At 36.2% G+C, this 72,089-nt stretch overlaps 1 protein-coding gene and 1 pseudogene across 1 annotated transcript; both read left to right on the top strand.

Moving 5' to 3' along the window:
* The first annotated feature begins 2,571 nt into the window (after positions 1–2,571).
* Positions 2,572–3,861, top strand: LOC142615240 (cyclin-U2-2-like). Its single transcript, XM_075787961.1, has 2 exons — positions 2,572–3,119; positions 3,411–3,861. Exons 1-2 carry the CDS (start codon positions 2,713–2,715, stop codon positions 3,673–3,675), a joined length of 672 nt encoding a protein of 223 aa, XP_075644076.1. The 5' UTR covers positions 2,572–2,712; the 3' UTR covers positions 3,676–3,861.
* Positions 3,862–23,732: 19,871 nt separating this feature from the next.
* On the top strand, positions 23,733–45,233 carry LOC142617854 (subtilisin-like protease SBT4.4; annotated as a pseudogene).
* The last annotated feature ends 26,856 nt before the right edge of the window (positions 45,234–72,089 follow it).

Below are 72,089 nucleotides of genomic sequence, written 5' to 3'. Positions count from 1 at the left end.
GCTAGTTTGGTAACATGCTTGAGAGGAGATAGTGTGGGGAGAAGTTACGGGTTTGATACCAATTATCCCACTTACTCTGATCACGTGCAGGGTGTTAAAGGTTTTATGGGTGATCAAGTTCAGGATCCAACGAGTTTACTGATTGAAGATGTGAAGTGTTTGCAAAAAAATTTGTAAGATTGTTGTATTCTTACATTAAGAGAAACGACAATAGGGTTGCTCATAGTCTGGCTAAAAATGTATTATACATATCAAATTTTCAAGTATAGATGGAAGATGTCCCATTACATATTGTTTCGATTTTATAATTGAATGTAGTTGAATTACATTAATAAAATCCATAAGTTTCCTTCTCAAAAAAAGAAGAAGAGATTTATGTGTGGATTCCAGTTAACTCAACTGGTAAAGTTTCTGATGGTTAAATAAGAGATTTGGGGTTCAATGTCTGTCTACACCAAAAACTGATTGATGTCTTGGTTTAATGGTAAAAAATTATCATAAAAATTATTATCAAGGGTGAATATTATAAATTGAAACTTTTACAAAAAAGAAAAAAAAGGAGATTTATGTAGGACTTGACTATTCTTCTAAGTGGGTGCAATTAATCTCTCCATCCCACCCACATTAAACAATCACCAATTTACCATAAATAATCACTGAAATAAACCTAAAATCTTATGAATCACGTAAGAGCAACCACATCAGCTCTTTTAAAAATTTCCTCTATTTTACACAAAAAATCTACATTTTCTATTTTATACTATCACTTTTACAAAATACCTACATCAGTTCATCTATTCTAATCCATCTTTTAATTAAATAATCAACTTTATCAAATTTTTTATTATTTCTCTTTTAACTACTACTATACATACGCGCCTCATTCTCTCTCTACCCATCTGAAATTGCTCTCTCTCTGTCTCTCTCTCTCTCTCTCTGTACCCATTTTCCAGACCACAGCTCCGATGAGCTCCGACCAACAATCCACCACAGCTCCAAGCCATGAGCTCCGATCCGTCGATCTACCACAGCTCCGATGAGCTTCGATCCGACGATCCACCACAGCTTCGAGCCACGAGCTTCGATCCGACGATCCACCACAGCTTCGACGAGCTTTGATCCGACGATCCACCACAGCTTCGAGCCACGAGCTTCGATCTGACGATCCACCACAGCTCCGACGAGCTTTGATCCGACGATCCACCACAGCTCCGAGCCACGAGCTCCGATCCAACGATCCACCACAGATCTGAGCCACGAGCTCCGATCTGAGCTCCGATCCACCATCTACAGCTCCGATCCGAGCTTCGACTCACCGATTCACACTCCGATCCACCATCCACACTCCGATCCGAGCTCCGATCCACCATCCACAGCTCCGATCCACCATCCACAGCTCCGATCCAAGTTCCGACCCACGATCCACACTCCGATCCATCGTCCACACTCCGATCCGAGCTCCGATCCACCATCCACAGCTCCGATCTGAGCTCCGACCCACGATCCACACTCCAATCCACCATCAACATTCCGACCCGAGCTCCGATCCACTATCCACGATCCATGAGCTCCGTGTTTGTGTATCTCTATCTTTTTTTTTTTAGCAAGTGTATCTGTGTGGATGTGTTTGTGCGTGGGGATGAGCAGTTAACTGGGAGATGAGAGAGAAAAAAACGAGCGAACTAAAAATTATTAAAAAATTGGATAATCGAGCTACAGTACCCGTGTAAATTTACACGGTATTGTAGCAATTTGAAGGAGCATGTAAAATATAGACAGTTATACACGAGCTGATGTTGGCTGTTTTTGATAAAAAATGTAAAAATTTGAGTATTTCTTTTATTATACACACTTATACAAGAGCTGATGTGGCTGCTCTACGGGCTAAAACCCACCGAAACTAAACTTAACTCCTTCTTATGTACTGGGCCAGCAGTATTAATAGATTGCACGTGGAGCAAGTTGAAAACCAAGAATTGATTATTTTGATCAGTCAAGCCTCTGCACGTGTAATAACTAGAACTGATATTACTGGTCTCACCCTGGAGTTGCATACGACACAAATCTCGATGGAAAAGTCAATCTTTCAATGCCGTCTACTTTTGTGAGCCTAGCAAATGGCCAACAAGCTACTATCTATCAATACCAACCCCAACAAGTAAAAAAGAAAAAAAAAATTTACAACACACTTGGTAAGTATCGATTGGATTAGTTTTCACTCAATTCTGATGATGAACCGTGCGAAAATAAATTGTGTGTATCCATATTCCTTAGAACAATTGCGATACGAATTCTCTCTCCATTTCTGTGCCCTTTCCTGTCCTTCGACACACTGTCGGCGAGACTAACTTTCAAGAGGTGAAAGAGGGTGTTGTTTTCTGTATTATACAATGAATATGGCTGAGCTGGTTGATTGTACTTTGCCTTTACAAAAAGGAAGCACACGTATCTTATGGTTTGATACTATCTTGGCTTCCACCCACCTTCCAAATGGCCCAAACCAATGTCATTTCTCTCTTTGTTTATTCACAATCAAGACTATAGTCTCTCTACGCTCTCTACGCTCTCTTTAATCTTTATCACCGACTCCTTTCCCACTTGAATATATATAAGCCTCTCTCAAATCCCACAAAGCCTCACAATCTCATCTCTCTCTCTCTCTCTCTCTCTCTCTCTCACACACACACACACACACATTATAGTTTGATCGATATGGCTTCATCTCAACTCACAATATCTCCAAGAAAGCTTCGATCTGATGTATATTCCTACTCATACCAAGATGACTCAAAAACACCATTGGTGATCAATGTTCTTGCCTCTCTTATTGAGAGAAGTACGGCTAGGAATGAAAGGATTGTCAAAAATTGTAGATGGGCTTTGTCTAAAGACATTAGAACCCGAGTTTTCGATTGCCATGAGACACCGGACATGACAATTGAGTCCTATCTAGAGAGGATTTTCCGGTACACCCGAGCCGGGCCATCGGTTTATGTTGTTGCATATGTCTATATTGATCGGTTTTGCCAGACTAATCCTGGATTTCGGATCAATGCTACAAATGTGCATAGGCTTCTCGTTACAACGATCATGGTGGCATCTAAGTATGTGGAGGACATGTGAGTTTTCTCTCATCTTTTTCTTTTCTGGTACTTAAATTTTTGAGGAATATGCCAAAAACTTTATGCCATTTTAATTAAAAGCATTATTTTTATCATTTTGTTTTGCCCTTTAGAATCCGGAAATTCAATTTCCAGTTCATGACCAAAATGATTATTTCAAAATTAAACAGACACTTGCCAAAGTTACAAACTTTATATTACAATTATGTACCTTGAGGTCTTGTTAAAGTGGGAAATTTAATTTTCAATATTTGGGATAATTTCTAATCTCTATTCTTTTTTCAACAGGAATTACAGAAATTCATACTTTGCAAGAGTTGGGGGATTAACCACAGAAGAATTGAACACAATGGAGCTTGAATTTCTATTCTTGATGAAATTCAAATTACATGTAAATGTAAGTGTGTTTGAGAGCTATTGTAGTCACTTAGAAAGAGAAGTCAGCATTGGAGGAGGTTACCATATAGAGAGGACTTTAAGATGTGCAGAAGAAATCAAAGCAAGGCAAAATGAAGAAAGAGGGTATACTCAGATTGCTCGAGTAATGTTGTAGAATGTAGAGTTGAAGTGTGAGTTTTACCCTTTTTGGTAAAATTTTAATTCATACCCATCATGTTGTTGGGGGATAACTCTCTTGTACAATGATGTAAAAAAGTTTAGTGGTTTTGGGAATTGTCAAGGATTTACGAAAAATTCGAAATAGTGTAACTTATTTTACTAATATAGTGACTTTGTCATACTTCCTGCCTATATTAATTTCCTTAAACGTGAATTTTAAATTTCCAATGTCTAAGTCATGACCAAATCTAGTATTTATCTTGCATGTGAGGTTTGGACTTTGGAGATCCTTGTCCATAGGGACTGGGATTTACATTTGTCTGGTTTTCTATTTGAGTTTTTGAATATTATTTTCAGGCCAAACTCATTTTGGCAAAATAGAAGTGTTAAGGACTAGGACTTCCTAGAGTTTGTAAGTTGACTTGATCATTGAGTTCTTAAAATCTATTACTAATACACATATGATTTTGTCATGCCATCAATATTTTCTACAAAATGTGAGGAATTCAATAAAACAAAAAGCAATAAAATTCCAAAACCAGTCTTAAGTTGCCTGATACTGTCATAAAATCAGCTTTCTCTCAAGAAAAAAGTGGTAAAAGTTACCTATGACAATATGATTTTTAGCTGAGCAAATAGAGCCTTTTGTAATATGGTTTTTTTGGTTCATGGAGGACCCATTAAACTTATAAAACTACATAAAGAGTGAATCATTTTCTTTTTCTGTTTCTTCACCTCTACTCTCCTAGAATAGATAAAAAGTTAATCTATTAATTACACAAGGAGCTGTCCTATATAGTAGACATAAAGACATCCCCAGTTGATGATCACCTACACCATTAAGGCAAACCTTAACTTCGCCAACTAGCATAATTTAATTACTTTATTGCCAGATTGATAAAAAGGTCTTTCTAGACAGATCACTGCATTTTTAACCAGATAATTCCTGGTTCTTGAAGGACCACTTGTACAGCATATAATGCATATAGATTTGAAAGAATTAGCCTTCTTTAATCATTACTCTTGTACGAATGTTTATAGAATTAATATAATTATTAACAGTTTACAATCTTGCATAGGATCTAGATCATAATGTATTACCAACAGAAGACAAGCTAAATTGATGGATAGGAATTAGGAAAGAGGTAAGAAACAGAGTTGAAGTAGTGACAGAACAAGTTGTTAGGAGGTGCATCTTCTTGTATTTTGTTGGAATTTGGTGAAGCTTAGCCAATTGATTAGTCTATTAGTGGGAATGACCTGGCTAGCTTTAATGGGATTTACTTCCATGTAACATGGACTGAGTTACCAAAGGATGTAACCCATTTATGTAACCAATGCATTGAAGTAACAAAGCATATGAGTGTAACTAGTGCAAGGTGTAACAAATGCAAAAAAGATGAACAAACTCCCCCTCTTTATGATCGAACATGCCTTTAGGTTCTCTCTAATAAGGTTCTTAGGCCGTAAATTTTGTGTGCCTTTCTCTTTTAGCAAATACCATATGGATCATAACGAAATAAATTATAACGTAGTAGAAAAATGGCATACAAGATCCTAGTATGTACTCGATTTCTTTCATATTTTAAATTTAAAAAGTAGAAATAATCAATTGATTGACACTACTTGATTCTTTAGACAAATTTTTAGTGTTTCAACATGTCATTCATTGATCATTTCAAAGTCCTAAAGCATTAAAACTCCGGCTCCATACCACTATTGTTTGTGTTTAAAGGAAATTGACTACAACACCAACCATTGAACTACAACGTGTGCCAACACATTCCTACTTTGTCCTTTTCTCAAAGTTAGAGCAACCACATCAGCTCGTGTAAAAATTTCGTCTATTTTACACAAAAAACCTCATTTTAAAATTTTACACATTCATTTTTACAAATAACCCACATCAGTTCATCTATTCTACTACATTTATTAATTAAATAATAATTTCCTCACTTTTTTTTATTATTTTTCCCCCAACTACCTGTACGCGCGCCACTCTTTCATTTCTGATTAATTTCTCTCTCTCTCTCTCTCTCTCTCTCTCTCCTCTTCATTTCTTCTTTTCATTTCTCTTTCGCTTTCTCTCTCTCTCTCTCTCTCTCTCTCTCTACCCATTTCTGTGTTTGCTCTCTCTCTCTCTATACCCACACTCTCTGAATCAACTCTCCCTCTCCCTGAAAAACTCTCCCTCCGAAACAACTCTCCCTCTCCGTTTTTCATAGCTCTGAGCTCCCTCTCCCCTGAAAAACTCCATAGCTCCAAGCTCCGATCCACACCGTTCCACAACCTTCAAGCTCCGATCTGTCCGTTCCACAACCTCCAAGCTCCGATCCGCTCCGTTCCACAACTTCCAAGCTCTGATCCGCATCGTTCCACAACCTTCAAGCTTCGATCCGTCCGTTCCACAACCTCCAAGCTTCGATCCGCTCCGTTCCACAACCTCCACGCTCCGATCCAAGCTCCGAGCTCCGATCCACTCCGTTCCACAAACCTCTAAGCTCCGATCCGAGCTCCGATCCAAGCACCGATCTTGTTTGTGTATCTCTGTTTTTTTTTTTTTTTGAGCAAGTGTATCTCTGTGTTTTGTTGATTTGTCTGTGTAGATGGGTTTGTGTGTGGGTGTATTTGTGTGTATTTGAGGAAAAAGAAGAAGATGAGCAGTTAACTGTTTTTGAGCACAAAGAAGAGAGAGAAAAAACGAGCGAACGAAAATTAATAAAATAATCTATAAATGAGCTATAGTAACCGTGTATATTTACACGGTTACTGTAGCTCGGGTTGGGTTTGCACAATTTTGCATGTTTTTACACTCATTGATGTGCGCTCAAAATGTGTAAAATTAGTAATTTTTTGTGTTTTAGATGATTTTAACTGGACTGATGTGGTTGCTCTTACTATATATATGGTACAAAATGTGGGTTCATTCGCCGAAGTAAAATACTAAAAAAGACGAAGTCACTCATAGCTATTCTTCCCCAAGCCTAATATAATATTTTTTAGTTAATTACCTCCTTTCGTGCCAAGGAATGTTAACTTTTGTTTTTAGTGCTTGCGGCCATTGATTTCAACGAACTTCGCAAGATATAACAATGGCCGTCTAAACAGTCTTTCTTGTGCAAGCTATGAAGGCCATGCCATATGTAAGCAATTCTTGTAATTGTCCATGTCCCTAATATTATATTTTTACAACTACAAGAAGTACAACAAGTCATAATCCTTATATTTAAAAATAAAGATGGGTGAAGCGCTGGGCAAATATCTAAAAAAAAAAAAAAAAAAAAAAAAAAGGGATCAAAAGAAAGATGAACAAACCTAACAAATAAGTTTTGAGTAGGCGCCATTGCCATCATAATTTTGGCGTTATCATAGTTTGGTGTCATCGCTCATCATTCTTTACTAGCTTTTTCTCGAATCGTCGAGCACACTTTCAAATTCTAATAATTTTCTTTATTCATAACACAACCAACATTGTTCCCCAACTACACTAAGCCACCTATATTCTTGAACACAATGCCTCGAGTTCTCTCTCTCAGTGCCTCGATCACACACAAACACACAAGTTGGAGCTCTTTTTCAATACAACTTCCTACAATTTCGCTACTTTGAGTTCACATAATAAGGCTCCTTTGAATTGAATTTGTTATGTTGTGGAGACTACAATAGCATTTACAAATCCAAAGTACAATCATGACTTGTCAACATCTAATAATGATTATAGAATATCAAAAAACTCTAGTCTCTATAAACTATTTTTGATCGAATACAAGAACTTACATTATATCCCAATCCCCAAATTTATGTACGCTACTAGACTGTATATTTACTCTTATTAATTTTCTTCATGTTTGCACAACCTTGATCAACACCATAAAGATCTGCTACTTTGATTGCAGTGGTCACGTAAGCCTCAGTCTTATAGGAAGTTTCCTCTTTCTCGTTCATGATGAATCTATAGTTTATAGCTTCTTTTTGGTATCAGAGATTTACTGTTCAATTGTTTAATTAACTATTATTGATGATTTTTTTTTTCACTTGAATTTGCATGGTACCGGTGCCTTATCTATTTCCCAATATTTTCTTTTTGTTGTTGTTGTTGTTGTTGTTTCTATTCGATAATTACAATACGGGTAGAGGGTTTAGACTTTAGACCTTGAATATTGATTGAGCTACAATGATCTTGACAAAATTTTGTTATATACTACTATAAAATAATAAAACACAAAAGCAATGTAATTAATAATTTATCTCAAATTTTACACATGATGAAGCCACTCCAATCTATATATAATGTACGAAGGTTATTTAAAATGATAAGGTTACTTTATTGTCGAGAATATAAGAAAGGTTAAGGAACACATCAATGAGATTATGTTTCTTATAATAATTTTAATTGGTTAAGCGACCATGTAATCTTTTTCAATCCAGTTTCTGCTGCCATGTCCAAAGCATTGACCTAACCTCAAGCTTTATTCATATATTTTTATTTTATTTTGAATGAATAACTTTATTAAATCAGTCTTTGTATTACTATAAAAAACTAGAAGAGATTGAAAAAAATGATACCCATGCTGATTTATGCTCAATTATTAGATTCCGTAAGGTACTTTAATAAATTATACATACGGAAAGCTTATCTTATAATTGGCTGTAAGTTGTCTTGAGAATGTTCTGAATCGAGTGAACTTTGGTAGCAACCTGCCCTCACAGATTAAAAATATCAAATACTATATGAGTGCGCAAATCATAATAAAATGAAATGAAATTATCAACAGTACTTTTAAAACCATTAAAAAAATTTATCTGGTTGGATGGTGGTAGCACAAGGTTCAAAAGCCAGACTGACACATCCCACTGGCTGAGGGAAGGGGGCAATTTCCTCGACCCTGTGATCTCTCTCTCTCTCTCTTCTAATTATTTAAATGAGTATGAGATAAATAATGATTGATATATCATATATATTTAATTTATTCATAATAATTAGTTTGGGTTTGTATTGGTTTTATTGATATAGTTGACAGGAAAGTAATTATTTTTATCTATTTAGAAGTCTGTCTTGTATAAATTCTCATGTTGACAATGAAAAATAGAGTAGTCACGAATATCTTAGTTACAAATTGTTTGTAAGTCTAATGTTGAGGTCTGAACTCCCTTGAAATAGTTCGCTACCAAATTAGGAGGTCCTGGTTCCTTTGAGCCAACCAACACAAAGAATTTGGTTCACAAGAATTGGTATTCGAGTCGGCTGTAGAGGACCATATATTGTATGGAAAGATTGTAAGCTATGATCAGTAAGTTAGCTTTTGTAAATTTGTGATAGTAGCAAATGTTCAAAGAAATACAACAGATGCTCACTGCAATGCTTGCCCATCTTGATCAAATCGCTGGGAAATCAAAATAGCTATCATGCAAAAATCTCCCATAATCAAGTTGAGACGGGGAGATCCAACCAGTTCATTGTGTTATCATTACAAAAGTAGCAAAACTGGATCATTTTTCTCTCAAGGGCAATGAGAGCTCACAAAAAATTGGTAAGGATTGCAAATCGGTGCAACTAAAAAGCTGTAAACATGTCTCAAAGGGTGGACTAGTAAGGTTCCAAAACAAGAAAAAAAAGTTCTAGTCTCTCTATCTCTACGCCGTTCAATTGCGAAAGCTAAATGCACGTCTTTCAAAAATAAAAACCTTGAAGAATGCAAGAAAGGAAGGCTGATCAAATTCAAAGGGCTCATATTTAGGGTCTGTTTGGGTATTGCTTGTTTTGCTGAAAACTGAAAACTTATTACTAAAAGTACTGTGGCAAAATAATTTCTAAATTAGTTAATTTTTTGGGTTGAAAGTACTATAGTTTTAGCTTAATAGTAACGTGAATAATACAAAATAATTCACCTTTTTGTGGGGTTCGTGAACAGTAACATGAGATTCAGGTAATTTTCAGCCAAACGCGCAAAACTTGGATGCAAAACGCTATCCAAACACTCACTTAAGAAATCAAAGAGAAGTACTTTGTGGAAAAGGAGGAAGAAGAAAATAAAAACAAGAAAGACCCTTGAGGACAATGATATTTTTTAGAGAAAATTATTGAATATTCCGAGAGTATTATAAATGCGTACTCCCCACTCTTATATGAATTATGGATCCTACCATAAATATAATTAGTGGGACCTACGATTATATGAGAGAGGAGATTACACAGTTATGATACTCCGGAAGTATCCAATAATTATCCATTTTCTAGAGGAAAGAAATTTTATGTGCCTAATTATTTGAATTAGTATTGGATAAATAATGGTATAGTATATATCTTTATCTATTTGGAAGTCTGGCTTCACATGTTGACAATGAATAAATAATAATCATGATTTTTTGAGTTAATTGTTAACCAATCTAATGTAGAAGTCTGAACTCCCTTAATGTAATCCATTTATCAATTTGAAGGTTTTGATTCCCTTGAAGTAACTAATAAAAAAGTGGGTTTCACAATTCTCTCTCTCTCTCTCCATTATTTTATTTTATTTGTTTTACTTTTTTAACCCAAATGATGGCAAAAGGGGCCTTGAGTCCTTGACCCTCCTCAACCTCTGAAAATTAATTGGGATTTTTTAAAATCCACATACGGATATCTAGTTTTGTGACGATAAAAGGGCATGGTTATGTTAAACCTTTTTCTTTTGGCTACAGACAAGTGATCGCCAGGGCTTCAAGAACAAATAGAGTAAATATATTAAAAACTTCTTTAGACCATATGAAGATCTTATGTATTTTCTGTTCTTCTCATACATAAAATGACAAATATGAGAATTATTTAGTTTAAAACAAACTTAAACCGATAATATCACATTTCTATTTCGTAACTTATGGCCTGTTTGGGAGTTTAGAGAGGGAGGAGAGTAGAGGGGAGTAGAGAGGGAGTAGAGTAGAGGAGAATGATTACCCTCCACCTTGTTTGGATGTTTTTATAATTAGTAAGGGGGGAAGGGAGTAATTAGCCATTTCCCTTATTTTTAACATTGTAATTTTATAAATATAATAAGGGTAAATTAGGTAATTTACTTTATCAATAATTTTATGTGCTCTACTCTCCCTCCAAATCTCTCCAATTTGGGGGAATTAAAAATGAGGGGGTTGGAGGTAGTTGAAACCCCTTCAAACCCCTCCAAACCCCTTCCCCCCCCTTCCTTAAAAAACTCCCAAACAAGGTAATTGAATTACTCCCCTTCCCTCTACTCTACTCCCCCTCTTTTTTTAAACATCCAAACAGATCATTAGTCTCTGATCTTAAGTCATCAATTCTTAGTTTTATCAATGTAAGTTACAAATTTTTAGAATGTAACTAGGAAAAGCTGTAATTATTAAATTGTATTTAAGACCAAGACGTTGTAAAGTTATTTTTTTTAATGAAATTCAATTATCTATATAATATCTAAAAGTTAAAGTGTAACATTTATTATTGTTATGCTTCTATCGAGTCACATCAATATAACATTTCTATTTATTTGTTTTTTGTTTAGACTCTTGTACACTCAGATTGTTTAACATAATTAAGTAGTTACTTAGGTTGATTTTTCAGATCTAGGTTAAGCTCATGCAATCATATTACTTAGTGCAGAAAAGTAAAGAAGACAGTAATATGATGACCTAGGAAAACCAATAAAACCAACAATTTCAAGATAAAAATCTTGAGGGGATTTCACCTAACTATCCTCAAGATAAACAAATTCACTATGATAGAATGAAAGCTTTACAATAGATTTTCTTCCTAAAATTCAAAGTTACCTCTTGTATTACTTACTCACATGACCGCATGCAGCTTCGACTCCACAGACTTTTCTATCTGAATTTGTTGAACACAAATACCCATGTTTGTGACTTTGAGATTCCACTCAAAAGTTTTATATCACTTTCAGTATGTAGCAACTTGTTTCCATCAATTCTTGATTGTAGATCTCATTCAGATAGATGCTTGTTGAGTTAGAAGGCTACAAAAACCTCATAAATCTCATAGGAGTAACTCACAAGACTTCCAAGAAGATCTAAAACATAATTAGGGTTTTCCTTTATACCAAGTAGTGTTTAACTCAAACCCTAGTTGTTTTCATGGGTTTTGAGTCTGATCAAAATTATGCAAAATACGATTTTTGATCGGTTAAGTCTTTCTTTCGATTGGTTGAGCTTCATAGAAACTTGCATCTTCTTTTTGTAGGTTGAAAGTTCTTGAATCTTGACTTGAACAAATTGGAGCAATGTCTAATACCTAATCTAGACATGTTATTGTTCTCGGTTTGCCAACATACATAAATTTGGCATCTAAACTTTTAACCTAAATATTTGGAACCTAACACTGTCCAATTTGGTCTATTTCAATCAACTTTGGTCCAATTTGGTCCACTTCAATCTCTTTGGTCTATTTTGATAATTTCGATTCATTTTGACAAATTGGGCCTTAAATAGATTATTTTGTAGGTTTCCTTTTCAATTTTGAGCTCAAAAATTATTTTCTTTTCCCCTTAAATTTTGGTTTGAAAAGTATGAAAGTTTATTCTATTTAGGCCAACCTCTTTACCTTTTGACTAAAAAAATACAAACAAAATAGGCATTAGAAATTAAATATATGGATCCAAAAAATTGATATTATTATTATTATTTTGGTAGCCACATAATAAATTAATCTTTTGTACAACTAACATGGCATTTGTATTATTATTATTATTATTATTATTATTATTATTGTGGGGTATTAGAATTTCGAGTAAGGTAATTGCCACGTGTCATAGCATGGTCGAGAATGGCAAATACTGTGCCGAAGAGTCTACGTACTCGGATTCTATGATCACGTCATCAAAGGAGGCCTTATTGTACAGAAAGAGCTTTGGAAAGGGGACTAGCACTAATGTGATTGAAGAGCTGGTAGCTGTCACCACATTTAATGCATCCCACCAAACCTCCTAGCCACTTTTATGTGGAGAAGACCATTGAACAGTACTGCCTTGGTTGCCGCATCTCACAGGGGTTCAGGGAAGGTGTCTGATGGGACTAGCACTTGAGTGGTGGCTTGTGTGACCAACAAATGGAAGACTAGGATCATCTAAAAGAGTCTATATAAGATAGAAGGTCCCCTGGAGAGAAGGGATCGGAAAAATAGCAGATAAAAACATTGTAGCGCAAAGAACTGAGACTGTAAACAAATCTCATAGTGATATATTCAAGAACAATCTCCTCGGACTTGGCCGAGGAGAATTATCCCTCACAATACTGTAGTTGCCTTCTGTCTTTCATTATCTCCTTGCCATTTTTGGCCCATAGTAAGCGTTATCTCACCCATAAAAGCTCAGTCTTAGAACTCACTCTCTAACAAATTCATTGTGTTGGGCTATTTGAGCCTGGGTCCTCCAATCGTTTGAGCTCAGGAGCTAAATCCAGTCCCTACAAGTATTATTATTATTTTGGTAGCCATTTGATCTCTCACATAAATTAGAGCTTTTAAATATATATATATATATATATATATATATATATATATATATATATATATATATATATATATATAATCAAAGACATTTGATTTTTGATTGATCTCTCAATATTGCACCACATAAACTTTGGAAGTAATGTAATTTTACATGTCATCATTTTAATATATATTTTTATTTTTATTTTATATTTAAACCCTATGTTAGAATCTTGTTTTGATGTTATATTTTTGCTAAATGATCGAATAAATAGTTCTATATACAGTACAATTATAATAAATAAATGTATATAAATAATAACTATAATGATCAAATTTTAATATTAATTTAAAAAAGAAAGAATATTTATTAAATTTTAATGTTGCATTGTACAGTTTTACTAACATAAACAGTTTTGCTTGTTACGCGGGTGCAAATTTCCAAATATTCTTTGCCAAGCAATGGGAAAAAGGTTTTGCTCCAACTAATAGCAATATACAAGAATATAACATATGCCATATTATGTGCAATGTATATGACTCATTTGGTTGGTTGGATTAAGTAAGTCATGTGCATTGCACATGACAATGACTAATGTCATTTTCCTATTAATGGTTGGAGTTAGCCTACGCTCCAAAACCCAAACAAAGGAATGTATGTACCATCACAATAATATTAGATGAAATTTCAGTATTTCACCAAGACATTGTATGCAATTCAACAGGAATGTACAGTCACAATATTAGATGGAATTTCACCAGGATTGATATTACAAATAGAAGTTTAGACATGTATAATTTCGCGACAACAAACAACAGAATCTATGTCTAACTCAAATGACCCTTTGCCGGAACTTAGTGGTTCTCCTTGTTGCTGTCCAAAGCATTTACTGTGGTATAGCAGATAAGGCCAAGGATGTTTATATCGTATACATGTGTTCACTGCAAAAAGGTATATACTCAACTTTCTCCTTATACAATACTTTGGTGCTAAGGAATAGGGCAACCTTGGCTTAGATGCCCTCAACTTTTACTGTTAGACTACGCATATATGGTTTTAGAGAATGAAGGAAATAGAAACACACATCTAGGATACGCGGATACTCTATTTTTGCTTAAGTACATATTTGATAGTATTGTAATGCTTATACTACTAGATGCCTCTAAGATTTGCACCCAGTCGGTTTTTATTTTTTATTTTTTAAGTGCCGATACATTTAGGATATCACCCTAATGCGGCTTGGATTCGATTGTAGCCGAAACCTCCCCCCCCCCCCCCCCCTCTCTTCCCCCTGTGATAGTGAGATATAGCCCAAACATGTACGGATTTTTATTTTTATTTTTTATATTTTGGTTTCACAATTAAAGACTTATTTAGTAATCTTTTATTTACATTTTTGGATCTTAGTTTGTATTCTAAATGTCATTTAATGGGCCGGGATCCACTTTATTATTTATTATTACTCTTAAATTTATATATATGCTTTCTTCTAAATTTTTTTTTACATGCTTTAGAATATATGAAAAGTAAATGCTTGTATCAAAAAAGAAAAGTAAGTGCTTAACAATATATGAAATTATCAATAAAATATATTCAATAAGTAATTAATACATGTATTCTAGTTGTATCTACCTTTTTTTTTTTTTTTCTCTAAGGCTCTATTTGGCTCAATGTAAAATGATATTAGAGTGTAAAATATTTCAAGTGAAAATATTTTTTAGAAATGAAAATATTTTCAAGTGTTTGGTTATATCACAAAAAATGCTTTGGAAAATATTTTAAGGTGTTTGGTTGTGTTCCTGAAAATCATCTAAAAAACACATTCTTTTACATTTTCTCAGCTTCCAAACAAATATTATAATAGGAAACCCGAATATATAAATCAAATTAACAAAAAACAGAGATAGATTGAGAGAAAGAGAGAGGTAAATGACCATAGATCGGTGGGTGGGTTTGAAGGAGACAAAAGATTGGCGGGTGGGTTTGATCACTTGAGATCGATAGATTTGTCTGAAGGAGGCGATGGTGACGAGATCAGTTTGTAGATCGGAGATCGTGTTAGTTTTTTGGCCTTTGGTTGGTTAGAGGGAAAGAGAGAGGAAGAGAGAAGAGAAAGAGCTTCCTTGACCGGCAATGTAGATCTATAGCGAAGATGACAACAGTCCGATGAGGCTGAGGCATGAACCTGCAGTGCGATCTAATCGGCGAAGGTAGGTTGGGTTGTCTTCTTCACTCTCCCTTCTAGCTCTCTCTCTCTCTCTCTTCCGGTGTGTGAGTCTGGAAAACGAATTGTAGGTAAAACTAATGTGTAAAATATTTTACAGGTCAAGGGACTTATTTTACGGTCAAATGAAAAGATTTTTAGTTTGACTGAATTTTACATGTGCAACCAAACACACATAGGGTGTAAAATATTTTCCCACATCCATTTACACCTGAAACAAACACAGTCTAAATTGTCCTTGCAGTGACATCACTAACTTGTTTGTTCGAAGCTATACTAGCTAGGAGTTTCAATGCATTTGCAGCCGGGCTTAGTGAGCAACAAAAAATAGTTAGTGCTTTATAAATTATTTTGCTCTTTTTCTCTTTTCCTGTTATTTGATTTTTTTCGGTGAATATTTGAATTTCTTTGATTAATTACAGAACTAATCAATATAGTTTCTTATGTTGTATGATTGGAATAAATTATTTCTAAGTATAATGAAAATATTGTGTAGACAAAAAGGAAGTGCTATTTGTATTTCCAAGTAGAAATCTCCGAATTAACTTCAATTAACAAGATCATGAGACTTCATGGGTTTAACCGAAACCGCAAATTGAAATCTTAACGTCGAGAGTAATGTAACAATCGGCGTTATTAACAGTTGAATATGGCCAGATTCAGAGAGCTTTAGATATGAAGTTTCTGGTCTACCTCCTAAGAAATGGAAGGGTACTTGTGCAGGTGGCACTATTTTTTCTTGGAACGAGTAATTTCTTCCTTTCTCACATTCATGTGTCATTTTTAAAGCTTTACATAGTATATTTTCAAAAAATATAGAAAATTCTAAGGGAAAACTTAAAATTCACTAGAAATAGTTTATCAATGAGGGAATTTTTCTCACAAAACACTCTCAAGTTAATTTTATTTGCTTGAGATTTTTTATGATCTTGATCTTTTGAGTTTAAGTTACCTTATCTCTTTCTTTAAAAAAAAAAAAATACATAGTTATTTATATATCACTTTTAACCATTATAATACAAAAAAAAAAAGCAGCATTATTGCTCGCGCAAAACGCATGTAATGAGTCCAGTATAATATAATTTTTTTACCATAAAGTTAGGGGGGTTTTGAACACTATGCGTCATTGCCCCTGAGTATGAGATCGACACATTATCAAAGAAATAATGCATATACTTAATACATTAGATAATTATTATATTTGATGACATAGTGGAAGTGTAAAGTTCAAAACCGTAGAATGAATCGTTGACACGAGATTGCATCTTCCAAAATGCAATTATGCAAATATGGTCAGTCACAGTGCAATTATACAAAATATACAAATTGAATGCAACATTGCACCTCAAATGCCTTCATCCACTCCTTTGAATGCATTTTTGTGTCATAATATGGCTAGAAACTAATCATAAAAAATGGGGCTATCCTAGGCAAGAATCTAAGAAAGATGTGGGCCATCTTTAGTGGTCGATTAGATGCAGATATTTGTTAACTCTTAATAAAGTTTCAATAATCATTCCCCTTCCCTTTTCTTTTAAGGCCAAACTCACTCTTCCAAAAACAATTCAGTAATCATTCGCTAATTTACCCATCAATAAGATGGTAGTTGGTTTTAATCATTCAGTATAGTCATAATTATGTAATTTTCCTTTTCACAATTACCACAGAAAAATTTCAGGTTTCATATATATATATATATATATATATATATATATATATATATATATATATATATATATATATATCGTTGGTCAAATGTTACAATGCAACATCATGATTCAGAATTTTTATTTCCTAGATTGCACTTTTCCGTTCATTATTGTGTACACAAAATTATTTTTGAACAGGGTTTATTTAATTTTCAAGAGTAATAAAAAAATGTTAAATAGTAGAATTATCATGATGTATGATAAACTACTTAGAAATCGAGATTCTATTGGATTAAAGTAAACGAACACTAAATAAATTTTAATTGAATTATTTATGGTCTTTTATTAGAACATTCTTATTAAGTTAAATTTGATATTTTTCTATATTTTTTTTACTAATACTTATTAATTGAATATTTTGGTATATTATATGGATAAACAACTTATATAAATATATAAACATGGGAGTATAGTTTAAATTCATGAAGCTAACAACATATGTGGTGGGGTTGTTGTATCTTGGGGGCTTTATGCTAATGAACTTGTAGTAACGGTTAAGATATTCTCCCACTGTAGCATGAAATGCCTTAAAGAGAGTGAAGGTTTTGTCTTAGCCAAGCCATGTACCATGGTGATGTCTATCTTATTATTCTTATTTATTATAATTTTATTTGCACATATTTTTTTTTAGAGATAATTACAACATGCTGCTAATCCCGCAGCTCAAACCCTTTCTCCTTAAACCCCTAAAGACTTTATACATGAGAAAGTGTCAATTCAGATACAAGGCCTTTGATTATTTGCACATATTTGTGGTTATTTATTTGAATGATTAAATTAAAGTGAAACTACAATTATTTGTTGTAAGCTTGTTACATGATTGTGATTCTCAAATTATTTTGTTAATTTTAGAACCATGGAACCAATACTCTTCAACGCAGTAGTCTTGGTGTAATTGTCTTTCATATGAATAATATGGATCATCAATGGAGGCTAGATATGCAACTTGGTACAAAACCCTTAGTGCATAGTTGTTGCAACTCCAACTTTCATAATGTTCTCTCTTATGTTATGATGATAAAAAAAAAGGTTTTTGGTACATCATAGAATCCCGGTGCACAGATTTCAATAAAGTCACTTGGTTATCATGGGCCGCATATTGAAAAGACCATGTAATCAAATCTCAATTGATGGATTTCATTCAACCTCAATCAGTTTGAGTGATGGCCAAGGCAGCAGATTTAGCAGATTTTGTGCAGTTTCTTGAACTATTTTCTTATGTCTTTAATGTTAGAGCATTCACATCAATTTTTTTATTTTACACATCTATTTTTACATTAAAAATTCACTTTTTTTATTTTACACATCTAATTTTACAAAACACTCACATCAGTTCATCTATCCTACAACATTTTTTAATTAAATAATCAAATTTTTTTCAATTTTTTATTATTTCTCCAATTATCCCGATATAATTAGCGCTCTTTCTCCCTACTCATATATGATTTTTGCTCTCTCTCTCTCTATACCCGTTTCTCCAACTCTCTCTCCCCCTCTCGATCAACTCTCCATCTCCTATCACGAGCTCTGATCAACTCTCCCTCTCTGATCACGAGCTCAGATCAACTCTCCCTCTCCGATCCACGATCTGCGAGCTTCGATCTGCGATCTGCTAGCTCCGATCTGCGATTCGCGAGCTCTGATCACGATTCGCGAGCTCCGATTTGCGATCCGCGAGCTCCGATCACGATTTGCGAGCTCCGATCCAGCATCCGTGAGCTCCGATCCTCGATCCGCGAGCTCCGATCCACGGCAAGACCCACGAGCTCCGATCTAGGCAAGCACCGATTTGTGTTTGTGTATGTCTGTGTTTTTTTTTTTTTTGGAGCAAAGTGTATCTCTGTGTATCTTCTGTGTTGAGAAAAAGATGAGAGAATTGAGTTTGTTGAGCACGGATCAGAGAGAGAAAAAAAGGAGCGAACGAGAAAATGATAAAATATTGTATAAACGAGCTACAGTAGCCGTGTGTATTTACACGGTTATTGTAGCTTGTGGATGGTTTTGCAAGATTTTACACAGTTTTAGCTCCACTGATGTAGGTGATTTTTTGACCAAAATGTGTAAAATGAAGAATTTTTTGTATTATAGAAGATTATACAAGAACTGATGTGGATGCTCTTAGTCTTTAAACACATTTTAAGACACTAAAACATACAACTCAAATACATCAAAATACGAAACCAACACTAGATACAATTGACCCTAACAATCTCTCAAACCTCATTCAAGGGTTTTGGCCAAGCAAGAGAAGAGTCTCCCCCAACTAAGAAAATTTCTCTAAACAAAAATTTGGCCAAAGCAAGGATTTTCTCAAAGTAAAAGAGTGCCCAGAGCAGCTGTTGATTAGGTTAAAGAAGAGTTACTGAGTTTATTCACTGCCAACAAATTACTGAATTACAAGTAGAACAACCCTTTTTTCAGGTATGGGTCATTGGCCAATCCACATGAGACAAACCCTTTTTTTTAGGATGGGCCTGACCCATCTTGTCTTAAGGGAAAAAAATCATTGTTTGGGCTGGACCTAATGTAATTTCCTAAATCCAAATTTTTTTTTATTTTAATAGAAAAAACAATAAATAAATCAATCAATTTATCAAACAAATCAATCATGGTGTTTTTTTTTTTCGTTAGACTAGGCTGTCCCTAAGCCAAATATTAATTTATATTTATGTTGGGTCATATTTAATTGGTGTGATTAACTATCAAAATTTTTATTTTCACAAATTTAATTACACAGATGAATTAACCTCGATTTTTCAGTTTTAATATGAACTTTTACAAGAAAGAAAAAAAAGGTGGATTCAAGGTTTTAAAATTGGATTGGGTTCAAGAGGAGGTCCGGCGGTGATAACCTTAAAATTAATTTAATAATTAATTAAAAATAAGAATAAAAGGAATGAAAATTATAAAATTGTAAAAAAGAACAATCTTAATTAAAAAAGAATATCTAGGAAATTTAAATAATTATCATATTCTCACAACTTATATAAGAAAAAAAAGGCATACAAAACTAAATTTAAAATTAAAATTTGAAATATTAAACATATTTATGTAAAACATGTATAATTTCATAATTTTACATTCAATCATTTTGTTCATTAGGCAAAAGCTTATCTGCTTTTTTATTTATTTTTTTGTTTCTTTTCATCTCTTTTTCTTGTGTGGAAATAATTTAATTTTTAGTTTTTTTGGGAAATAAACTAAATTTTATCTTTTTATCATACTTTTAGTATAAAAGTTACCAAAATTTATATTTTTTTTTAGTAAGCATTATAAGCACAATACACTTTCGGTGTGTTGGTCACTCCACAAGTATAAGTTTTTGTAGGTGAGGGAGGGGGGTTCAAGTCTGTAAAAGAGAGTTTCACACATATATACACTTAGATTATACTGATATTTCTATCTCAAATCAAAATAAACATCATGCAAATGAGCTACTCAAAATAAGTTGTTGCAAAATGGACTACAAGTACATAAAGTCATAAGGGTTATATATGATTTAAACAATAATTGTGTTCATATATATTTTTTTCCTTTTAAAGAGAAATAATTACCATAAAATGAAATTTTTTAAAATAATAAATATAATAGTATAACTATATCATATCAAAATAAAAATCATAAGCTACTCAAAATAAGTTGTTGCAAAATGGACTACAAGTACATAAAGTCACAATGGATATATATATATATATATGATATAAACAATAAATGTGTTCATATATATTTTTTCCTTTTAAAGAGAAATAATTACTATAAAATGAAAATTTTAAAAACAATAAATATAGTAGTATAATAAGTAAAAATATGAAAATTTATTTATTATATTGGCATGTGCCATATATATATATATATTTTAAAAAACCAATTGAATTATATTAGTTTGGCATATAATTAAGAGTGTATAAGCAAATTTGACTAATTCAGTGGTTAACATCGAAGCTAATAAATGGGTCTTTTGTACAAGTATAACACCGAACATTTTAAACTCTTTATAATTTGGTCTCTTAAGGATGAGTTTTGAACATAGAACTGGGCATCTAAGTCATTGTGAAGTGACTCTGTAACAAAATATCAAAACCAATGTCGCATTTGTATCAGTGGATTTCACTATGGGGGGACAAAATTTCAATGTAACAGAGTAATTTCTATATCATTTTTTTTAAAAGAAAAAATTAACAAACCAATAAACCAAATACCATACACAAAAAACTATTTACTCACCTTTTCAAGGGAGAACATGTAATAATGTCAGATCCTGCATAAGACTAAATTTGATATTGCTTCATCAAGTCTGCTCATAAATCGCACATTTTGATCCTGACTACATAAGGTTATTATTAGCAAGTGGCTCACCAAACAAATTATATTTTATATTTGAATTGGTTTAGATTGATTTGGTTGAGTTTTGGATAGATTTTTCGTTGTTTTATATTTATTTGAGTTTATTTAATTCTATTTGAGTAAGGATTTTTTTTCCCTTTACATTGATGTATAAATATGTTTCTAATTTGTAGATTCCATGATTCCATTGCTTCCCTCTATTATAGCAAATGTAGATGAATTAAGGTCTATTTCTAAAATTATATTTGTTAGGTGTTCAACAAAAGGTCTTTAAGAGCAACTAGTGTTACTTGGCATTTTTGCACCTATATTAGTTTACAAGCCTGTATAGGTGTTGGATAATAGTGTAGATGAATTGTCATAAACTATTTGACGATGACCCACTATGTTCTGTATTTATGTTTATTTCCTTTTATTTATAACAATAATCGTTAATATCTTAGACATTGTTTCTTGAGGTGTGCATTTCTGCTGTATGCAGATTGGGGATGTGTTGATCATGACTTGGGTTTGAATTCTAGAACTAGAAATATAATTGTTTGAACTATATGGTTTTCTTATTCCCACACCTTTCGATTTATGTTTGGATTGTGTATTCTTGGTTTTATGCTACATTCTAATGTTGAAATTTTCTTGAAATGATATTTAATTTTTTTTTTCAATTTGTGGCTTATTTATTTATAAATAGATATAAATCATGTCAATTGTCAAAACTCGTGCAAATGTCAATTTGTGGCTTATTAGTTTTATTCACATCATTCGTTTGACAAAATCTCACACTCATGCATTATTTTAAGACAACTTCACAATGGTATGTGTTATGAATTATATTTGTTGTACTAATATATGTTTGTAAATAATCAGCTATATAGCTTTAATTTTCAACGACTGAGATCATCTAGATAGCATGTTTTATAACTTATTTTTTTGTGGTAAAGTGAAACAAAAGATCTACATCTAATTACTTATAGCCTAACTCTTAAGTCTTAGTTAAGGAGTATCTTACTTATCAAAAAAATACTCTTAAGGTGTATCTTGATGTTTCCAAATTTCTCTTCCCAGCTAGCTCTTGGAAGACTACTCTATATGACATTGGTGCTACAGCTGGTGCTAAAATATCTGTAGAGGTGTGATGTTTAATGCAGTATGGATAATGAATTGACACTTGTTGTTGGTAAGGATATGGCAACTAGTAGTTTTTCCAAGTCTTATGTTGATATTGAGGCACAACACACGAGACCGCTGATGACATTGAGAATGTTGCTGATAATGGTGAGGATGTTGTGCTAGATATGGATAAGAATGTTGTAGAATTATCCACCACAGGTTCAACTATATCGAAGTCCATCAAGAGAAGCCGTGCACGTCCCACTAATGATAGTGTTTACAATGATCTAACTGAGCAATTGAAGGAAATTGTTGTGGCCTTGAAATCTATCAACTAAGGGTCAATTGATTTCACTGAACTTTTGGCAGAGGTGATGGCCATGGCAGTAGAGGGATATAGTGAAGATATGCTTGCAAGTGTCTTTGACCATTTGTGTGAAAATAAGAAGCCAGCAAGGGGATTTTTGGCCAAGAATGCTAAGCTTCAAAAGTTTTGGTTGGATGGTTTCTTTTTTATGCAGGGTTGATAACTTGAATGGTAGTATTTTTGTGATATTAACTGTAAACTTCTGATGATAGTACGTATAATAGTGATTTAATAACTATAAACTTAGGATAACTGTAATGTACCTTAATTAGAATGTAGTATTTTGCAGACATAGAATGGTACAATCACCTTTGTTATGTACCTTGACTTTATGGTATTATTTTGTAGGCATTGTGGGTACATTTGTAATGATTATCTACCATAACTTGGATGATATCATTTTGTAGACCCTGGATGGTATATTTCCAATGGTTAGATGGTACATTTGACATATATAGTCATGTACTAGATTATGAATGGTATTATTGTGTTAGTGTTAGTATTATGGTTATGGTTATGTTGATTGTGTACATTAATTATGGATGTCAAATGATAGTTTTTGAACTTCCGAAAAACAAATCTATCTCACGACAAGCTAAATAAGGGAAGTCAAATGATAGTTTTCCAACTCAACAAATTTTAATTTCCAAATATTCTTAGCAATTAAAGAGGAAAGTATAGTCACAATATTGGATGAAATACCTCAAGATTTATAAATACCAGTTTAAACCTCCATAATTTCACAATTACAAATAACAAAAGATATGTCTGTCTTAATACTACCAGATCTTAGTGGTTCTTCTTGTTGCAACCCTGAGCATTTGCTATGTTGATAGAGATAAAGCCAAAGATGTTTACATTGTGTACATGGGTTCACTACCAGAGGGTGAATACTCACTGACATCCCACCATCTCAACATTCTTAATGAAGTTCTTGGAGAAAGGTAATTGTTCACCAATTAGTACATTACATATATATATATATATATATATATATATATATATATATATATGTGTGTGTGTGTGTGTGTGTGTGTGTGCGCGCGCGCGGGCCCGAAAGGAGCGCTCTTTGGTCCAACTTCTATCTGGGCTCACAATCTATTTATTTTATGGGCTTTTGGATTTCCTACAATGGGTGGTCCTATGCTCGGCAACCCCAACGCGCTTGCTCTCTATACTCTCGAAATTGTTGTCCCTCCCTTTGCCAGAATGATTACCCTCTTTTCTTAGCATTTTTCCCCTTAAATTGCCAACCCCTTTTCTCAAACTCCCATCTCTTATTTATAGCTTAAGGTTAGTGGAAGGGTTATGATTGTTTTCATGGTGAGTGGAAGGAGAGGTCCAATGCTATTACCCTTAAGTGGGTGTTTAGTTGGGAATGTGAGGTGGTGAGAATGGTATTGGAACTGGTTTCACCGCTGGATGGACTGCCCGGCAGCGATACTCCCTAGGCTAAAACTGAGCTTAGGGGACTCATCTCCTTGGGAAATTGCATTCCTCGAACAAACAGGATCTTATCTTCGCGGTTTATATCATAACTAGCTTCATAGCGTTTTCTAGATTTGAGTTGGGTGCCGAGGACCACCCGGACCATGTTTGTGGACCCGATAGAGTATGTGTTTGCACATGATACTTTAGGACTCGAGGCCTAATGAGTTTTGGGCCTTGTACACATGGCATTATTATGACGGGTTTCGTGGGTATTGGGCCTACGGAGGAATAACGTCTCGTACAATATATATATATATATATATATATATATATATATAAAATATATAATACTAACTACTAATATTTATGAGTTTCAATTAGATTAACTAGTAAAAATGTTTGTTGTTGAATAAAAGATCTAGGGCTTGAACCCCACATACACAAAAATTTATTGGTATTTTAACTTGAAATCATCATAGAGTACTTTATAATTAAATATTTAAAATTTGTCGCCTTGCCTTCCTAAAACTTAATTTTTCTAAAGAGGCTTAAAAAGTAGGAGAAAAAAAAAAGAGGAGAATCGGCTAATTGTTTTCATTCAAATTAAAAATTAAAAAAAAACTTTTTAACATAAAACATTGCCAAAAAATTATTTTTTAATTTTTTGCTGATTTATGAAGCTAAAATTCTTTAGTAAAAAAAAAAAATTTTCTTAATCAGAAGAAAATTAAGGGTAAACTAAGAAATAAGAGGCTAAAGTCTTCCAGCAAGATTACACTTTTGTTTATATTCTAAGTTAGTTTCTTGATTCTATATGTTTGAACGTGTGTGTGCATCCGCACACAAATTTTTTTTTGGGTGGGATGGTAGTCGATACAAAGTAGAAATTACACATGTATTTTCTTCTAAATTGTGCCAAATATTTGGTAAAGATTAAAAGAATCAACAACCTACCAAAGTGTTTATAAAGTGATTGTACTTACTCTTTTCGTTTCTACTATAGACAAGTATTTTGGGTCACAAATATCATGAAAGTACAATTTAATTTTTGTATATTGAACTAGGGACATTATTGTGTACTTAATTGTTACAAAATCAATACTCATAAATTATTTTTAGGACACAAGAGAATGCTGAATTCTATTTTAATAATTGATACATTTAAAATATGTATCGAAAAATAATTATTTTGTGTATTTCTTTTGTTTATATGTTGATAATATTAATTGGATATGAGTACATTTAATATTTAATATATTTAGTATCAAACCTTAGAATATTTTTATTATTTTATTATCTTTGTCATTTTCTCTTTCTTCCCCAAGCTAAATTCCTGAATTTGTCCCTGCTAACAATGATTCGGTTCCAAGGAACTGGGCAAGCTTATATGCAATCAACATTTAAATGTTAGACTTATGCAAATAGACCCTTCTCCAAAAAAAAAAAACAAAAAAAAAACAAAAAAAAGACTAATGCACATAGAGTTCTAAAGAGTAAAGCAAATAGAAAGACATAATTTTTAACTATTTTTTCACAAATTTGTCCTTGCAGTGCCGCAACTAATGCCTTGGTTAGAAGCTATACTAGGAGCTTCAATGCATTTGCGGCCAGGCTCAGTGATGAGGAGCAGCAAAGAACAGCCAGTAAGTGCTATATGGTTTATGTTGTTCTTTTCCCCCCTATTGTTTGTTTGAATTTCTTTATATAATTACAGAACAAATCAATATAGTTTCTTATGTTGTATGATTGGAGTAACTTATTTCCAAGTATAATGACAATAATGTGCAGGCAAGAAGGAAGTGTTATCTGTGTTTCCAAACAGAAACCTCCAACTTCAAACAACAAGGTCATGGGACTTCATGGGTTTGACTGAAACTGCAAAGCGAAATCCTAACGTTGAGAGTAATGTAATAATTGGCGTTATTGACACTGGAATATGGCCTGAGTCAGAGAGCTTTAGCGATTAAGGTTTTGGTCCACCTCCTAAGAAATGGAAGGGGGTTTGTATAGGGGGCAATAATTTTACTTGCAACAAGTAATTTGTTGACTTTGTGATTTATTTTTTTATTCTAAAAAAAATAAAGAGGCTAGCATATGAGTTTACATTATGAAAATTCATTGTAGGATATTGGCGTTACTACTTTTACATTATGCAGTAAGCTTATTGGAGCTCGAGTTTACACCTCTGGTGGAAATACTACAGCAAGGGATAAAGTAGGTCATGGCAGCCATACTGCCTCAACAGCAGCTGGTAACAACGTATTGGATGCAAGTTTCTATGGATTGGCAAAGGGCAATGCACGAGGAGGGGTTCCATCTGCTAGGATTGCTGCATACAAAGTCGCTGAACATCTTGACAAGGCTGAACTATTGAATATCCTAGCTGCCTTTGATGATGCTATCGCAGATGGGGTTGACATCATTACCATTTCAATTGGTATGGGTCCAACACCTTTAGATTCTGATCCTATTGCTATAGGTTCTTATCATGCGATGTGGGAAGTTATACTCACCGTTCAGGCTGCTGGAAACAATGGTAGTAGGTCATCTGTATTTAGTGTTGCACCATGGTTGTTCTCCATAGCAGCCAGTAGCATAGATCGGAAATTTATTAGTAAGGTTGTTCTTGCGAATGGAAAGACACTCTTTGTAAGTATCTTCACCTGATGCATTTCATTTTATTATATTCTTGAACATCTTATACTCATTATGAAATGTCTGCTTGCCTGCCACTGAATTTGTTCCATAGACACTAGATGAACTTGACAGTATATTATTAAATTTTAATCTTTCACAACATTCTAGTGTATTTTTACACAAATTCTTTTTCTTTTTCTGTTTTTTACTTATCAGGGAAATGCAGTAAATTCGTTTACATTGAATGGAACAAAATTCCCTCTGGTATATGGGAAAGCTGCTTCAAGTAATTGTTCTGATGACGATGCTCGGTAATTTCTGTTATTTTGGTCATTGCTAAGTTAAAGTTCACTTAAAGAAATAAAATCTTAAAACTGTGCGTGTCATGTTCAATGTCTTAGGTCTTGCGATGAATCTTGTTTGGATAGAAATTTGGTGGAAGGAAAAATTCTTGTTTGTGATTCGGAAACAGGATGGATAGCAGCGGCAAGCTCTGGGGCCCTAGGAGCAATCACAACATTTTCTCATGAAAAAGCTGGACCTTCTGGAGTTCCTTTACCTTCATCTGGTTTAACGCCTGAAAATTATGACGTGGTTAAATCATTCATAAGTTCTACAGAGTAAGGATTCTAATATTTGTGTTCTCTGTGTTCTTCTAATAGCTACTGTTGACAAAAGATTTAAATGTCTTTGCTTGAATTCATGGGTTTGACAAAAAAATTTCTACATGACTGTAGAGAGGGAAAATTTCCGACCTATCACAAGCTGACACATCATACTACCAAGTCCACAAAATATAACAAATTACAAAGCACCACGTACTGTTGCTAGGTTTTGCCATCACTATTCAGATTCCAATAGAAATTTGCCAAGTGTTATTGAAATAAAGGCATGAAACTGCATCAGCATGCGTAAGCGATGACACAAGCAGCCCTGCACGTGTAAGCGATGACACAAGCAATCCAGCACGTGTAAGCGATGACATAAGTAATCCATCACGTGTAAGCGATGACATAAGCGGACCAATCAGGCTGTGACAAGTGTCACCAATCAGACTCCGCCACGTGTCGCTCACCCACCCCTAAACTCCTATAAATAGAAGCCTTCCTAAGACATTTGGGAGGACAGAAGAAAGAAGATATCTTGAGTTCAGAAATCCAGAAGCTCTGCCGGAATCAAACCCCGAAGCCTCCAGGAATTTCAAGAACTTCAACCTCAAATACAGACAACATTCGAAGCAAAGTCATCCAAACTACTTGCCTAAATCTCAAAGTTCACTAGAATCAAGCTCAAAAGCCTCTAGGAACTTCAACACACCATAAATCAACGAAGTTCTACGGAATCAAGCCTCTAAAGCACTGAAGAACTTCCACTATAAACCTTCAAACACGAAGAACACACGAAGAACACACAAAGAACAAAGAATTTCTAACAAGCTTATAGCCAGAGATTCGTTGTAATTCCGTTTCAAAGATCTTCGATCCATTCCTCAGCCAAATTGAAGGATATCTTGTGTTCAAATCAAAATCACATTACCACAATTCCAATCAACAAATCTTTCAAGGAGATTGAATCAGAGGATCACTCTTTTATAATTATAGAGAATTGTACTACATATTCATCAATACAAATTCGCATTTGTGAAACTATTTTACTTGTTTGATTTATTTCGAACTAAGAATTTAGTCATCTACAAATTCTGGCATGCCCAGTGTGACCTCTCTGCCTCTCATCTCTTTCTCCTTCAAAAGAAAAGAAATTCGATTTGCTACTAGCTTCGATGGCTTCTAACAAGAATGCTCAAAAATCGGTGATGGATGCTTCTGTTGCAGATGATTATGTCGGCCCAATCACTCGTAGTCGATCCAAAGCTCTTGATCAACCGCAACCCCAATCAACCAAAGAAAGCAAGCTTCATAATACCATCTCTCTAGACTTTCTTGCAAAAAGGAAAGCTACCGCTAAAGATTCATCTGTCTCGAAGGATTTTGAGATCAATGATGAATCATCCCCAACAAAGACCTTTTCTATCAACTCTTCACCCGTGATGAGAAACCTAAGGAACAAAATGCCTTTGACTCATCCTGTCTCATCGTCTTCTCCATCATATCTAGAGGTCATGCCAGTAATGATGACCAACACCTCTACTATGGAAGAAAAGATGGCTGAAATGGAACAAAGGGTCACCCTTCTCACAAAAACACTTAAAGATAAGGATGTCCAAATTGCAACCCTGATGAACAAACTGGAAGTCCAAGATTCGGGTGAATCAAATCTTGACCTTGAGCACCCTCCTGGCTTTACCTTGAAGGGAGAAAATGCTAGGGGTGATAAGGGAAAAGGAGGTGAAGGCACTTCTCAACAAAAACATTCCACCTCAATGGCCTCGATATCTGTCCAACAACTGCAGGACATGATAACAAACACCATACGAGCACAATATGGAGGTTCTTCTACACATTCTCTCATATATTCAAAACCTTATACGAAGTGCATTGACAATATGAGAATGCCAAATGGGTATCAACCCCCCAAGTTCTTGCAATTCGATGGCAAGGGAAACCCTAAGTAACACGTTGCTCACTTTGTAAAAACCTGTGAGAACGCAGGGATTCAAGGAGGCCTCTTTGTAAAGCAGTTTGTTCATTCACTGAAAGGGAATGCCTTTGATTGGTATACAGACTTGGAACCTGAGTCAGTTAATAGTTGGGAACAGTTGGAAAGGGAGTTCCTTAACCGGTTTTACAGCACGTGCCGCACGGTAAGCATGATGGAGCTTACCAATACTAAGCAGTGGAAAGACGAACCCGTTGTTGACTACATCAATCTTTGGCGTTCTTTGAGTCTAGATTGTAAGGATAAACTGTCTAAAATATCTGCTGTAGAAATGTGCATCCAAGGCATGCATTGGGGACTTCTGTATATCCTACAAGGGATAAAGCCCCGAACATTCGAAGAATTGGCAACTCGAGCGCATGATATGGAATTGAGTATCTCTTGCCATGGAAATATGAAACCTCCCGTACCTGAAGAAAAGAAAGAAAGGCGAGAAATAAGGAAAAATGACAGGACTACGAAAAGTAATGTCAAACACTCCATGAATGTCAACCCTGCCCCAGTCAAAATTTCAACAGGAAATGTGAAGGCTAACGAGAAGAGGCCTGAGGGAGGCCAACGACATGAGACGCGTCACTCATCACTCAAGGAATGGGAACAAAAGGTGTATCCTTTCCTTGACGCTGATATACCCGAAATGCTAGAACAACTGCTCAACTTGAAATTAATTGAATTGCCAGAATGCAAACGACTGGAAGAAGTAGGAAAGGTTGATGACCCGAACTATTGTAAGTATCATCGCATCATAAGTCATCCGATCCAAAAATGCTTTGTTCTTAAAGAACTCATTATGAAGCTAGCCAAGGAAAGGAAAATCGACTTAGATGCTAGTGATGTTGCTCAATCAAACCTTGTAACATTTGCTTGCGGGTCGCCTAGTTGCATGTCTCCAACTACTAAGCAGAGGGCGAATATCACGTTCATCCAATTTGGTTCTTTGGAACCTGCTCAAGTTTAGCTCTCACAAAAAACATCTGATTATAACTCAAATGATGATAAAAAGTCAACAATGGATGAGGAAGAGGGTTGGACGTTGGTTACTTGTAAGAGATGGAAGAAGAGACGAGTATTCCCTCTTCATTTAATCACCCAAGAGTCCAGAAGAGCACAAAACCAAATTCAGCCGCAGTCAAGAAGAAAGAATGATAAAAGGAAAGAAAGACTAAGAATGGAAATGTGTGATGATTCGACACAAACCCAAAAATTTTGAAGTCTTGTCACATTGGAAGAATTTTTCCCTATAAAATTCTTTCAAAACAAGTCAGCGGAGGCTGTTCACACGATCTCTCGTTGTGAAGTTGATGAAAAACAAAAAGGTGTTGACCATGGTAGTTCAAATGAGACTTTGTCGTCTTTAGAACAACTCAAATCTCAGGTTGATAAAGTTGAACCCTCGCAATCCTCCACCTCACCGAAAGAAGGGATCATCCAAGCTCTTGAAGAGCCAAAGATTTACACTCCTTGTACCAATACACTTCAACAAACACAGGAATGTTGCGCGTGCTCTCCAGACTTGACTTTCACTGATGAGGATCTATTGTTAGGCTCTAAGCCTCACAATCGTCCACTTTATGTCTCTGGTTATGCTTGTGAACAAAAGATTGATCGCATTCTCATTGATGGAGGTTCAGCTATTAATATACTACCGAAAATGACAATGAGACGACTTGGTCTTGCTATGGAGGAATTATCACACAGTCGCTTGGTCATACAAGGTTTTAACCAAAGAGGACAACGCGCTATCGGCATGATACACTTGGAGTTACTTATTGGAGAATTGACAAGCAATGTTTTGTTCCATGTCATTGATGCCAAGACAACCTACAACATGTTGTTAGGACGTCCATGGATCCATGGGAACGGATAGTGCCGTCGACTTTGCACCAATGTTTCAAGTATCTTCAAGGTGGAATAAAGAAAGTCGATGCCGACTTGAAGCCTTTTTCTGAAACTGAAGCTCACTTTGTTGACGCGAAGTTTTATGTAGAAGATGATATCCCTAATGAAGTTCTCCCAGTTGAAGTCCCGTCCATAAAAAGCAAGCAGGGTGAAAAGAAGCATGTTAAATTCATCACTAGAAAGGATATTCCTTCCCCAAAGGAAGATCCAGGATATGGGAATAACCAGTCTAGTGAATCTACTAGCAATTCAGAGAGAGCGGATGAAAGTTCCATGCCTTCCAATAACCCTCCATTCCTCCGTTATGTACCATTGTCACGCCGCAAGAATAGACAGTCACCATTCACGGAATGCCTTCAATCTACAATGGACATACGAAGACCTCCTACAAAACTCACAATGAAGGATGTAGCCATACTGAAAGAAAATCATGTAATGCCTTTAACTTCATCCACAAATCCTTTGCCCTCAAAGCCACTAAATGGATTCGTGAGGTCTTCACAAAGTCTGACAGAGCATGGTATTCTACCAAGTAAACGGACGAAAGAATGGTTTGACCCAAAGGCATATAGGCTATTAGCCAAAGCAAGCTATGATTTCTCAAAACAAAGTGGCCTAGGGAAACTAATTCCAGAAGCCACCGGAGAAAAGATGCACGGCCTTAGTAAAACGCAAGGGAAAATGTGACTTGAAGGGTATGAAATTCCTATCCCAAAGACCGGAATAGGTTATACTCCAGAACCACTGGCTCAAATATGGATCAATAAAAGAAGCAATGCTTCAAGTTCCAAATACATAACAGTAGAGGTTGATGAAAGTTCGAATCAAAGAAAAGATCACTCTTCATCACGCATCTCAGTATTCGATCGCATTAAGGCTGCATCGTCACGAATTACAGTATTCGACAGGTTGAATACGTCTTGTTTAACGCAAAGTCGGGACACTTTTGCGTGTGGATCGGTCTTTAATCGATTGGGGGCAACAAAAAGGCCCATTGATACTTGCTCTCAAAGCTCAATAAACTTTGAGCATCAAAAGGAGGAGAAAGCTAATGATAAGATACGTAGTAGTATTCCTTTAAGCATGAAACGTAACTTTATCTTGGATATCAGCACTGAAGGAGCTCTCAAAGTCAAAAGGCGAACGATTGTACACATAAGTCAGTCACTCGTCCACAATGAGCAAATTGAAGAAGTATCATCCTCGTTTCATATTACAGTAGAAGAAGATACACTGTCAGATGATGAAGCCACAAAGGATGAGGTCGATGAAGCTCCCCTAGCCTTGGAAGATGGAGTACAGGCTACAGTTGATGAACTTAAAGAGATCAATTTAGGAACTACTGAAGAACCTCGACCAACTTTCATCAGTGCCCTTCTCACTCCTACAGAAGAAGAAGGATACCTCCAGCTCTTGGTAGAATATAAAGATGTGTTTGCTTGGACTTACAAAGAAATGCCTGGGCTCAATCCAAGTATTGCTTTACACCATTTGGCAGTAAAGAAGGGCGTACACCCAGTAAAACAAGCTCAAAGACGCTTTCGGCCGGAGCTTATCCCTCAAATAGAAACTGAGGTCAATAAGCTAATTGAGGCAGGCTTCATTCGTGAAGTACAGTATCCGGAGTGGATCGCTAATATCGTCCCTGTCAAAAAGAAGAATGGACAATCCGGGTGTGCGTTGACTTCCGTGATTTGAACAATGCATGTCCCAAGGATGATTTTCCGTTGCCTATCACTGAGATCATGGTTGATGCCACTACTGTTCATGAAGCCTTATCTTTCATGGATGGCTTTTCTGGTTACAACCAAATTAGAATGAATCCTAAGGATGAAGAGTTCACAGCTTTTCGTACCCCTAAAGGTATTTACTGTTACAAAGTAATGCCTTTTGGATTAAAGAACACTGGTGCTACTTATCAACGAGCCATGCAAAAGATCTTTGATAATGTACTTCATAAGTACGTGGAGTGTTATGTCGATGATCTGGTGGTTAAAACAAAAAGGAGGGAAGACCATCTGGTAGATTTGCGATCCGTGTTCAACCGCTTAAGAAAGTATCAGCTTTAAATGAACCCTCGCAAATGTGCTTTCGGCGTAACATCTGGAAAATTTCTTGGTTTCATTGTGAGGCACCGCGGTATTGAAATTAACCAGTCCAAAATTGAAGCTATCTAGAAAATGCCAGAGCCTAAGAACCTGCGAGAACTTAGAGGCTTGCAAGGAAAACTAGCTTACATACGACGATTTATTTCAAACTTGGCAGGTCGATGTCAACCTTTCAATAGATTGATGGAGAAGGATGCACACTTTAAATGGGATGAGGCTTGTAGCAATGCTTTTGCGCGCATCAAAAGATACTTGTTTAATTCTCTAGTTTTAGGTGCTCCTATCCTTAGAAAGCCTTTGGTGTTGTGCATCGCGGCACAAGAAAGGTCTCTAGGTGCTCTTATGGCACAAGAAAATAAAGAAGGGGAAGAAAGAGCCCTTTATTATTTAAGTCGGACTCTCAATGGAGCTGAATTAAATTATTCTCTTATTGAAAAGATGTGCCTCGCTCTTTTCTTTGCCATAGACAAACTGGAGCACTACATGCAAGCACATACGGTCCGTTTGATAGCAAAGGTGGACCCGATTAAATATGTCCTCTCCAGGCCAGTGGTTTCGGGTCGCATAGCTCGATAGGCAGTCTTGCTGCAACAATACGACCTTACATATGTTCCGCAATAAGCTATCAAAGGACAAGTATTGGCAGATTTCTTAGCTGATCACCCAGTTCTATCTGATTGGGAGTTCTCTGATGATTTCCAGACGAAGATGTGTTTTACATTGAAGTAATGCCACCACGGATGATGTTTTTCGATGGGGCTGCACGTCAAGAAGGAGCGGGGGCAGGTGTAGTGTTTGTTTCTCCACAAAGAAAAATACTTCTATATTCGTTCTCATTAAGCGAACTTTGCTCTAACAATGTAGCCGAATATCAAGCATTGATCATTGGTCTACAAATGACCATTGAAATTGGCATATCGCAACTCGAGATCTTTGGGGATTCCAAATTAATTATCAACCAAATCTTGGAGCAGTATGATGTCAAGAAAGAGGACCTTGTCCCTTATTGCAAATATGCGAAGAAGTTGCTCGCAAATTTTGAGGCAATTACATTGGAGTATATACCGAGGAAGGAGAATAGACAGGCTGATGCTTTAGCTAATTTGGCTACCACCTTAGCATTATCCCAAGAAGAGACAGCCAAAGTTGCTGTTTCCCAAAGGTGGGTGGTGCCTTTCGTGGTTGAAGAAGAAGAAGAAGAAAAGCAAGCCAACGTCATTTCTGTATGCCTTGTCGAAAAGGAAGATTGGCAACAAACAATCATTGAGTACCTTCAACATGAAAGACTCCCGGATGATGTACGCCACAAGGCCGAAGTTCGGCGAAGGGCTGCTCGATTAATTTACTATAAAGAAACTCTCTTCCGCCGTTCATTTGATGGTTTGTTTCTCCGTTGCTTAGGAGAGGAAGAGGCTAAACAAGCCTTAGAAGAGGCTTATTCTGGAATATGCGGTGCACACCAATCAGGTCCTAAGTTACACTACAGGATCAAGCGAATAGGTTACTATTGGCCTACGATGGTGCAAGATTCCATGGAGTATGCTAAGAAGTGCAAAGCTTGTCAATATCATGCAAACTTCATCCATCAGCCACCAGAACCTCTACATCCAACTGTAGCTTCTTGGCCTTTTGATGCATGGGGACTTGACGCAATAGCACCATTACCAAAATCATCCGGTGGCCATTTGTACATCTTGGCTGCAACTGATTACTTCTCCAAATGGGCAGAAGCTGTGCCTCTTAGGGAAGTGAAGAAAGAAACGGTGGTCAATTTTATCCGAACTCACTTGATCTATCGGTATGGTGTCCCTCGATATATCATAACCGATAATAGCAAACCGTTTCAGAATAGGTTGATGACAGAGCTGTGCGAGAAATTTGCATTAAAACAGTACAATTCTTCTATGTACAATGCCCCAGCGAATGGATTAGCCGAAGCCTTTAACAAAACTCTTGGCAGTTTGTTAAAGAAAGTGGTATCCAAAACTAAGCGAGACTGGCATGAAAAAATTGGAGAAGCATTATGGGCGTATCGAACAACATTTCGAACGCCCACTCAAGCGACCCCATATTCTCTCGTTTATGGAGTAGAAGCTATCCTTCCCTTAGAACGCCAGATCCCATCACTACGGATTGCCATTCAAGAAGGGTTAACTAAAGAGGAAAATGCCAAGCTTAGATTACAAGAGCTAGAGGCACTGGATGAGAAAAGGCTCGAGGCCCAACAACGCCTTGAGTGCTATCAAGCTCGTTTGTCAAGCGCATTTAATAAAAGAGTTAAACCACGATCATTCCAAGTTGGTGACTTAGTCCTCGCCGTTTGAAGACCTATCATCATGACTCATCATACAGGCGGTAAGTTCACCTCAAAATGGGATGGACCTTATGTTGTACAAGAAGTCTACACTAATGGAGCTTACAAGTTGATTGATCAAGAGGGTGTAAGGATCGGCCCCATCAATGGGAAGTTCCTCAAACGCTTCTATGCTTGAAATCTAGAATGGCTCCTCGGTAAGACTTTAAACTACCTACTGTAGCACTACAAGGGTACATGATGTCTTCCCATTACCTTTGAAAGTATACAAATAAGGAGAAATTAATCCCACTCTATGTCACCATTTTGCGAGTGTGGCGTAGTGGCTAGATGCCCATGTCGCCCTTGAGGCCAAGGTCTCGGGTTCGATTAGAGGTGATACCCACTATTGCGCAATTGGTACCCATGAAATGTCGTGGGGTGTAGGGCGAGGATTACGCACGTGAGCCCTCCCTTTTTGTAAATAAAAAAAAAATCATCAAAACCATAAATAAATAAAAAATCGTCAAAAAAAAAAATTATTGAACTACGTAATGACTTGATCCCTCTCGAGGGTACATAGGCAACTTAGTATCTTTTTGCTAAGTTCAGTCACTCAAAAAAAAAAAAAAAGAGTTTCATTGTTAAAACATGAAAAGAAAGGAGCAGGGAATAAGTCTTCTTTATTGATTAAAGGAAAGTGGTACAAGGGAAAGCATGATGACACGTATGAAAGGAATTAAAATACAAAAGATTACGACATCTATTTTAAGTCTTTCAAACTAGAACGACTATCTTCCAGCAAGGTTCGTATCTTCTCTAAAGCCTCCATATCCTGGTCTTCAAGAACGGGAGCGGATTTGACTTCTTCAAGTTGTTCCTCCAAAGCTTGCACAACATCGTCTTGTTCAACTTGATGAGATTCGATCTGAGACAATGATTGTTCTAATTGGCCAAGCTCAGTTTGCAAGTTAGCCATCCTCAAAGTAACAGTATCAAGCTCAGTCTTCAAAGATGCCTTCTCATGAAATGCTTCAGCAAGGAGGAATTCAACTTCAGCCTCACGTTGAATTAAGACAGCAGGACTTGGTCATGTATTCAGAGATTCTTTCATCTTCAAGTAGTCTGCAACACCCTTGCAATATTTGTCAACATTTTCGCGCAAGTATTGAGGGTCCACTCCAAGAATTGCAATCTCACTATAAATTTCATGTGCTTCGGCTTGTGGGAGGATATTGTCTATAGAAAGATTCGAAAGTCTGTTTAAAAGAACATCTCCCAGCATAGAAGCTCCTGTCCTACACACAGAAGAAATATGCACCTTGGCATGAAATATAGAGGCTTTTGGAGGGTCGATTGGTTGCAAGGATGAGAGAGGTGTCATTTCTGTCTTAATTGAAAATTTGGATGACGTGCCAGCATCAGCAAACTTACGCCTCTTGAGATCCGAACTCTTCGTAGATGGCTTTGAGGTAGAAGACTGACTATGTGTAAGAAGATGTGCATGATTAGTAGAAGTCTCCGCATCAACAACTTTCATTGGATTCTTCAAATGTTTCCAACTGAGGTCGAAGTCGTCACACACCTCCTTTTCAAAAATTTCAATGGCATCCCTAACTGGTACAGCAAGCGAACCTTTGATGCTTTGACTTTGTGCAAACTTTGACAAGGATTGTGGAATGTCTGAGTCTTGAAGATCCCTCTTTCCCTTCTAAGGCTTGTTGGACGTTAGTGATTTAACAGAGGAGGCAATTTCAACTAGTGAATTTGTTCCTTTGGTAAAATTAGTTTTACATACTTCTTCCCACCATCGTTTGTAGCTATGTCTGACCCGGCTTCCAAAGTCTGACGCAAAAGTCAGAATGAGTACCTTGGAATTAGTGTTGCGGCAAGTGAAAAATTGGTACAGATCTTTTAATGAACCTGAATGAATTTCTTCCTTTAAGTCACTTGGAATGTCTTGATGAAATCCAAAGTGCCAACTGAATCTGTGGGGGCTATATGCTTCTACAATGTGTTGGTCTTCACATCGAAATGTCAAGTACCCTGAGCGAAGGCTCATAAAGTAGTCGAACCTCTGAATGGATAAACGATCATTGTCAACGAATGTTTGGTCATAGCTTTTATTAAAAGCAGCCCCGTGCCAAAAGAAGTCGGTGGCAGTTCGTATCTGCTTTCGTGCGGACAATTCACTAAATACAGAGGCAAAACCCACACCGGAGTATTTAGTCATCAAGGATGGGATAGTTTGGCATGAACGATGCGGTTGCTTCTGAAAAAATGACCCACCCAGGCGTAAACATAATGAATAGCAAAACTAGCTCCAGACTTGCTCAGAGTAGGAGAGGAAGAAATGGTGTTAAGCCCACGATAAATGCTAGCCAATACTGGGGGAGCAAGGCCAAATAAACGACCATTGGCCATAGAACTAGAAATCTTGAAAGTGCCGGGACGGATGCTATTCAGATCCTTGCTAGGAAAGACAAATATGCACAGCCAACAGGAAAGAAGTGCCGATAGGTAAGTCTCCTCCTTTAAGTCACCCTCAATTTGAAGATCTGCAAAGACCCCGTGTTCTTTATTAGACCATGGTCCAGGCTCGTTTATCTCGCCAAAGGGATTCTGACTCCACTTGGGAATGGTTGCCCGTCTTGCTGGTTTTCTGGGAGCTAGGTACTTGCTGTTTCCTCTGTACGAAAAAGTAATCCAGTCACGAACACTCACTTTCCCTTGCCTTTTCATCCAGTTTTGAAGGTGATGATACGCCATGAAAAGGTAGCGGCAGCTATGCGGTAGATAGGGTCGTCCTTCGTCATTGGTTCCATCTAGCTCTTGCGCATTGGGTACCACTTCATCATAAAATGCACCTGTGCAAGGAAGTCCGCCAAGAATGGAAAGATCCCATGGTGTGATAGAAATTTCCCCAACTGAGGTGTGGAGGGTATTGGTAGACGGACTCCAACACTCACACAACGCCTTCATGAGATTCTCATCATAATCATATGTGAATAGGGAGGCAAAGACAGCGTTGTAAAGGTGGACCGCATCAAGGAGGTGTTTACACCGATCAAGCACATCTTCTAGCCAATCCCAATAAAGAAAAAAAATAGGAAAACCCTCCATTTGTGCTAAAGGAAGAATCCCAATTGGCGTATTTTGCAATTATCTCTCGTCCCAAAGTGTTGTACGGCTTTGATTTGGCAACATTTTTGTGATGCGAAGCAAGAAGGGTAATTATCTCCAAATTAGAGCCGCCATCAGAGTGAACAACTTGTGATCATTTTGGCAAATTGAGAGGATAAGAGTTACGGCCCCATCTCTCTGAAAATCTTCCAATTATGGGCGGACGAACAATCAAAGTTGTAGCCTTTGTATCCTTGTCATCTTTCTCCTTACAAATAAATAAGGCTGGTTCTTGCCCAATCTTCGAATCCTTGAAAAAAAGCATCATGATTCCCTAAAAAAAAAAAAAATCAATCAAAAAGTGAAAAAAAAACGAATAAATAATTTTTAAAAAAAATCTCTACACTTGTATTATGTTACTTAGGAGATTATGCTTTGTATAACTTCATGCATGCCCCGCATGCTTTTATATAGAAAACTTCTGAGATAACAGACAAAAAAATAAGAAGATTTGGCAAGCCATTAAAATGCTGCCACCAAACAGATATTATTTAAAGTCAGATTTTGCAACTCAAAGAATGTCAAACACTGTTAGAACAGAGAAGACTAAGATGGCAACCAATCCAACAATGCCCGCCGTCTCCTCTTCTGAATTTCTAAATCCTCTGACAAGATGCCACAAAAATCCTCTGAGGACTTTAAACAAAGAAGAAGATAGTAACAAAGTCCAACAATGCTTGTTGGCTTCTCTTCCAAATTTCCAAATTCTCTGACAAGATGACCCAAAAATCAACCATTGAGAACACTAGAGGCACTCAGTGGTTACCATAAACCTACGTCCTGCCTGAGTTTCTACATGCTGTCAGAACGACCACCGCCAAAATAGACCAAGAGGATTACAGGTCCAACAATGCCAGCGGACTTCTTTTTTAAACTCGTGGGAATCCAGATCTCATTTCACAAAGCTGAATCCACCAAGTTCTCAAACCAACAAAAATCGGCAAAACCCAAAAATTTCAGGAGCAAACACTCTGCCATGCGCCTCCACGCGCCGCTAAAAGCTTCAGAGGACCGCGGCATATTCCTTCATATTCATACAAATCCAGACTTCATTTCAAAAAAGTGGCGTTACCACTTGATCCTGCGGCCACCGATCTACAAGACCTAAAAATTTCAAGCCTAAACGATGAACCACGCACTGCCACGCGCCACCAGAAGGTCTGGTAATCACAGCTTCAGATGCATGCGCTCCCACGCGCCGCTATATGAGACCACGCGCTCACACGCGTCGGCAACTCTCACGCACGTGCACACGCCACCCGTTGACACGCGCTCCAGCTCTATGACGTCACGGATGACGTCATCCTCCACGAACCGGTTCGACCCGGTTTGACCCGAAAAATCGACCTGGATCCGGACTGCTTGAAAAAAAAAAAAAGAAAAAAAAAAGAAGAAAATGCTTTGATAAGTTGGAACTTTGACTTTGACCAAAAAGTCAAAATTTTCAAAACGGGCTTGTCCCACTCAATTTTTCACGTACTTTCCAATTTTAGGGTCTGTTTCTTCAACCGAGACTCGAGAATTGCAAAAACAGTCAAATTTCTAAAAAGTTGACTTTTGCACAAATCTTGACCAAAAGTCAAAATTTTTGAGATGGACTTGTCCTACTCAATTTTTCACATACTTTCCAATTTTGGGGTCTGTTTCTTCAATCGAGACTCGAAAATCGCACAACAGTCCAATTTCTAAAAAGTTGACTTTTGCACAAAATCTTGACCAAAAGTCAAAATTTTTGAAATGGACCTATCTTGCTCGATTTTTCGCGTACGTTCCAATTTTGGGGTCTATTTATTCATTTAAGAATCCAAAATTGCTCAAATAGTGTGAGTCTACAACTGTTGACTTTGATGTAAAACTTTGACCAAAAATCAAGATGTTCGAGCAAAGCTTGTCTTATCAGGTTTTCACAAAGATTTTGATTTTGAAATCTGCATATTTGTTTTAGACTTAGAAACTATCAATCTGACCCACTTCTCCAAAGTACTAGCGGTGTCCAAAATTTAAGCTCTCAAGATCATAATTTGAGATCCATCCATTTGGTCTGGATTCCCTCAAAGATTATCCTTTAGACTTGATCAAGGCTCCCCTTTCAAAGAACAGCTGAACTCTCACAAGTATGTCTCAAAATTGAAATTACATTGGGTCACTACTTTAGCCTAATATTTTCGTCGGTGCCTACCAGTCTCCAACCTAACATTCTCATTCGGCGCCTACCGTTCTCATCCACCATTCTCACCAAAAGGTCTCGTCCGCCGTTCTTAACTATCCAACTGCCGTTCTTCATCTCTTTGCTATAAATAGAAGGGCCGGATTCACTAAAGCCCATCAAGAAAAAAAAAAAACATATACACTGAATCATGAAATGAAAATTTGCTTCTTTCAAATTTTCAAATCCTCATTCTCACAGCCAATTTTCACTATGGCTTCGTCATTCTCAATACCTAGCAACCAAAATCGCTTCATAATCAGTTTGAAATCAACCCCTTCATGGTTCAGTAGTAACCCTTCTCACAACATCATCACTGTTTTAGGATTCAAACAAATTTTGTTTCCTTACATAATGACTACGTTTGTTCATAAAATTACTCATAACAAGGTCTGCATCAACCTTCCATGCTTCCTTGGAATTGGTTGGCCAGGAAATCCAAGTCTAGCAGAGACACCTGTTCCTAAAATCAGGGCTTCCATAGTCTCTCTTCAACTGTTTGGCCTCCCATTAGAAGCAGTGGTTCGGAACAAACAGCAGCTTGGCTAGTTTCTAAAACCAGGATCACAAGTTAGCTCCATCTTTCATTTGTTGTGCTTTCCCAATAAAGTTGCATTAGGTGAAGGTGGTAAAAAGTGTTGGGGTATCCTACAAATTGTCTCCCATCCAACACTTATGATGACCTCCAAGGTACCAGCTCATCAGAAATTAGCCTTTGGTGTCGGCGAATGGTCGCCAAAGCCTCATTCCATGCTTCCTTGGAATTGGTTGGCCAGGAAATCCAAGTCCAGCAGAGACACCTGTTCCTAAAATCAGGGCTTCCGTAGTCTCTCTTCAACTGTTTGGTCTCCCATTAGAAGTAGTTGTTCGGACCAAACAGCAGCTTGGCTGGTTTCTAAAACCAGGATCACAAATTAGCTCTATCTTTCATTTGTTGTGCTTTCCCAACAAAGTTGTATTAGGTGAAGGTGGTAAAAAGTGTTGGGGTATCCTACAAATTGTCTCCCATCCAACACTTATGATGACCTCCAAGGTACCAGCTCATCAGAAATTAGCCTTTGGTGTCGGCGAATGTTCGCCAAAGCCTCATTCCATGTTTCCACCAACGCGGAGCCCAAAGGTCATCATTGTTGGTACCACAAAAAACACTTTCTGGAATTACGCCAACTTAAGATCAGCTTGAAGAATTTCAGAAAATATACTTCTGAAATTACTTCAACTTAATGTCCGTCAGTATGGTCCAGTCACACATGCGCATTCAACGACTTGCCGTCGGACCTCATTCAGCATGCAGCCAGTCCCACATCCGAAGGTGTACTTCCCAGAGACATCTACGCCAGAGAGTCCCCAACATGCAGGGTCAAGGCCATGGTGTCGTATGTTTCACCCGTTCACTTTGCTTCATCACCATCTTCTTCACCATCAACATCAACAAACCTAGAATCCCTTCTGAAATTACCTCAACTTAACCTGAGTGATGCAATAACACAAGCACATTCAACCACACTCCCACATGTTCTCTCTGTGATCCAAAGTATACCCTTCAGATATAACTTCACCAGAAGTTCTTAAAAATAAGAGGCTAGCTCCGAAGCTCTGCATGTTGTACCCAGCCAACATTCTCACCTCTTCTCCGTCTTCAACACCCTGTGATCGCCACCAACGATCCAAAATACTCTTCTGAAATTACTTTGACTTAACCTCTGCTGAGAAAGCTCGGTCATACGAGTACATTCAAATACTCGCAAACCCCTTCTCGGTCTCATCAAAGCCTTTCATATGGGTGGATCTACTCTTCTGCAATTACTTCATCCTGTTAAAAGCTCCACCACCTTCAACTATTTCACTAGAAGAGTCAAGTAAAAAAAATCCATTTTCTTTCAAGACTCATTCACTCACCACACTCCAAAACTGTGTGCATGAACGAGTCTCGAGGGGGCATTTGTAGAGAGGGAAAATTCCCGACCTATCACAAGCTGACACATCATACTACCAAGTCCACAAAATATAACCAATTACAAAGCACCACGTACTGCTGCTAGGTTTTGCCATCACTATTCAGATTCCAATAGAAATTTGCCAAGTGTCATTGAAATAAAGGCATGAAACTGCATCAGTATGCGTAAGCGATGACACAAGCAGCCCTGCACCTATAAGCGATGACACAAGCAATCCAGTACGTGTAAGCGATGACATAAGCAGATCAATCAGGCTATGACAAGTGTCACCAATCAGACTCCGCCACGTGTCGCTCACCCACCCCTAAACTCCTATAAATAGAAGCCTTCCTAAGACATTTGGGAGGATAGAAGAAAGAAGAGATCTTGAGTTCAAAAATCCAGAAGCTCTGCTGGAATCAAACCCCGAAGCCTCTAAGAATTTCAAGAACTTCAACCTCAAATACAGACAACATTCGAAACAAAGTCATCCAAACTACTTGCCTAAATCTCAAAATTCACTGGAATCAAGCTCAAAAGCCTCCAGGAACTTCAAGACACCATAAATCAAAGAAGTTCTACGGAATCAAGCCTCTAAAGCACCGAAGAACTTCCACCATAAACCTTCAAACACAAAGAACACGAAGAACACGAAGAACACACGAAGAACACGAAGATCAAAGAATTTCTAACAAGCTTATAGCCAGAGATTCGTTGTAATTCCGTTTCAAAGATCTTCGATCCATTCCTCAGCCAAATTGAATGATATCTTGTGTTCAAATCAAAATCACATTACCACAATTCCAATCAACAAATCTTTCAAGGAGATTGAATCAGAGGATCACTCTTTTGTAATTACAGAGAATTGTACCACATATTCATCAATACAAATTCGCATTTGTGAAACTATTTTACTTGTTTGATTTATTTCGAACTAAGAATTTAGTCATCTACAATGACATCTGTATGACCTTTTCATGGTGGTATACTTTCAGAAATGTACAAGGAACAATACTAAAAAGTGAAGCAATTGTGGATACAACCGCTAATCTAGTTGCTCATTTCTCTTCACGCGGGCCAAACTCCATTGTAGCAGATATTTTGAAGGTTAGGCATCGATTTTACCTGCTTAGCTCTCTTTCTCTCTCTGTTGTTGTTGTTGTTTTTTTTTTTTTTTTTTTTTTTTCTAACATTAACATTTCACTTCTTTGATGCCTACGTATATTTGATAAACATTGCAGCCAGATATAACTGCACCTGGAATAAATATTCTAGCAGCATTTTCCCTTGATACTTCACCTTCCCAGAGCAATGTGGATAAGAGATCAGCAAAATACAGTATATTGTCTGGAACCTCCATGTCTTGTCCACATGCAACTGGTGCTGCTGCTTATGTCAAAACATTTCATCCTAATTGGTCACCATCAGCCATCAAATCTGCTCTCATGACTATTGGTATATCACTTGCCGCATCTTCTCTTGTATAATTTCTTTGACAATCCTATGATTAATCTAACCATCTATGTTTTTCTTGTTCTTAAAGCCTGGCCAATGAATGCCACAAATGAAGTAGATGGCGAATTCGCTTTTGGGGCAAGCCATATCAATCCAGTGAAAGCATTAGAGCCTGGTCTGGTTTATGATGCCTCCATTGACGACTACATAATAATGCTCTGCAGCATTAACATTAGTTTTTTCAGTAGGTGCCCCAAGGACATCAGCGGATCTACAAAGGATCTCAATTATCCATCGATGCAAGCTCTCATCGAATCAAACAACAGTTTCACAGTCAAATTTCCTAGAATTGTAACAAATGTAGGCCCTGCTAACTCAACTTACGAGTCTAAAGTCATTAGAGATTCTTAGATTAAAGTTAGCGTGGAACCTAGCACTCTTTCCTTTGAGACATCCGGTGAGAAGAAGTCTTTTATTGTGACTGTGTCAGGGAAAGGATTACCAGCATCTAAAATGGCAACTGCATCTCTCGTGTGGTCAGATGGCACTCATAATGTGAGAAGCCCAATTGTTGTGTATACAACTTGATGCAATCTTGATTCTCAAAAAATTAATAATAATTAGGTTTTTTATCATGAAATTCATTCACAGTTCTTTTGCTTTTGTCTTTTCTAGAAAAATTAGCCTTTTCTTCATTAAGATTCCTCTTAAAAGGAGGAACATACACTTTAACATCTTTAGGATTAAGAGCAGATTCAAATTTGGGTTCAACAACAAACTTTAGATTAGACAATTTAGCTTTAGGCTCAACTAGATTATCTTCTAAGCCTTTGACCTTAACCTAGAGGGATCGATTTTCAATTTTAACCTCATCTACCAACTTGTTAGTCTCTATAAGATTAACTCATAAGTCCTCTTTGGCATGTTCAATTTTATTCAATTTTTCTTAGGACTTTCTAGAAATTTCTTTATATTTTTCAACTAACTTGTTGGATTCCTCAAGTGTAGCCTCAAATGTTATAGATTTCTTGGCACATTTTATAAACTTTTTATAAAGTTTATTATATGATTCTCGAAGGTCATCAAAATCACCTGAATCAATAAGATCATGCACATCAAGACAATTAGAAATTTCTATGACAGCATAGGTTAAGGATCACATTCTAGACAAATAGTCTTATCAGAGTGTACCTACTCTGATACCAATTGCTAGGGTTTTAGGCCTTAGTTGTCTCAGATTTTATCAAATATTAAACAAATAATTTATTAGGTTAATTATGCAATAAATCTAAACCAATTAAACATCAAATAAGCACAAATCACATGAACACCAAGAATAATAACTTTAGAAAACTTTTGAAATTGTAGTTTCAAAGTAAAAAATTTGGGAAGTATTTAACCTAAACAATTCTCAAGGCAACATTTCACTAATAAAATCAAAGTTTATACAGTATAATTAACCCTAAATCTACTTTTACCTCATGTAGTACTTACTAGGAGTGGCTACACATAGCTCTGAATCCACGAACTCCTCTACTGTGAAATTGCTGCACGTAAACTATCTAGTTTGTGGCTTTGAGATCTCCACTCAAAGGTTTAAATCAACAACTATGGTTGACTTGATGCAGCAACTTTACTTTATAGCTAGATATGTTGTTTGCAAAACGTCTCCAATTGTAGCTCCAAAAAGGTGTGGAAAATCTCCAGATCTATGTATAGAACACTGCCCTTTTGAATGTGTAAAAACGTGCATGGGTTTGTATTTATATATACTTAAGATCTATCAAAACCCTAAATCCAATGGCTGAGAAAGAAAGTGAGATTTCAGATCTACACGAATTTCGATCAGTAAAGATGTGCATCTCGATCGATTGAGATTCTTTTTTACACTTATCTTGTTTCAAATTTCTTGAGCCTTCAACTGTGCTAAACTGCATTTATCTTGTTTAACTAAATATTTCTAGATTAAACAACAAGAGAAACTAAGTTCTAAAGGTTATAATTTGGTAGGGTGGAAGAATTTGAACCTTAGATGGCAATTGTGTACACACAATGATGCAGTCTTTATTCTCAAATTAAAATAATAATAATAATATTGTTGGTTAAATGTTACAATGCAACATCTTGATTCAGAATTATTTTAGATTGCACTCTTCTATTCATTGTTGTGTACACAAAATTATTTTTGAACAGGGTTTATTTAATTTTCAAGAGTAATAAAAAAAACATGTTAAAATAGTAGTATTATCATGATGCATGATAAACTAATTAGAAATAGAGATTCTATTGGATTAAAGTAAATGAACACTAAATAAATTTTAATTGAATTATTTATGGTCTTCTATAAATTTGAAATTTTTTTACTAATACTTTCATAATGTTCTCGTGTTAGAGCAACCACACCAGATCAGCTAAAAATTTCATCTATTTTACACAAAAAACCTCCTTTTAAAATTTTACACATTCATTTTTACAAATCACCCACATCAGTTCATCTATCCTACTACCTCTATTAATTAAATAATAATTTTCTCACTTTTTTTAATTATATCTCTCAACTAACACGCGCGCGCCTACTGTTTATTTTTTTTGGTGATTCTTCTCTTCATTTCTGATTCATGTCTCTCTCTCTCTCCTTCTCTTCATTTCTCTTTCTCTCTCTCTCTCTACCCATCTTCCAACTCCGATCTCCGATCTCGCACCGCCGAGCCCAGCGGCGATCTCCGATCCACGCCGAGCCCAGCGCGATCTCCGATCCTCGCACCGCCGAGCCCAGCGCGATCTCCGATCCACGCCGAGCCCAGCGCGATCTCCGATCCTCGCACCGCCGAGCCCAGCGCGATCTCCGATCCACGCCGAGCCCAGCGGCGATCTCCGATCCACGCCGAGCCCAGCGCGATCTCCGATCCTCGCACCGCCGAGCCCAGTGCGATCTCCGATCCTCGCACCGCCGAGCCCAGCGGCGATCTCCGATCCACGCCGAGCCCAGCGCGATCTCCGATCCTCGCACCGCCGAGCCCAGCGGCGATCTCCGATCCACGCCGAGCCCAGCGCGATCTCCGATCCACGTCGAGCCCAGCGCGATCTCCGATCCTCGCACCGCCGAGCCCAGCGGCGATCTCCGATCCACGCCTAGCCCACCGCGATCTCCGATCCACGCCTAGCCCAGCCGTGATCTCCGATTCACGCACCACCGATCCCGCTCCGATCCGTCCGCCGACCAAAGTTTGTGTATCTGTGTGTTTTTTTTTTTGGGAGCAAATGTATGTCTGAGTTTGTTACTGAGGAGCTGTTCTGTGTTAATTTCTCTGTGTTGATATTGAGTTTGTTGAGGTCGTTGAGAACGGAGCAGAGAGAGAGGAAAAATGGAGCGAACGAAAATATTAAAATAATCTATACACAAGCTACAGTACTCGTGTATATTTACACGGTACTGTAGCTCGTTTAAGGGTTTCCACGTTTTTGCACTTTTATACACCCACTGATGTGGGTGATTTTTTACAAAAAATATGTAAAAGTTGTACTTTTTTTCATTTTACAAAATTTTAGCTGAAGAGATGTGGATGCTCTTATGATGATAAATAAAGGTTTTTGGTACATCATAGAATCTAGTGCACGGATTCCTAAGTCAATTCGTTATCATGGGCTGCACGTTGAAAACACTATGTAAGCAAATCTCAATTGATGGATTTCATTAAACCTCAATCGTTTTGAGCTACGGTCGAGGTAGTAGATTTAGCAAATCTTGTGCAATTTCTTGAACTATTTTCTTGTGTGTTCAATGTTAGTCTTCAAACACATTTTAAGGTGGTGTTTGGTAGAGTAGTTTAAGATGAGATTTTTGTAGTTTATTGAAATTTGCGTTGGTGAAAATGTGTGTGAAAATGTGTGTAAAGTTGTTTAAAATTTAAAAATGTGAGTTTGAAATTGTGTAACAAAACTCAAATACACCAAAATACGATTTTAAAATGTGGTTGCCAACACTAGATACAATTGACCCTAACAATCTCTCAAACCTCATTCAAGGTTTCAGCCAAGCAACAGAAGAGCCTCCGCCAACTAAGAAAATTTCTCTAAACAAAAATTTGGCCAAAGCAGGGACTTTTTTTCAAAGTAAAAGAATGCCCAGAGCAGTTGTTGATTAAGTTAAAGAAGAGTTATTAAGAAAGACTCAGTTTATTCACTACCAGCAAATTACAATTTACAAGTAGAACAACAATAGGATGCCAAGCAGTGTTTGGAGGGAAAAGCAATCCTTCCTCCAACCCCTTTTTCAGGTATGGGTCATTATTACACCAATCCATTTGAGACAAACCCATTGTTTTAGGATGGGCCTGACCCGTTTTGTCTTAAAAGAAAAAAATCACAGTTTGGGCTGGACCTAATGTGATTTCCTAAATCCAAATTTCTTTAATAGAAAAAACAACAAATATATCAATCAATTAATCAAACAAAGCAATCATGCTATTTCTTTTCATTATTCTAGGCTGTCCCTAAGCCAAGTATTAATTTATATTTATGTTAGGTCACATTTAATTAGTGTGATTAACTGTCAAAATTTTTATTTTCACACATTTAATCACATAGGGGAAGTAACCTAGATTTTTTAGTTTTAATCCGAACCTTTACAAGAAAGGAAAAATAGACCAATTCAAAGTTTCAAAATTGGATTGGGTTCAAGAGGAGGTTCGATGGTGATAACCTCAAAATTAATTTAATAATTAATTAAAATATGAATAAATGGAATGAAAATTATGAAATTGTAAAAAGGAAAAATCTTGATTAAAAAAATATCTAGGAAATTTAAATAATTATCATATTCTCACAACTTATATAAGAAAAAGAAAAAGAAAAAAAAGGCATACAAAACTAAAATTAAAATAAAAATTTGAAATATAAAACATAATAATGTAAAAAAATAGATAATTTCATACTTTTACATTCAATCATTTTGTTCATTAGGAAAAACCTTATCTGTTTTTTTTTTGTTTTTTTTTTTTTTGTGTGGAAATAAACTAAATTTTAGTTTTTTTTTTTATCACACTTTTAGCATAAAAGTTACCAAAAATTATATATATTTTTAAAATAAGCATTATGAGTACCATGCACTCTTGGCATGATGGTCACTCTACAAATATAAGTTCTTGGAAGGTTAAGGGGGGGGTGGGGGTGGGGGTGGGGGGAGGGAAGGGTTGGGATTTAAGTTCCTAAAAAAGAGTTTCGCACATATATACATTTAGATTATACTAGAGTGAGATTTCAATCTCAGATCAAAATAAACATCATGCAAATAAACTACTCAAAATAAGTTGTTGCCAAATGGACTACAAGTACATAAAGTCACAATGGATATATATGATTTAAACAATAATTGTGTTCATATATGTGTGTGTATATATATATATAATTTTTTTTTCCTTTTAAAGAGAAACAATTACTATAAAATGAAAATTTTAAAGTAAAAATATGAAAATTTATTTATTTTATTGGCATGTGTCATTTTTTTTTTCAAAAAACAAATCAATTGACTCATATTAGTTTTGAATATCTATACTATCTAAAAGATGATTCTCCTCTTTGGCTTGAACTTTTATGTGGTTCAATAATATCCCTATACCTTATGTTTAACAAGAAAAAAACTTAAGAACAACCCGGTAAAAATATATTTCCAACTCCACTTAAAATGCCTATAAAATAGGACACTCTCTTATTAATCCATGTCTTCAAAACAAACTTATCCTATTTTTTTTAAAGAAAATTATGACACTAGACTATAAAATAAAAAATAAAAAAAAGATCTCATCACATACTTAAAGCGCGTGTGATTATACTAGAAGAGTATAAGCAAATTTGACTAATTCAGTGGTTAACATGGAAGCAAATAAGTGGATCTTTTGTACAAGTGTACAACACGGAACATTTTAAGCTCTTTATGATTTGATCTCTTAGGGTCCGTCCGTTTGGAGTAAAAATAGAGAGGATGGAAAATATAGGGAGGAAAATAAGGTGAAAAATAGCATTTTCTACTGTTCGTTTGGGGAAGGAAAACAGGGAGGATGGAAAACTCAGGAGAAAATTTTCTCTCCGAGCCCACAATTATTTTCCTCCCAAATTGGGAGGAAAACGTGGGAGAGAAAAGTGCTACTTTTGCACTTGTTCAAAAAAGACCCCATCCCACCAACTCATTCATGACCACTGAACGTTCTCTCTCTCTCTTTTTTTTTTTTTTAAAAAAATTTTTTAAACGTTACTGAACGTTCTTCTTTTTTTTTTTTTTTTTTTTTCCAACCTTACCTAAACGTTCTTTTTTTTTCTTTAATGTGATCTAATCTAATTTTTACATTATAATAATATAAATATAAATATAAATTTATATATATGATGTGATAAATTTTATATTATGTAATGAGTACAAATAAATCTATTTCTTACATATTATATAACAAGGGTATAATAGTTAATTTATATAAATTACATTTTCCATCCTTCCATTTTTCTCTCCAACTGAACAAAAGAGTTTTCCATCCTCCCACTTTTCCACCCCTCCAACCGAACACATAAGAGGAAAAACTAAATATTTCATCCTCCCACTTTTCTATCCTCCCACTTTTCCAACCGATCGGACCCTTAAGGATGAGTTTTGAACATAGAACTGGGCGTCAAAGTCAATGTGAAGTGACTCTGGAACAAAATATCAAAACCAAAGTTAAAAAACAACAACGATAACAGTATAATAATTAAGTAATCAACAGATAGCATAATTGAAATATCATTGAGGAAGATAAAAGTGAACATGCAACAATGTCACATTTCTATCGGTGGATTTCACTATGGGGTGACAAAATTTCAATGTAACAGTGAAGTTTCTAGATGATTTTAAAAAAAAAAAAAAAAAAAAAAAATATATATATATATATATATATATATATATATATATTACTAACAAACCAATAAACCAAATACCATATACAAAAAACTATTTACTCACCTTTTCAAGGGAGAACTTGTAATAATGTCAGATCTTGCATTAAGACTAAATGTGATATTGCTTCATCAAGTCTGTTCATAAATATTCCGCTAAGTATTGAGTCTAGTTTCCCCTTCCCCTATTCCAAATAAAAAAAAAAGTCTGCTCATAAATCTCACATGTTGATCTTGAGTACATAAGGTTATTATTAGCAGTGGCTCATCAAACAAATTATATTTTATATTTGAATTGGTTTAGAACTTTAGATTGATTTGGTTGAGTTTTGGATAGATTTTTTGTTGTTTTATGTTTGTCTGAGTTTATCTATTTCTACTTGAGTAAAGATTTTTTTCCCTTAAATTTTACATTGATTTATAAATATGTTTCCAATTTGTAGACTCCATTATTTCATTACGCTTCCCTCTATTATTAGCAACTATAGATGGACCAAGATCTATTTCTAAAATCATATATGCTCGGTGTTCGACAAAAGGTCTCCAAGAGCAACTGGTGTTACATGGTATTTTTGCACCTATGTTAGTTTACAAGCCTATATAGGTGTTGGATAATAGTGTAGATGAATTGTCATAAACTATTTGGTAATGACCCACTAAGTTGGTATTTATGTTTATTTCTTTTTATTTCTGCCATATGATTTGCTCATTCCCACATCATTTGATTTTTGTTTGAATTGAGAATTCTTGGTTTTATGCTACATTCTAATGTAGAAATTTTCTTGCAATTAATATTTTTAAGATACTTTTTTTCAATTTGTGGCTAATTAATTTATAAATATTAAATTGATATAAATCATGTCAAATATCAAAACTCGTGCAAATGTCAAGAGAGTTACACTTGGTGCAATTTTGATAACTTACTTATTTTTTAGTAGTAGATTTACAGAAAATCTAAACTATCAAGAAACATTATTATCCATGTTATGATGTTGATATTATTAATTGCTTTCCACCTAAAATTGGTTAATTCCATGAAAAAAAAGAAAATTTGGTTAATTAATAGCATTTTTTTTCTCTCTCCTTATATTAATTAAATTTCCAGCAATGTTAACCAAGAGAGAAAGAAAATAAAAAGGGTAAAATCTGGGCAGCAGGAAGTTCAACATTTCTATTTTAAAGGAAATTCACCTCCCACAAATAAATTAATATCCCCAGATACACCTCCACCGACAATATTCGTGCCTTCACAATTAATTAGCTGTGACTGCCTTAAATTCTGCGATTTCCACTTGAGGATCTTAACTTCTACAATCTTTTTCCCTCTTTTTATAATGAATATTTCTTATAGGCTAATTTTACAATTTTGATTTAAGTTGGTTTTCAATTTTTAATTATGAAAAACTGTTAATAGTAATACTTCTTTTGAAACTAATTAGAACACATTATTCTATTGGACTAAAGCAACCTAACAAAAATTGAATAAATTCTGATTGACTACAGTTTGCCTTCTCTAAGCAATTTTTTCTTTAAGTACTCTTGATTCTTTTTTTTTTTTCATAAATAAATTCACAAATCTTATTTGACTGTAACAGGCTAATGGCAAACCAATGTGTACTTTGTCGTCATTAAAGCTCAAAATTCCTTGAATTCGATCCAGTTTGATAATAGCTTCCACAAGAATGATTTAGACATTTTTATTGTCATTGACACCTTAACAACTGTGAAAATTTATTATTATTATTATTATTATAGTGGGAGGGTAGAATCCGAACACAACATAGAGCTCGTGGGCCCAGTCTGAGGATGGTCAAAGGCCCATTCATGCATCAATCCAGACTTGACATGTGGACTAAGGTTTGAGGATGGAAAACAGATAGACCCATCGTCCGAGGAGTCCAAAGAACGAATGCACCCTTGGGAATGCCTCAATTGGCCACCTGCACCAAAAGGCAGAGCACCATGGAAAACATCAGAGACGTGCAAATAAAGAAGGGAGGAAATATCTAGAGAAGATAGCCATCACCTCCACATTCAATGCTCTGCACGAACTTAGTTGGCCGCATTTATGAGGAAAATACACCTGAACAGTAGTTTCACAACTCACAACACTCGCTACCACCTCCAACAAGGTCCTGATGGGACAAATATCTCAATTGCTACCCAGAGACGTACAAGTGGAGGGCTCAAATGCATTAGGAGGGACTATATAAAGGAAATGAATCCCTCCAAAAAGGGGGTAGGAACAATAGAACTTGAAAAAAAAGGGAAGAGAGTATCAACTTGAACCAAGATTTGAGAAAATAATATATGAACATTGCATCATTGGACTTGCCCGAGGAAGAGTTTTATACTTGTTTTGTGTTTCTTTTCATCGTATTAAGAGTCACGACGTCATTGATTTCCTACTTCGATCATACAAAGCATTATAGTTGACTTTGCAAGCTCATTTTCTTATAAATTAATTGTGTTGGGCTAGAAATACCCAGTACCACTATTCTAAGTGGGCCTAAGGGCTGTTTTTGAGCTCTTATTATTATTATTATTATTTTGACGCATAGACCTTAAGTTGCATTCTACAAGTTTTGATTTTCATACCTTAAAGTACACGACAATTCTTATGGTGATGATTTTCAAGTCACATGCTCATATATTTAGATCTTCATTGTGGGAAAGAATGATGATTAATGAAAATTAAATTCTTTTGGTGTTATCTTTAACGTGAGTTAAAAAGAAGTTATTCATTTTCATTTTTCAAGATATGTGAGCAGCACTTATGTGAATTATCTAGCAGCTGGGTATCTACTTTAAATGAATAGCTTCTTATTAATTAACTCACATTAAAGATAATACAAAAAGGGAATCTTATTGAGTTTAAGGGAAATGTAAGCAGCACGCATTGAGTTTTAGGTCCAGCTTAGGTCATGTCTAAGCAAATTGTGCAAAATAGAGACAATACCAGCTGTAATTTTTGCCAAACCAACTAGTGGGGAGTAGGCTTTGACTATTGGGAAGTACCATGTTGAGTCCCTGGTTGTATATTACTGCTGGATAGAGGATGAGGAGAAATGAGAAAAAGCTATTGATAAGGGAAATTATTTATAATTGGCTAGCAACTATAAAATCTGAATATTGAATAATTAGTTCATTGGAGCTGATTTTTTTCAAGGGCCTCTTAAAAATATTCTAAAGAATGGTCCCACTTGATGGATGGTCCAGGTTCATGCAATCTCCGCACCATTAAAAAAAAAAAAAAAAGAGTAGTGGAAAATTCCCTTTGCAGAATATAGAAGGTTGCACCTGGTAATTTTCACCTAGTTGAATTGTTAAAGATAGAAACAATTACATAAAGAATATAGAAGGTTGCACTTGGTATCATGCTCCACAGCCTTTGGAGAGGAAAATATGGAAGGGCCTCCATCTGTGGCCATTGATTTTTATGGAGCTTTAGAGTACTTGCATCAATTAGTGCCAAATAGAATTTAAAATAAACTATATACATATGCATTAACTACACGAGAAAAAAAAAAGAATTTAAAATACAAGAACATTACACAGAAAAAAAATACTAAAATACAAGAACATTAAAATGACAACTTAATCACTATACCAAAATAAGTATATTACATCAAGTTTTAATACATCAAAATTAGTATAGTTGTATTAGACATAATATTACATCTACAAATTAAAAGTCGTTACAATAGTAACTTAAAAGTGGTAAATTATTACATTAATAATAATTAGTTGCAATAACTTATAATTTTTTATTGCAATAGAGCCTTTAAAACTAAATTGCATTAAGAATTTTTTTTTCAATAAATTAAATTGAAGAAATCATTGTAATAACTTTATACTAATTATTTTGTATTCTATTACAATGAAAATTTCAAAGTGACAGCTTATTGCAACAAATATATCATTGCAGTAACTAAATATTAATTATTTTACAATCTATGGCAATGACAAACATGAGGCTATAATGAAGATAATATTACAATAATCTAATATCAATTATTTTATAATCTATTTCAATGAAAAATATGAAACAATTATCTATTATAATAATGATATCATTGCAATAACTTGACCCAAATTATTTTTGTCAATTATTTGCAATCTATTGTAATAAAATTCGTGAAATAATAGCATATTGCTATAAGATATTAGAAGCAGGAAATTTTTTATTACACGAAAAAATCTATTATTACATCAAAATTTTCATTAAAATATTTAATGTTTATTGCAACGATTGTTTTTATCACAAACCAATTACCTCAAATTTTATTGCAACACTTCGCATAAACTTTTGCAATGACTTTGATGTTATTGCAACAATTTTTTTCATTGTAGTAAATATTTTTTTTGTTGTAGTAACTATGTTCACCATTACGTACCTGCCACAGGAATATTATAACCCCCATGCCATGTTGCAGATGCTTTGCTCCATCTAGTGACATTCAAGCAAAATCTTGAGTTCAATAGGCATAAAAAAACATATATATATATATATATATATATATATATATATATATATATATATATATATAAATAAAAAGACTATTGATTGAATACTTTTTTTGACTAAAGAAGATAGAATTTATATTATTATAAAAAGTGAAAGTACAAGGGTATAGCAAAAGGGGTCTTGAGCCATTCAGGCCTACATGCCAGCCTGGGCTAGGACAAGGACAGGATAGCCCTGCCAAACAACTAATAAACTAATGGAGGAAAAAGCCATTATCACTAGTCACAATGGAAGTAGATTATGCTCGAGAAGCACAAAGTTCAAGTGAAGAAGAGGAAGTGCTTGAAAGAAGTGTTAAGAAGTTTAAGGATAGTAGTGGGGAGAAGGCTTTCACCCAACCATGCAGATAGGTTAGTTACAAAGACAGTCTATTAGGAGACATCCCAGGAGCACATGCACAGGCCTTCCATTTTGATAGAGAGAATGAGGAAGATGAGGTATCAGACATAGAGGTGGAGGATCTGCCTAAAGGAATGATTGAAGTATCACTCTCTAAAGAGACTAAAGCTCACATCAGAGCGCTTTGGTCCAAGGCATTGATAGTGAAAGTGTCTGGTAAGACAGTGGGCTTCAACTATCTCACTTTCAAGATCAATACCTTATGGAATCCTAGGACCAAGATGGACTCTGTGGATTTAGGGAAGCATTATTTTTTTATCAAGTTCAGTGATAAGGAAGATTATGACAAGGTGTTACGAGGAGGACCATGGTTCGTCGGCGAGCATTTCTTGGCCATCAAACCTTAGGAACTGTATTTCAAGGCATCAGAGGCTCATTTCTCCTTAGTGGCTGTGTAGTTGAGGTTCCCAGAATCACCCATCGAATTCTATAATGCCATAGTCCAGAAAAAAAATTGGCAACTCGATCGAACCTATTCTTAGGATCGATTCCTTTACGGCATTTGGCTTAAGGGGAAGCTACGCCAGGTTGTGTATCCAAGTGAATTTGGATAAACCATTGATTAATACAGTGAAAGTTGGAAGATTAAAACAAAAGGTGACGTATGAAGGAATAAGTTCCTTATGCTTCTGTTGTGGATGTCTAGGACACAAATAGGAAAGTTGCTGCTACCAAATTCAACCTAAGTTAAAGGAAGCTGAAAGTGAGCAAGCCATCACTAACCCCTCTAAGGAAAACCAAGAGGTGGTTACGTTAGAACCAAACTACGGTGCATGGATGATTGTAACAAGAAAGAAAAATTCAGTTTGAAATGGACAAGCTCGTGGGACTAGCCAACCACCTCATCAGGGGGTAAAACAACTAAGGGTAATATGGTCATTGCAGGAGAAGAAGTAGGGCCTAGTACCTCAGAGGAGCAGTTGATAAGGACCACACAACCTCCTTTTGTCAAATCAGGAGCCTTGAATTCGATGGAACAAGCTGAATCCAATGAAGATATTGATACTCATATGCAACCAAAGTCAAAAGCAACATTTGAGAATAGGATGGAAATTTGCTCAGCTCCCTCGAGAAGTGGGAAGCAAGGGATAGAAGCCTTAGTAGCCTAACTTCCAAAGCCTCATTGGGAAAGGAAATTGATAGGAACTAAGAATACAAACGATTTCAAAAGATTTAGCTCAGCTATAGGGAGCAAAACAGACACATTCCTTAGAGCAGCTGAAAGTTTGCCGAAGAAAGAAAATGAACCCAACCACTTAAACAACACCTAACATGACCAACTTAAGGTGGGTAGTGTGGTACAGGAACAAGGTGATAGTGTTATCAGATGAAACGATAACCTAAATAAGAGCAGCACCAACAGACACAATAGGTTGGTTCGAGGAGGACCCCAAGGCAACGTGGAAGCACTTGTTCCCGCAGCCATGCCGTCAAGCATCCAAATGGGAAATTTGCCTCTGGATCATCTAGCATAGGGACTAACTCCAAACACATGGTGGAAGTTTCTCACGGACTCACACCTAATAACAGAGTAGGAAGCAGAAGATTTGAACAAGCAAAGAAGGCCTTTAGTAGTGCCACACTTGGACGAATCGAGATGGTTGGTTCAGGAGAGGAAGGTCATTGACTTTAGGGGAACAGTGGCTTCACACATAGGGAACATGCCAATGATGAAGCTATTCCAGATTGTAGGCCTAGTCTAGAATTGTAACCTGCTAGTGTGTTGTAGGAAGGACATCCAAGGGATCTTGAAATACATGGTGGGATGGAAATTGAATTGGATGGCTTCAAGGGATCCTTTGAGGAGACTAGGATGGAGCATGGAGGCGGCTGCAATGAGGCCTAATCCAATTGAGGTTCCGGTTGAAGGGTTTGTCAAGATGAATATACTTCTCTGGAACTGTTGGGGAGCTTTGAATGCTTATTTCAAAAGAAGAATTTTTGAAATGGTAGTGAATCATCATCTAGCTATTATGGTGATTACAAAGACAAGGGTAGGGGAGATAAAGCTAAAGGAATTGTTGAAGGACTACCCTTTGATGGTTTCTTTGCCACTGACACTATAGGCTATGCGGGAGGATTATGGTTGCTCTGGATGAAGGAGAAGTTTGACATCTTCGTCCTAGCAGCTACGAAGCAAGAAATCCATGCCACAGTAAAGGTATGTACATCTAATTCTACTTGGTTAACTTCATCTGTATATGCTAGTCCTTGAATTTCTAAAAGGAGGATATTATGGCCTAACTTGTCTAAAGTAGCAAATTTACACGATCCTCCTTGGTTGTTGCTTGGAGACTTTAATGAAATTCTAAGTGGGGAAGACAAATTTGGGGGCAAAAATATCAATCTAAATAGAGCTATGAATTTAAAAAGTGTATTGATTCCTGCAATCTGTTGGATTTGGGGTTCTCGGGACCAAATTTCACTTGGTCCAATCAAAGACAAATTTCTAACCAGATTCTCGAAAGGTTAGACAAATGTTTTGCCAACCCATCTTGGCACATGCTACACTCTAAAGTCTTAGTTACTCATCTACCCAAGGTATTTTTAGATCACTACCCTGTCCTTATTGAACTAGCTAAACCCCCTGCCACCCGTAATAAGCCATCCATGTTTCAAACTATGTGGCTCTTACATCCGGAATTCCTCAGAATGGTCCAAAGTGCTTGGGATCAGTTCCAACCTCTCAACGCAGCTATTTCAGGTTTCACTCGAAAAGTCAATAAATGGAATATGGAGGTGTTTGTGAACCTCTTTGTAAGGAAAATGAGAGTTTTGGCAAGATTGAATGGGGCACAAAAGGCATTAGCAAACAATCCGAATGAATTCCTTATTCAACTTGAAAAGCAACTCATTAAGGAGTACTCTTTAATCATGTTACAAGAAGAGGAATTTTGGGCACTCAAAAAGCGGTTAAACTGGGCTGCCCACCTCCTTCTTCCATGTCTCCATGGTGGTTAAAAGACACAAAAATAGGATCAAATGCATCTGAAAGCTCGAAATTGTGTTAAAAACACAAGAGCTATTTAGACCCTAAATTAAAAAAAAAATACGGCTCGGTTGATTTTACTCTAACTTAAACTAAGTGCGGAATAAAGTAAATGCAAGTGAACAAACAAAACAACTACTTTAAGCCATATTCAATAAAGCACAATAGTAAAATGAAAGCAATAAGAGTACGGAAGAGAGAAGCAAACACAAGATAACACGCCGATGTGTTATCGAAGAGGAAATCGAAGAACTCGGCGAAAAACCTCTCCGTCGCCCTCCAAGCGGTAAATTGATCCACTAGACAATAAGTTGGGATACACGAATAACAAAAGACCCCCCAAGCCTAGTCTACCCAATGCACCTAAGCCCTCTAAGCTCCTACTCCAACAAGGCTTCTCGGAACCATGTCTTGTCTAGCTTTCCGAATCCTGCAATGCACTCGATTTTATCCGCCAAAGCTTGGCTTCTTCCAATACTTCCCAGCAGCACCAAAACTCATTGGACACTCAGTATGGGTGTGGTAAGTGTTTGGACTATCAACCTCTCAAGGATTTAGAAATGGAGACGTAAGAGTAGAGGAAAACCATAATGGATGGTGTGTAGAATTGTGGGTATGATAATCTCACACTCTCAAGGGTTAAGGCTAGGGTTTTCTCTTCTGAAAAGCTCTCTACTCAATATGTGGGTAATGATGGTATATATAGTGTGATTGAAAATGTAGTGGAGCAGATAGGACAAAATAACAGAACAAATTGTTTCGTGGGTGTCTCGCGTGAAGGCCTTACTCGCGTCTCACTCACGAAAACTAGCTATCACCATCTGTCATGACTCTTCACATTCCAGTTATGTGCAGGGCACATGCATCACTTCGTAGGATGCTTAGTCACGAGCTACTCGCGAGAGATCTTCTGTCTCCAAAAGCTTGAGTCTTCACACACACACTCTCTCTCTCTATCACATAACCTTTACAATAAAATTCCACATAAAGTACAGGGTATAAAAGATTGAACAAAATTACAATCAAATTTGGCACGAAATTAAAGCCAACATAAAATAGTTGTAAATCACAATTTTACAATCTCTCCCTTTGGCTATTACGTGACAAAACATCCTATAACAGACTCTAGACTTAACGTGAATTTGGGAACATAGGCAAAACTCACTCACACTTAATCTAGAAGCTGCGAAGCACTTGCATGAATACACCTGTATCTTGAAACACTCACACACAAACAAAACTTCCATTAAGCTTATGACAAGTTGAATACAAGGTACGTATATGAGCAAGTATGATGCGATCAAGGTAAATAACACGATATAATCAATGAAGCATAACTTGATCATACAAGAATAGTCATTACAGAATGACTACAATGATCATTTAACTAGTAAACGATCATCCAGACACACAATGCAATTACGTGCAAAGCAAGAATCAATTGCATGTCTAAAACGCTCAACCAATGCAAAATACCAAAATATTTGCATTAAGGATACACGATCCAACAAAGGCACAAGAGTGCAGTACTCAAGATAAGCTATAAGTATAGAAAAAAAAAAGCTACAAAGCAAAGAGATAAACACAAAGTATTGAAAATAAACTTAATTTAAATCAAAGTATTTAAAGCTTTAAAAGAAAGCAATGTAAAAGAAAGAGTTCTAGACTATGGCATAAGCAAATAAACTACTAAACCACAAAAAAATAAACCAAAAGTCTAAGCCTCTATGTATCTCCCCCTCAAAAAGTGCTACTCCCCCTCAAAAGTTTCTCCACCTTTTTGACCGAAATGGCCAAAGAAGCTAGAACTGATCGGATTCGTAGTCGTATCCATGAGCCATCGACATATCCTCGATCTGTGATGATAGGGCAGTGATTTGACCTTGGAGGTAAGCAAATTGCTCCGTGGTATATTGCACATGAGATTCAAGCATGCCATATATCTGATCCACCGTTGCTAGAAGGTGATCAAGACAATCGGATCGTCGTGTAGGTGCTGAGGAGGATGGCTGTGCTGAAGTCTCTGGGGCAAAAGTGAAGCGATCAATCTCATCATCTGTGTCACCACCTTCATCATGAACAGCAGCCCTCAGAATTTGAGGCGTGCCAGTCTTTGATCCCTTGATATGAGCTGTGCTTTGAGTCACTGTGTGACCACCAATAGGATAATCCATTTGAACCACAGTGAGGCTACTTGGAAGTTTAAGCCTTGTTTTTGCAATTAGGCCCATTATAAGTGAAGGAAATGGAAGAATTGTTCTGGAGTTTTGCTTCACAATGCTTTTCTTCAAAAGATGGAGGATGTGTCCATAAATATCAATCTCTTTGTGGGTGAAGAGGTCAAACAAGAAAATGGTCCTTGGCTTGGACAGTGTAGTCAAGTTGGTGACCGGGTATAAGTTGTTGATCGTCACATGACCAAGGGTTCTCATCTCTGGAGTGAATTCAATCGTGTTCATGGAGGTTCTCATAGAAGTACCGCTAAGTATCCTTATCATCTCCTCAGTAGATTTTAATCTTTCGTCATATTACATCGTGATCAGTTGAGATGGAGGACGAACTTCTAAAAACTCCTGAATGCTGTCCCTAGTGATGACAAATTCCTTGTGTCGTACCCAGCAGTTTATATGATCCTCTTCAACACTAGCATTGGAGAAAAACGCTTTGATGATCTCCGAGTACACTACTCCACTTGGATTCAGCAGTTTTGTCCATGTCTTGTCCTTGAACACTTTTGGTATGAAAGTGTTCGCAAGAGTTTCTAACTGCACAACTCTTTCCACGATGATAGTTGCTCATTTGTAGAAATCATTGTACTTTATGTCTGTTTCAATAGATTTGAAGTTGTCTGAATTTGTGCGAGCACGTTTGGAGGATGGTTTCTTAGCAGTATACTTGGTGGGAGACATCTGCAAAACAGATATAAAGCACAAAAAGAAAGAACAGAAACACAAAACAAACCACAAAACCTTGATTAGATTCAAGTTAGTCCAAAAACAAAAGTAAAAACAACTTAAACAGAGTAAAATAAACTCAAAACAACATGTTATAAGAAATAAAACATGTAATCATGAACGCAATGCAAAAAAAAAAAAGACTGTGCATGTGTGTGCATGTTCTGATGCATGTGGTGCATAGTGTATGCCTAGGTGATGCATGGCATGGCATTGTGAGGCACAAAATGGGAAAAGTGTGTAAAACACGCACCCAATGGTTAGAACATGTCACGCATGTCTAAACAAGGGTAAACCCAAATACTGGAACTCATTTGAGTCCAAGGTAGCATAAAAATGTCACTTGGACATTTTCTCAAACACCTAACATGCAACAGAGTTTAACATGAAAGAACAATGAATGAACACAAAGAAATCTGCCTAAATACATGCTTAGAATGCCACAAGGGGCCAACACAAACACAAACACAACAAATGGGACTCAGCCCAATCAAAGTTTTGAAGAAATTTTCACAAAAATTAGAATCCCTACCCATTTTTCGAAAATCCCCAATTTTTAAAAACCCTAAGTTAAAAACTGCAGAAATCTGAGACAAAAGTGAAAATGATGTTTAGATAAACATACCTTGAAGTGATTTTGCAGATTTTTTGCTTGAAAATGATGGGGTTTGAGTGAAAGAGAGTTTTGGGTTGAGAGGGGTTCGACAAACAATGTGAGGGAAAGTGAGTGATTCAAAAATATGTCACATCTGCTACTTAAAAACGGAAAACATGCGTTTTTCGCGGGTTAGAGAGTCGCGAGATTAGTCGCGAGACACATAGAAGCTTTTACGAGAAGTTTTTAGTAGTGACACAGTCGTGGGACACTCGCGAAAGTTTCTGTGTAAACTTGAAAAATTCCAGTTTTTGCCTAAAAACATTTCGCGAGTAGTGTTTAGTCACGAAATACTCGCGAGGCAGTAGCGAGACTATCTGGATGAAAATGTGACATTTTGATTTCCCTTAAGCACTTTTTGCAGGTAGCTCTAAGTTGTGAGATACTCGCGAAAATGCCTCTGAACCAGTTTTTGAATAAAAACACAAACATGCATTTTGAACAAAAACTTGAAACACGAAAGGATAAAATCACTTTAAAAAACAAATAAAATACTCAAAAATCTTTTTGGTTTTGATCAGCAAGCAATTGAGTATACACATCTCATTTGATCATGTACAATCACGCAAATGAAATAAGCATTCATTGAACAAAGTCTTGTGTGTTGTATGCGAGTATCAAATGTGGAATAGTCTTTAGTCTAGAGTGAAGCTTCAATGATCAATTCAATCAAGTCATACACAACTAGCACTAAGGCAAGAGGACTATCTCAATTATAGAAATGAACATATATGATCTCCCACAAGAATGATTACACAACTTTGAAACTTTTCATTTGGCTCCATTACAAAACATAACATATGATCATTTTTTTGAACAAAGTACATCTCATTTTGAGATCGATGCCTGAATTTTTGATATTTCAACTTTGTAAAAGAGTGAGCCTTTGGCTTTTTGAGGCACCATACATTTTAATACAAGTCGCTTTCCCTTTTTTCTTGTCAAATACTAGTATGTGTGACGGCTTTTGCGGCTCAATATCTCTTTTCGAAATTTGACATTTGATGAGCTCTTTAAGCAAAAACATAAAAACGTGGAAAAAGATATAGGCATAAGTCCATGCATGTATCAAGACCAACAAGACTATTGACTAATCATTCATGAAAAGCTTGAAGATCGATTTACAACAATCATATATAGATTTCAAGAATTGTCCCACAAAGATAGATGTGCATACAAAACAAGCTAAGCTCGTAATGCACTACTCCATTAGTATGAAAAAACTAGACCAAACTCACATGTGAAATATACAACACAAACGATCAAACTTTTTGAAGATTTTTCAATTTTTTATGAGTTTTTGAATTTTACAACACACAAATAAAAATGACACAAAAAGTAAGATCAATAAAAACAAATAACAAAAACAGCTAGCAAAATAAACATGCTACTAATCGAAAGCAATGACAAATGAAGATTTATCATGACATGATTCATGAACCTATGACCTTAAACATGAAAGAATTGAATCATGGACATATGAAATAAATCATGCATGGGTACCCTTTTTCACCCACACTTTTCGAGTGTTTTGGGTGAGAGCCTTGGACGGAGGTGCATGACCAACATAGCTTTCCAACCACGAAGTGAAGCTAACAAGGCATAGAGAGATGTTTTTCAGCATTTCCATGACATCTCCAATGAGATGTCCTTCATTTTCTCCCTGGGATTGAGTTCCCTTTGGTTTCTTCTTTGAACTTTCTTGGCCACGCATCGAATCAGCTTTCTTGAGTACATGTAGCTTGAAACAGTTGGGTCTTGTATGCCATTGAACGCCACAATGATGACACACATGCTTCACTTGAGGTCCCCTTTGATTTTTAGGAAATGACTTTCCTTTATCTTTTGGTCTTGCACGAAAGGTTCTTTTCTCAGCAGCAGGGATCTCAGTTTCAGGCATCACGTATTTGAGTTTCTTAACACTCTTGGCTGATACGAACTTTACTTCCTTCTTTGGTTCGCTGCTGGAGCTCCCTTCTCCGGTATAACCCAAACCGGTCTTGTCATGTGAAGATTTTTGTGATGACAACACATTGTCAAGTTTCTTGGTGGAGATACGCTCAACCTTAACATTGGTGTGGATTATTTCAAGCTCTAGAAACTTGATCTTAGAGTAAGCTTCAACTAGCTCTCCCTTGAGTACTTCTACTTCACATTTTGCTTCCTTGAGTTGCACAAGAGTACACTTATACTCTTCTTCAATTTTCTTCATCTTTCTCACAGAATGATTTGCAACCTTGGCATATTTTCCACAATCTTCTAGCAAAGAATCATATGCTTCTTGAAGATCGCTCTCTCATTCAGTTTGACATACATCTTTGTCTTCCGATTCTTCAACTTCCTCACCTTCTGAATGCTCACCAAGTTCATCCACCAAGTTGCTCAAATCATCCTTAGATTCCACGGAGGTAATTGCCATGAAAGTCCTATAATTCCTATCAATGTCACACTCTTCTTCCGAGTCTGAATTTGAGCTTTCAGAGTCGCTATGAGTAGTGGCAAACACCTTGCCCTTCCCTCTCAAGTAGTTGGGACATTCTTTCTTGATGTGTCCATGACTGTTGCATTCAAAGCACACAACTGCTTGGGGGTATTGAGAGTCCTTCCTATCTTTCTTCTTGAACTCTTTTCTACCACCTTTGGATGATGAGAACTTTCCTTTGCTAAAGGACTTCCCACTGTTCTTCATCTTTAGAAATTTCTGGAAGTTCTTTACAAAGAATGCTACTTCTTTCTCCACATCATCTTCTTCGGAAGATTCGTCCATCCTCTCATTGATGGTTTTGAGTACAAGAGATTTGCTTGGCTTGTGAGAAGGCAGTCCAAGTTCATATGTTTGGAGAGATCCAATTAGCTCTTGAATTTTAATCTCATCCAAATCTTTGCTTTCTTCTATAGCAGTAACCTTCGCACAATAACTCTCCGGTAAGGACCTCAATATCTTTCTCACTACCTTAACATCCCTCAATCTTTTCTTTGAGATTGAGCTTGGCAATCACAATTTCGTTGAGCTTCCCATAGAATGAATCAACTGACTCATCGTCACTCATCTTGAGCTCTTCAAATCGAGTGGTAAGCATTTAAAGTTTTGTGTCCTTGACCTTCTTGGTACCTTCGTAGGTAGTCTCAAGAATCGTCCAAGCTTCCTTAGCATTCTTCACATGTGATATCTTATGAAATTCATCAGTATACACACCACAAAAAATTGCATTAATTGCTTTGCTATTGGCATTTACCAACGCAAGAGTTGCTTTGTCCCATTTAGACTTGGCTGTTGTGGGTCTAACATACCCATTCTCAATGGAATCCCATACGGACTCATCTATAGAACAAAGAAATGCCCTCATATGAATTTTCCAAAAAGCATAGTTGCTCCCATCAAAGAATGGTGGAGCATTGAGAGATTGTGACCGATATATCACAAAAGGGGTCTTGGATCGCACTTAGGTGATGGAACCACAACAAGTACACCCACTCTGATACCAATTAAAAGCTCGAAATTGTGTTAAAAACACAAGAGCTGTTTAGACCCCAAATTAAAAAAAAAAAATACAGCTCGATTGATTTTATTCTAACTTAAACTAAATGTGGAATAGAGTAAATGCGAGCGAACAAACGAAATAACTACTCTAAGTCATATTCAATAAAGCACAGTAGTAAAATGAAAGTAATAAGAGTAAGAAAGAGAGATGCAAATACAAGATAACACGCCGATATGTTATCGAAGAGAAAACCGAAGAACTCGGCGAAAAACCTCTCCGCCGCTCTCCAAGCTGTAAATCGATCCACTAGACAATAAGTTGGGATACACGATGCATCTAAGCCCTCTAAGCTCCTACTCCAACAAGGATTCTCGGAACCATGTCTTGTCTAGCTTTTCGAATCCCGCAATACGCCCGATTGCATCCGCCAAAACTTGGCTTCTTCCAATGCTTCCCAGCAGCACCAAAACTCACTGGACACTCAGTATGGGTGTGGTAAGTGTTTGAACTATCAACCTCTCATGGATTTAGAAATGGAGAGGTAAGAGTAGAGGAAAACCACAATGGATGGTGTGTAGAATTGTGGGTATGACAATCTCACACTCTCAAGGGTTGAGGCTAGGGTTTTCTCTTCTGAAAAGCTCTCTACTCAATATGTGGGTAATGATGGTATATATAGTGTGATTGAAAATGTAGTGGAGCAGATAGGACAAAATAGCAAAATAGATTGTTTAGCGGGTGTCTCGCAGGAAGGCCTTACTCGCGCGACATTCGCGAAAACCAGCTGTCACCATCTGTCATGACTCTTCACATTCCAGTCATGTGCAGGGCACGTGCATCACTTCGCGGGATGCTTAGTCGCGAGCTACCCGCTAGAAATCTTCTGTCTCCAAAAGCTCGAGTCTTCACACACTCTCTCTCTCTATCACACAACCTTTACAATAAAATCCCACATAAAGTACAGGGTAAAAAAGATTGAACAAAATTACAATCAAATTTAGCACAGAATTAAAGCTAACATAAAATAGTTGTAAATAACAACTTTATAGCATCAAGGATGCTATGAGAGAATGGATATCTTATGAGAAAGAAATTAAAATCCTTATCCGCAATAGCTTCCTTAAACTTTTCTCAACAAAGCTATTGCAATCCTTTAGGACCTCAAGAGTGGCACAATTTTCTTGTGTTTACTTATTTGCCAAGGTGACCCGCTGTCTCTAGACCTTTTCATCTTGCGTATGGAATACTTAGGAAGCCTTATTGAAAGGGAGTGTATGGAAGGAAATTGGATCCTTGTCAAAGCAACCGGGGATAATATTGGAATAACCAATTTATTTTTTGCCGATGATCTTATGCTCTTTGCCAAAGCTAGTGAAGAAAATAGTGAAAGTATTAAGGAAGTATTAAACTATTTTTGTGTTGAATCGGGGCAGAAGGTAAGTGCAAAAAAGTCTCGGATCTACGTCTCTTAGAATGTATCCTTGAATCTTAAAGAAAATATCTGTGAAAATATCGGAATCCATGCCACCAACAACATTGGAAAATATTTAGGTTTTCCCCTCAAACACAAAAAAGTAGCAAGAAATCAATATAACTTTATTGCTGAGAGGGTAATAAGCAAACTCTCAGGTTGGAAATCAAAATTCCTATCCTTTACGGGCAGAACAGTTTTAGTGAAATTGGTCATGTCCGCTATGCCTAATTATGTGATGCAAGGAATGGCACTTCCTAACCACCTCTGTGAAAAACTTGATAAGATTAATAGGGATTTTCTTTGGGGAGCCTCTTTGCAATTAAAAAAGAAAATGCATTTGGTTGGATGGAACAAAATCATCAAACCAAAGGAGCAAGGTGGGCTGGGTATTCAAGCTTTGAAAGGAAAGAACCTTGCACTACTTGCAAAGCTCAACTGGAGGATGTATCAGGAGAAGGATGCCTTATGGGCGAAGGTCATTTTAAAAAAATTCTACTCTCAGTCGAGAAGGAACTCTAAAGATCCAAATAAGCTCCCGGAACTCTAAAGATCCAAATAAGCTCCCACGTTCAACAAACTGGAACGCTATCGAAGCGGGTTTTCCTATTTTCTCTGAAGGTGTCTGTTGGAATATGGGTAATGGATTGTCAATTAAATTCAGGATAGACAAGTGGATGAGAGGAGTTCTCCTAGGGAAGTAATTGAAGGACCTCTCAACATATCGGATAGCAACATGACAATGGCAGATACGATCCAAGGAAATGAATGGAACTGGGAGGCATTATCCTTTAAGCTTCCTACAGATTTTTTGGATAGAATTAAAGCCACTCCCACTTAGATGTTTAGGAGTAAGGAAGACACAATAAGATGGAAATTCTCACAGAAAGGAGAGTTCAATTTGGCTTTAGCTTACCTCTTAGCAATCTCGAATGATAATCAAAGCAACTTATTTCTAGGTGAATGGGTTTGGAAAATGGATACCTTGCTGAAAATATGCTCATTTCTATGGCTTTGTCACCACAACAGTGTTCTAATGAGAGAAATTATTGCTAGCAGAGGTATTGACTGCAAAACTATCTGCCCTCTCTGCAGAAACAGCAATGAATCTTTCCTTCATCTTCTTAGAGAATGCCCCTACGCTATGCAAATCTGGAGGAAGATTGGAATATTGGCTACAATGGAAGTGACCTCGGTCTGGACTTGTTTCAATGGCTGAGAGCTAACTATCAGAACAGTACAAATCTCCTCTCTAATGGCATACTATGGAAAACCTTGTTTACTTTCTCTGTTTGGGCACTCTGGAAACACAAAAATAGGGTAGTGTTTGAAAACACATTGCTAAACTCAGATCTGCACAATACTTGCATTAGATAGACTGTGGATTATTTTTTCTATGCAAGCAAATCTCTTCGAACCAAGAGGATGATGACAATGCAAGTTTAGTAGTTCAAACCCCGTGAGGGCTGGTATAAAGTATAAACTGAATACTGATGGTGCTTTGTTAGGAAATCCTAGGAAAGTAGGTGAACGGGGGCTAATCCGAAACCATAGGGGAACATGGATGAAAGTTTTCAGTTGCTGCATAGGCAATACCACTAGTGTTATGGTAGAATTCTGGGCTCTAAGGGATGGCTTGCAATTAGCATCTCAGATGGGGATCTCATGCCTAGAAGTTAAATTAGATGCAAGAACTGTTGTAAACCTTGTGTTATCTAACTCAATGCCCAATAGAGCTTATTCAACCCTCTTGAATAATTGTAGGTTCCTGCTCAACAGGTTCCAGCAAGTCAAGGTGACTCATATATTTCAAGAAGCGAATAGGTGCACAGATGCAATGGCAAGGAGAGGATGCTTACAACAAGAATGTTTTTTGTTATTTAATGATCCTCCTTTAGCTAATATATCATCTTTTGATGTATCTGATGCCAATGATATGTATTATGTTAGGTGCTATGCCAACTCTATGCCTTTCCTGGCTTCTTAGTTTATCAATGAATGGCCTTTTTAACCCAAAAAAAAAAGCCATTATCAATCGAATTCTTAGGATGCAAACTAACTTAAGTCACACATCTATTTATAAGAGAGAGATTGTGTGTAACACTTCCACCTGGTGTAGATTCCAATCCAAAGCCAATCTCTACCCCATAATAAATTTACTCATAATTCAATCTTGCATTGATTTGAAAAGGTTGACACAAATGTTACTAATTCTGTTCCGTTTCGGCCGGAATTTCTCGTACCGAACTGTAAACCGGAATGGAAACACCTTCTGTTCCACCTTGGATGAAATTCCGGCCAATTCCAGTCTGTTTCAGGCGTTTCGGTCTCTTTCGGGTAATTTCAGCCGGTATGAATTTTGGCTTCCTTTTCCCTTTCTGAACCTACCTATTTCATCTTTTTGCTGGGTCTAAACTCAAAGCCATACTATTTCTCCTTCAGCTAGGTCTAAACTCTAAACTCAAAGCCACTGTCTCTCCCTTAGATTTATATTTGTCTCTAAAAGTTTCTAGAAAAGAGATTAGCTCAAGCATTTCTTGAAGATAATTCTGCACATGTAGAGGCACTCTTTGGAGCTGACTATAATGGGAGAAGAGAGGGAGATAGAGACCAGTAGTCGACTACCACCAGGAAGAAGAGAGAGTCTAGACTGTTTAGAGAACTAAAGTCCTAAAAGCTAAAAAGAAGAAGGTAACTTCAAAGAAAATTTTGAATACATGGCTGGGATGAGATTTAGGAATATTGAGATTTTGTAGAGATAGGACTTAAGAGAAAAAGGAAGATAAGGGAATACGTAAGAAAGAGAAGACAGAGAAATACATAAGAGAATTGGTAGGTGGGGGCGGTTTTAGAGTGAAATGACTAAAGAGAGAATAATATATATATATGAGGAGGAGGAGGGGTAATACGCTGTTAAGTCTTGTTATGAATAATGATTTGTTATAAATCATTTTATGTAATGACTAAATACTTTGTATTATTTGATATTTATTTATTTGAATTGATAATTTTATGTTGTATAAGAATGTGTGTATATATATATATATATATATATTATTAATTTTTTAAAGAATTTTGAAACACCTTGAAATGGTACGTCAAAATAGGCCAGTACCAAAATATTCTGCTCCACTGGACAAACCAAAATGGGTTCTAAAATGGTATCCATAACATTGGTTGACACTCCTATTAAATTTGGACAATAGCATACATTCATTCGACAATAAAAAAAAAAGAAAAAGAAAAAAGGATTGAGTAGTGTTACAGACAATCAAATAATTAAGGGAAAGACATAATTAATGGCTTAGTTAAGACTCATATATCAAGCTAGTGAAGTACTGACTATGTTTATACCACTGTTTTAAAAACCGGACCGGACCGGCCAGTCTGACCGGTTCAACCGAAAAAACCGGTGCAGTCCGGTCCAGTTAAATGTCTCAAAACCGGTCAACAATCGGTCAATAACCGAAAATTTTGAAAAAAACGGTTTGATTCTCAGTTCGGTTTTTAAAACCATGGTTTATACCAATAAATATAATAATTATGGATTTCAGTTAGTTTAACAAGTAAATTCTCTTATTATTATTTTTTAAAACCCCATTCTACCACTACAAGAGTTATGCTTTTTTATAGTGGTACTTTGGGTTAAGTAATGCTTGAGTATCAATTATTTTTAAATACAAGTTCTACAAAATATTCTAAATTGTTTGGCACTATACTTTATTTACCAAAATTTTATTTTTTCAAAAAGACTAAGAAACTAGTTTTGGTAATGATGAAGTATCTATTTAATGATATAGGGATCAAAGATTTCCATTCAAGGAAAATTATTGTCGGATATACTTAAGATTTTTCCATGTGCAACCAATTCTTGATAAAAATTGAAAAACAAACCAAGTGCAATTCATCTATTGGTTCAAGTAAAACCTTGACCTAGCTATTTCAAAATACTTACAAAATTATCAAGAATCTTATAGTCTAACTAGTACATTCTAGTCTTTCTTACGCTAACCTTCAGATTCAAATCTACTCTCTCTAATTATTG

Source organism: Castanea sativa, chromosome 11 (genome assembly GCF_040712315.1).
Source record: "Castanea sativa cultivar Marrone di Chiusa Pesio chromosome 11, ASM4071231v1".
In the NCBI taxonomy this organism is placed as follows: domain Eukaryota; kingdom Viridiplantae; phylum Streptophyta; class Magnoliopsida; order Fagales; family Fagaceae; genus Castanea; species Castanea sativa.
Note: the sequence above shows the minus strand (reverse complement) of the source record. Positions and strands in the feature narration are given on the sequence as shown.

Bases quoted from the DNA above. Each gene is read 5' to 3' on its own strand.
- LOC142615240 (XM_075787961.1), top strand. From the start codon at position 2,713: ATGGCTTCATCTCAACTCACAATATCTCCAAGAAAGCTTCGATCTGAT. The intron at 3,120-3,410 runs GTGAGTTTTCTC...TTTTTTCAACAG, and splicing joins TCTAAGTATGTGGAGGACAT to GAATTACAGAAATTCATACT.